Source organism: Sardina pilchardus, chromosome 17 (assembly GCF_963854185.1).
Source record: "Sardina pilchardus chromosome 17, fSarPil1.1, whole genome shotgun sequence".
Lineage (NCBI taxonomy): Eukaryota > Metazoa > Chordata > Actinopteri > Clupeiformes > Clupeidae > Sardina > Sardina pilchardus.
In genome coordinates, this window is record NC_085010.1 from 6,000,780 (window position 1) to 6,065,501 (window position 64,722).

A 64,722-nucleotide genomic window follows, 5' to 3' on the forward strand; every position below is an offset into this window, starting at 1 on the left:
TTTTCTATGGGAAAATAACATGGGGATTTTGAATTATCGCACCTGTCAAACTCTCACGGGGACGAAGAAATTGGAAATGCAGACGTTTTGCGCTACAAAGTTTTGTCCTCTGCCTTCAAGTGCATACCGTGATCTTCGGTAGGTGAAGATGGCACACTTTGATCTTCGCTACCCCAGAGCTAACTTACAATGCAACTTGCCATAGACCTCTGAAGTTCGCCTACAAAAAGGATCCAAAGCTGCCATCTTTGCCCATATAAGGAGATCCGGGAGTTAATTGAAGCTAACTGCCTATGGCAAGTTGCATTGTAAGTTAGCTTTGGGGTAGCAAAGATCAAAGTGTGCTGTCTTCACCTGCCGAAGATCACCGTATCCATTAGAAGGCAGTGGACAAAACTGTGTAGTGAAAAACGTCTGCATTTCAAATGTCATCATCCCCGCGAGAGTTTAACAGGTGCGATTATTGAAAATCCCCATGTTATTTTCCCATAGAAAAAATCTCAAGATACATGGTGGCTTTTTTGTAGGCGAACTTCAGAGGTCTATGGGCAGTTAGCTTCAAGTAACTCCCGGATCTCCTTATATGGGCAAAGATGGCAGCTTTGGATCCTTTTTGTAGGCGAACTTCAGAGGTCAATAGACCTCTGAAGTTCGCCTACAAAAAAGCCACCATCTTTGCCCAAATAAGGAGATCCGGTATCTTGAGATTTTTTCTATGGGAAAATAACATGGGGATTTTCAATTATCGCACCTGTTAAACTCTCGTGGGGATGATGACATTGGAAATGCAGACGTTTTTCACTACACAGTTTTGTCCACTGCCGTCTAGTGGATACTGTGATCTTCGGTAGGTGAAGACGGCACACTTTGATCTTTGCTACCCCAGAGCTAACTTACCATGCAACTTGCCATAGGCAGTTAGCTTCAATTAACTCCCGGATCTCCTTATATGGGCAAAGATGGCAGCTTTGGATCCTTTTTGTAGGCGAACTTCAGAGGTCTATTTGGATGGCTCCCTTATTCTGATGTCATACTAAGGGAATTTGCATAGACCAACCCTAACACCAGGGTCTAACATATGTGGTTGGATGCCGGCTCTGTTTTAGTCATTTTCACCTGTGAAACGAGCAGCATAATAAATACATGCAGCCGGAGGCGTGGCCAGCCCAGAAACTGCTCAATTCGGGAGAGACCAATTCTAACCTCGTTTAAAGGGGACATATCATACCTCTTTTTAAATGAGGCTACAAGAGATATTCACCTTTACATGTTGTAGCAATACCTTCCCTTCATCATGAGTAGATACATATTTATTTCATTACTACATTGGTACGATCTTATCCAAATAACACTTCATTAATACATTTTAATTAATGAGTTAAGCATGGCATGCCTTTCCACGTTATTTGTGTGTTTGTGTGTGTTGTATTGATGAACTGCCTCAGCAGCCTCCATCTGAAGGAAGGGAGGCATCATCATCACCACATAAATAAAAATAATACTCTTAAAGTAGTACAGCAATTCTCTGAAACCTAATGTGAAATAACTCAAATTAAACAATTATGAAAATAGCATAATCAAAATATAATCATTCAGTTTCAGTTTCATTACAATGCTCTCCTTTTGTCTCAAGTTGTTGTGTGCATTATCTTTTCACATGTATTTTTTCCTGTTGGATTATATTTAAAATTCAATTAAAACATTTTTTAAAAAATGCATTTTGAATATGGATGATAGTTCCAAAATCACTGAGTAATCACGTCTAATAATCGTGATCTCAATATTGAACAAAATAATCGTGATAATGATTTTTACAATAATCGAGCAGCCCTATAGAGCGTAGAGCAATATATTTCACCACTTAAGATTTCTTAAAAATTGTGTTAAAATATTGTTATACCGCTAACTGACAGCCATGAGTACCTTGACGATTTGGTGCAAGACTAAAAACGTTTATTAGAGTATACGTTCCCCCTCCTACCGAAGCAAGTAGGACACCTTTCGCACTACTTCTGCTTGACCTATCCTTTGGAAACTTAGAAATCTAATCAAAAGGCGCGTTCAAGTTGGCTGCGCAGCACAAAAACTGCGCAGCACAAGATGCACGTGGTTAAAAATCTGTCCACGATGGTCTAGATGGGCGTGTTTTCGACTCGGCAGTCGGTATCACATGGCCTCAACTTATCGCGGGAGCAAGGCGTGGCCAGGCGGCTGCTCCGCAAAAGAGCAGCCGGTCTGGAGGTACTGCGGAGAGCAGCGGAGCCTAGACCCTGCCTTCATGACGTCAGGTCTTTGCCCTAATTGGCTTTTACATCCCTGACGTGTGTGCAGGTGTTTAGATGCCTCCCCATATCCACAAGAGTCCGTGCGGGTCCGTGCCTCGTGATTCGTCACATGGTCAAGTCTAGCCAAGTCTACACTACGGGAAGTAGAGAGTGTACAACTTCATAGCAGCGTTTGCATCCCCGCCCCTGCTGCCACCGGCAGCTCTCGTTGCTGCAAAAGGTCATTTGGAGTTGAACTTGAACACGGCTAATGTCAATTAGCAAGATGTGCAGACAGGTATATGGGGTCAGGTGTTCCATTCCCATCACCTGAAGTGGGTGGAGTTAGCAAATCACAATCAAAATCTTGACATACAAACAAACACTGAATGGAACATGTATATCAATTCATCAACACATCAACCAGTATTAAGCAGGGCATATCAATTCACCAACAAAGTCCAGTGTTCAGATAAACAAACACATAACCATATAGCTCATTATGTCTACAGGAAAGCCACCATTTCAATAGAGTCATTTAATCCAGGAGCTGTCATGGCATTCAATTTGTATATCCACCGACTTTCTTTTTGGTTTAATATTTTTTGTCTATCCCCCCTCCTAGAAGTAAAGGGAACATGATCAATTCCTATGGCAGTAAATACAATAGTTTTCCCTGTATGCATCTCCTTGAAGTGTTTAGTCATTGCATAATCACAGTTTCCTGTTTTAGCGGCATATCTATGTTCAGCTACGCGGTCCTGCAGCCGTCTTTTTGTGCGGCCTACGTAGAAAGCATCGCACAATGAACATTCTAAAATGTATATCACAAATATGCTTTTACAATTTATGAAATGGTTAGCGGTAAATGTATAATGTTACCGGGTGGGTGAACCCTTTGGCCTACAAAGACCTTTGAAAATAGTTTTTTTTTTTATTAAAACACACCAAATATTTTCATTTTAGATGAAGATTAGTCAGATTACTGATGGTGGTGAGGGATCCCCAACTCAAATTATGCTTAGGGGCCCACAAGGGCTTGGTCTGAATCTTAAGGAACCATTGCAGCTGGATGCTAAGGCATTTAATTTTTTTTGGGGGGGGGGATTCTGAACCTTTCAGCATTGCCACAGCAAGGATGCCACCAAACTGTAACAAATTAGCATTGGCCCTCGAAAGGACATAATGAGATTATAGGCAGGAGGACCATCTATTAAGAGGCCCTTTCAGATTTTCAAGAACCTCTTGCAGTTACCTCTGAAAAGAAACACAAAAGTATGTAAGCACAGTTTGAACCCCCATTTTAATGTGCTGCCCTTTACTTTTCTACTCAACAGGGATTCTCTTTTGTTAGTTAGTCTTTGTTGAAGACAACTCTTCAGTAAGGTGTAGGTTATCTGGATCAGTTAGAACATTATCATCTTGTGTGCATACTTTTCCAGGAAGTCAACAAGATAATCAACACAAGCAAATAATAAAACATATACACAAAGAGGTGTAATAAAACCAGAAATTACCTTGGTGAATTTATGCACTTTGGACTTTTTTGCCAAAAAGTGCCACATGCCAACAGCTTAAACCAGTTATGTTCAACACGCTGATCCTTATCAAGAAATTAGATCAAAAGCAAATCCAAATATAGCCGCAAGCGGCGATGGCGGGCCCGAGCACCTGCAGTGCGGACCCCTGACATTTCGGAATCTAACAAAGCAACACGTACTTGTTGGTGGGAATGTGCATGAGCAACACACATGCCCACCAAATTTGGTTTCATGTATGTGTCAACCACAACAGACAGGCTAGGTGGCGCTATAGAGTCCCTACGCCACACCCTAGGCCAGAGCTCTGTCTCTGACTAGCGGCGTCAGTAACACACAAGCCTACCTAATTGTCGTGAATGTATGTGTCAACCATAATAGACAATGTGCTAGGTGGCGCTATAGAGTCCCTAAGCCACACCCTAGGCCAGAGCTCTATCCCTGACTAGCTGTAGCAATAACACACATGCCCACCAAATGTGGTTCATTTTCGTGAATGTATCAACCTCAACAGACAATGCGCTAGGTGGTGCTATAGAGTCCCTAAGCCACACCCTAGACCAGAGCTCTGTTTCTGACTAGCGGCAGTGATAACACACAAGCTCACCAAATTTGGTTCATTTTCGTAAATGTATATGTCAACCACAACAGGTAACACACAAGGTGGCGCTATAGAGTCCCTAAGCCACATCCTAGGCCAAAGCTCTGTTTCTGACTAGCTATAGCAATAACACACAAGTCCACCAAATGTGGTTCATTTTGGTGAATGTTTGTGTCAACCACAACAGATAACGTGCTGCTAGGTGGCGCTATAGAGTCCCTAAGCCACACCCGAGGCCAGAGCTCTGTCTTTGACTAGCAGCAACAATAACACACAAGCCCACCAAATTTTGTTAATTTTCATGAATGTTTGTGTCAACCACAACAGACAATGCGCTAGGTGGCGCTATAGAGTCCCTAAGCCAAACCCTAGGCTAGAGCTCTGTCTCTGACTAGCGATAGCAATAACACACAAGCCCATCAAATTTGGTTCATTTTCGTGAATGTTTGTGTCAACCACAACAGATAACGTGCTGCTAGGTGGCGCTATAGAGTCCCGAAGCCACACCTTAGGCCAGAGCTCTGTCTCTGACTAGCAGAAACAATTCCACATGTAGCTGCCAAATTACATCCCATTTATAACCTTTTTTCTGCCTATAATACCAACTTCCTGTTTCTTAATAAGACGCCATAATTCAAACCTTCGCCATTTCAATATACTTCGAAAATTCAAAAATCTGGTCGCAATTCCTCTTGAGCAACCCCTCAAGATCATTTTAGTGCTGAAATTACATGATTTCGATAAACCGTGTAGAAGTGTTTCAAAATACATGATGTGCAAAATTCATAATCATAATCATAACTCAAATTCCTCTAAGATTCACTATGTAGTTGACATGTATAAGTTGTTCAGATTAATACAACACACATGCCTACCAAATTTGGTTCATTTCCATGCATGTATGTGTCAACCACAACAGACAACACGCCAGGTGGCGCTATAGAGTCCCTGAGCCAAGCCCTAGGCCAGAGCTCTGTAGCTGAGTAGCGTTACCAATTCCACACATAGCTGCCAAATTTCAAGAGTTTTAGAGCATGCCAAGTTGGTGAAAAAAGGGAAAACGTGGCCCAGAAGAAATTTAAACTGAGCAAAAACAATAGGGCCTTGCACCTACGGTGCAGCCACTTCAGTGGCCGCACCTCGGTGCTCGGGCCCTAATAATGGGCATGGGCAGGAGGAGGAATACAGGAGCCTGGTGGAGGACTTTGTGCAATGGTGCAGACTCAACCACCTACAACTCAACACGACCAAGACCAAGGAGATGGTGGTAGATTTCAGGAGGTCTAAGCCTGCTCTGCTGCCAGTCACCATTGAGGAGGTCAATGTGGAGGTGGTGAACACATACAAGTACCTGGGCGTACATCTGGACGATAAACTGGACTGGTCAGTCAACACTGAAGCAATATACAAGAAAGGGAAGAGCAGGCTGTACTTCCTGAGGAGGCTGCATCTCCTTCAATGTCTGCAGCAAGCTCCTCTGGATGTTTTACCAGTCTGTTGTTGCCAGCGTCCTCTTCTATGCTGTGGCATGCTGGGGAGGAAGCACTAGGAAGAGGGATGCTGGGCGACTAGACAGGCTGGTAAGGAAGGCTGGCTCTGTTGTGGGAGCTGATCTGGAGTGCATCACTTCAGTATCAGACAAAAGGACCCTGAACAAGCTACACAGCATCCTGGACAATGACTGTCATCCACTCTACAGCATTATCATACAGCAGAAGAGCTTGATCAGCTGGAGACTACGCTCCATGACATGCACAACAGACAGACTGAGAAAGTCATTTGTACCCAGGGCCATACAACTGTACAATGCTTCACTGAAGGGAAAAGGAGAGTTGGACTTCTATGCATAGTATATCTGCACCTCCACCCTCTTATACACTTACATGGCATGACTTACATGTCTACCCTCATGTCTAACTCTTATATTATTACTATGTTAAGTTTATTTTAATTGTCCATATATTTATATTAGTACTGTTATTATTATTACTATGCTTACATTTTGTACTGTACATATTTATTACTGGTCACTAGAATTTTATCTTGCACTGTTGCACTGTTGGACTTATTTGCACTACCAACTTGACACACACCTCAGACTGGATCACAGTACCAATCCTCAGTACATTCATGCATACCTTATCTATAGTATTCTACTGCTCCTTTAGTCATTGTTGATTGTTGATTGTTGATTTGCTTTTTAATCTTCCCGTTTACATTGTTTACATTGTACTGTATGTTGTGTGTGGTGTCTTAAGCTGCTGGGACCTTGAATTTCCCCTTGGGGATCAATAAAGTATCTATCTATCTATCAGAGGTGGAAAACTCCAGCTTCAGAAAGTAAAAGTCCAATCATGTATTGGTTCTACCTGAGCACTTAACAGGTGATCTCATCAATTAGCTGCTTGACCTGGCTGAAGAGTTGTGCTAAATAGAATCAGCTGGTTTGAGTGAGTGGTTGGCACAGATATGTGGTAGGACTTTTACTTTCTGAAGCTGGACTTTTCCACCTCTGCTATCTATCTATCTATCTAATCACGAGACCTCTAAAGCCATTTTTCAGAGCATCCACAACATCACCAAGAACTAGACCACACTCCTCCTATCCAGAGACATCAAAATGATCAGGGATTTTCAATGGTATGACGTCGACAAAGTAAGTGACCAAGTGATTTTCTGAATTTACATGCCTGCCATACCAAAAAACGGTGGTTGTCGACAAAAAAAGAGAAAAGAAGAGGAAAAAAGGATGAGACAGAGATCAAAACTGACACAGTGCGCCTGGTTATGCATGCTGTGTGTTCACTCACCCTCTCAAATTCTCCACCCACTCATAGGGAGAGGGTGGGGGCAGGGTGGTAAATGATCAGCCATATAGCCTATAATCTTACAAGAACGTAGGCCTGGGTGTAGAGTGGGGCCAAAAGCAGCTCCTCCAAGTGTAAACGTGACAGTTTGAAGACAGGAGAGAGTATGAGAGAGTATGATGAGATCACCTCCTTCCTGGGAACATGGGGACGTTTCCAGAAGATGGTCTTCTTCTCGCTGGCCGTCAGCATCTTGCCCAATGGCTTTGTGGGTATTTACATTGTGTTTGTGGCCGACACGCCGCCCCACGAGTGTTTGATCCCGGAGGAGAGCAACATCAGTGAGAGCTGGAGGAACGTGAGCATTCCTCTAGTGGAGCAGGACGGACAGGTGAAGCGCAGCTCCTGCAGCAGGTACAGCCTGGAGCACCTGAGGAACTTCTCCCTGCTCAACTACGTCCCCGACGTGGACGTCAACGTCAGCCAGATTCAGCAGGAGAGCTGTCTGGATGGATGGAAGTACAGTAAGGAGATCTACCAGTCCACTATCGTCACTGAGGTGAGCACTAACATAGGAGAAACTGATATCAGCGGCTGTTCTATGTCCTGATATAACTGCTAGTGAATGCCTATCAAGAATCATAAAGGTTGTGTCAATTTGTTTGTGAAATGTATGTTCTAATACAGTATCTTTGGGCAATGAATCTGACCTATAGGCAGTACTTCTTGTGTGTGTATTTGTAAACAGCAACTATGCCATATCTGTGGACAAATAATTAAAGATAAACTAATGAACAATACAAGACAACAAGTTCAATATCAGAAATATTTTTTTTCTGATTGTTGATTGACTGATTGATTGACTGACAGACCACTATACACAAATATACCACCAACTACATTGAACCAACCGACCATTACAAATTTCTTGCAAAAGCCCACAATTCTGGCAAAACTCTTTTTAAAATGGTGTTTTGTTTCAGTGTGAAACACACTACCTATCATTTCAATACACAAAACAAGCGTTGTAGGGGTCAAAGAGTGCACTTCAAGAATCACTGTTTGTGTTTCAGCATCCGGACAAAATTTTACTAGCCAGAGCTTGTGATAAGAAAAGGTGGTTGAAAGAAGAGCCCACCCTTATCACATATGGAAACTAAAAATGCAATTCCAAGGAATTACCAGTGCACGAAAATGCCAAAAATGAAATGTAAAATATAATTTGTAGTTAACACAAATAATAATAAAAAAGAGATTTGGGGTCAAACAGAGTGAATGAGGATTTACATGTTGTGTATTTTACAGTGTGTTGTTATAAGTTATGTATTTTTAGAGTTGCTTGCTGTGGAGGTTGCTAAGTAGCAATTGAATTAGACACAGATATTGATGGACGTTGATAAATTGTTTAACGGATGTTGACAGACAAACTGTTTAATTGATGTTGATAGACAGATACTGTAGACAGTTTAATAAATGGCTTGAAGTAAATGGATGGAGAGAAAGTTGGATGGAAGGTTAGATAGATGGAGACAAGGTAATAAAGGCTGGTTAATAGAGAATGGGAACGGAAGTCAGCGGCGCAATGCATTCTGGGACAAAAGGGGCGTTTTCCTCCATTAGGTGAGGCCGCGGCGCCAATTATAAACAAGAAACCTATGGTAATTCGAACAAGATCGGCTAGCCAAAACAGTAACACTAGATGTAAACATTTAGGCTACTATGCTAAAAACTAGTAGTAGAAGTAGTAATGGACCGTACAGAGACAAGCTCCTGCCGGACGCGAGGAAACGTTATATAGAAAAGATGTCTTTGATCGGTAGCATGGATCCCTATGACAGACTGTCTGGAGAGTGGACGTGAGACCCTGAAAGTGATACAAAGACACTCCGTTGTTGATTTTTTTTACCTGACGATCGTAGGCACGGACGTTACAACCAACAACACAACAGGTTCGTCCCATGATGTGTGAAAAACAGTGTTAGAAACAGCTAATTAGCAATGTTTTACGATGTTTACAATGATACAGCATTGGCAGCAGCGTACAAGTGGCCTCACTTATGTATCCCAGACGCCACCGCGGCGCAACCGCGAAATGTTCGACACGTCACATTCCCATTCTCTATATGGTGGTTCCTAGGTTGACATAATGGTGGTTGCTAGATTGTTGCTAGGGTAATTGAGATTGTTAGGTGTTGCTAAGACACATATGGTGGTTGCTAGGTTGACATGGTTTAATAAATGTTGATAGGCAGATCGTTTAATAGACATAGTTTAAGGGATGTGTAGGTAGACAGTTTAATGGATGTTGATAAGACAGATAGTTTAATGAATGTTGATAGACAAATAGTTGGTAGATGATGAATTGTGTGTAGTTATTATAAAGTGTTACCAAATAGTTTAATGGATGTGTATAGGTAGATTAATGGATGTTGATAGGAGGACAGTTTAATAGAGGAATGAATAGTTGGAAGTAAATGGATGGAGAGAAAGTGGAAATGGAAAGTTGAATTGAATGGAAAGTGGTCTGTGTTAATATTAGGGTGATTGCAATGATTTCTGTATTGTTGCAAGGGTAATTGAAATAGCTGTTAGGTTTATCATAGGGTATTCATAGTGGTTACTCTGCTATATAAAGTAGGTTGCTAAAGTAAGGTGGAGGTTCCTAGGTAGTAATTGAATTAGACATGAGTGTTGATAGACAGTAAGGACAATTTACAAACTGATCATATACAGTAGATGACACACCAGCATGGAGCTCTTGAACAGTCCAAAGGCAACTAGGCCTGCTTTATTTTATAACCTAACATCGATATTATGTTGTGATATGAAGTCATGCATTTATGGTTAAACCATAAATGGTTGTTTTTTTTTGCTACTATAAACTATGCAACTTAGGGATCACAGCAAGAGATAATTTCTGTAGACATTTTGTGTGGATAAATTAACTTTTTTCGAAATGGTGAAATCTTCAGAGGTCCTTCTTTTACTTTCTATGGGTCATGAGGCTCACATTGCCTACGTTAAACATCATATAGCCTAATTGTAGGCCTATTGCATTATCCTGACTGTAGAAGAGTGTGCGCATTGCACACAAAAATCACAGTTTGAGTAAAGGCAACGTTATTGGCTGAATAATTAGGTCTATGTTTTTCAAACTGATAAAATATTCAATGGTCATTTCGGCAGGCTGTGTAGCCGAATTACATTGATATCATATTTTGATATCCTCTTAAGCCTACCTTACATTGACAGACTTTGCAAAGATTTGGAAAAGATTTTTGAAAGACTACAGTCTCAGACCCTCTCACATCTAAAGACAATTAATTGAGTTTTTAGTCACAGTCTAGTCACAGGCCAGTCTCAGATTAGGATTTTGCAAAGACTGTGGGTCACTATTTACAAGACTGCTGCTAGATTCCTTCAAATTATTTCCATCGTGCAATAGGCTACACGTCATCATTAACAGGAAATCACATGATAGCCTACTCATATCAAAGTATTTTTTTCGCGTTTCTGCAGCATTGTTTGATGTGTGACATCACTAACAGATAGAGTTGTTCTGTCTCGTAGAATAGCCGACTAATAAATTATAAGAAATGAAATAACAAATAATCATATAGGCTACAGCTGTCGCCTATTTTGCCCCTTCCTGTTTTCGTGTTCGCGAGAGGTTACTATTGGTTTTTAATGTTCACGTTACTATTTGCATGAGCCACGACTGAAAAGACTTCCGATAATATCAAACATGTTTGATATTGTTGTAACGGCAAAACTAGAGAAAGACTGCCTCCGACGGACTTAAAACCGCTAAGATTGGCACCTTACACTAAACGATTTAGATGACGGGAGCGCGCTGCGATTCTAGCACAACTCTCAAGATTTCCGCCCGATTTTGGAAATTTAGTCGCCGACTGTTAAAACAGACCAAAATCATGCAATGTAAGCCAGCCTTTAGTTGTGTGTGATGTGTTCTGTTACCTGTTGAGTTCCTGAAATTGCTGTGTCCCTTTTAGGGGTGGAGTTTTAAGTGCGTGTGTTTGTTTACGTTTTTAGGTCTATGCGCGCAGCACAGGTCCGAGCAGGGCTGGCAAGTTTCAGAAAATGGCAAGCGTGAGAGTTCAAGTTTTTTTTGACTGTCACACTCAAAGCGTGACATTTGGCAACTCCGATTAGAGTCGATTTAGAAAAGAAAGAGGCAAATCGTCTTATCAAGAAAGAGGCAAATACATCTTACACAGCTCTGCAACAAGTAGGCTATAGGACAATGATAGACTTAGCAGCCTTAATGTTAACTTGAAAAATCAAGGAGAAACAGCGAATCAACAGTGAACAAAATCTAGCAAGCAGGAGAACGTTTTAAATCTAATTGGAGTCGGTGCTGTTGTGTTTGAAAGATAACTAGATGCACCGCATAGCGGTACACAATATGACCGCTGCTCAGTTCAGCACATTCTCTCCAAAACGAATTACGCTTGTCAACTTTCCTGTATCTCCGATTTGTGCAATATACTGTATGTATATATCTCCTACTCTTGCAGCTCATGTGTATATGAGTGTGTGCATGTGTGAGTTTGCTTGTATAAAGATGTGTGTGTCTGTCTGTGTGTGTGAATGTGCATGTGTGTGTGTGGAATCCGTGGAAGTGTGTTTATCTGTGCATGTGAATCTGTTGATGTGTGTGTGCGAACTTAGTTACTTTTTAAACTGAGCCCCCTGCCGGCCCAACATAAAAATGGCAATCGGTTTTGCCAATAGCCTACTCACTATATTGGAATTTAACAGTTACGCCATTTTAACACTAACGTCAACAATATATAGAAGACATCACAACCTGCAAAAAGTAATTTCAGGGAGGTATCTAAAAAATACTTTAACCTGCTGAGATACTGAAATACAGATGAATAGCCTATGTTTGTTCAATAATGTCTAGTCCGTATACCAAATAAGAGAGGCCTATAGATAGAAACTGTGGTAATAAAATATGAAGATTTTGGTAGTTTGGGCTTTTCGTGTATCCTTCTACTGTAGCCATTTTGCCATCTACTATAGGCCTGAATTATATGCCAATGAAATTACACTTGTTAAACTCACCTCAATAAATATTTTGCAATCATTTAATCCACCATGGGCAATGCTAAAGTTACTGTTACAAACCAGCGGCAGAGTTGGCGGTCCAACGGCGGTACCCACCAGTGGCCCGCAGGAGTTTTGCTCATCAGTTCTCTGGCAGTCCACCGGTGGCTCAGAAGCGGCTCCAGATAAAGGGCCACCCTTTTGCCGCTTACTACCCACCAGCTTCTAATTGGCCTTATGTATGGCCATAACAATGAAAATGATGTACTAAAATAGCAATAATACATTATAACACTTCCCATTTGCCCTCAATCAGAACAATTTACAATTATTTACAGGGCTTACCAAAGTTACCAAATTTACTAAGGTGAAGACAGTGCCTGCTGATGAGAAACTTATAAATGTATTCTGTAATTTAATAATCCAATATAAAAACATTTATCCTCAGCAACTATCACACAGACTCACCACACATAAGTCCCTTTCCCACATAACTTCTAGAAGTTACCCGGACATATTTACCCGGGTAGAGGCACGACACGGGCGATTCCCACATGTACTTTATGTCCGAGTGAGATACGGGTAATTGTGTTCACACCACACCCGAGTAGGTGCCGCGAGGGGAGGGGCAATGTCAGCACCTGCAAGAGGGTGGGGCATGACACTAAATAAATGCGACCATTCATGCTGATTTGTTTGTCACTTGCAACATGGAACAAAACAGAGACGTTTGTGTTGCCTTGATGATACGAACTCTGCAGCAGATGCGAGACAACCGTAGAACGGCGGAACAACGCATACAAGCTAGTCGGAGAAATTTGGAGAGGTCACTGCAACGTGCAAGGCGTCGGAACCGGCGAAACCGAATCTCTCTAATGATTCGGTATGTGCAGCAACATCGCGCACAGAGAGGAGTGTGGACAATTGACAGACCAAGTGGCGACGTATTTTGGACTGATGTTCTACAGAACTTTGACGATGACCAATGGAGGCTTCATTTCCGGATGACTCGGGCTACGTTTGAGTTCATTGTAAATGAATTAGCACCTACGTTGACACGTCAAACTACACGGTGGCGAAAAGCACTGGAGCCACGCAAGAGACTGGCGATAGTTCTGTGGTGGTATGCCACACCAAGTGAATACAGGACAATTAGCTGTCTCTTCGGTGTCGGTCTGTCTACAGTGTGCAAGCTTGTCCGTGAAGTTACCGCTGCAATCAAGAACGTCCTGACCGCACATTTCATATCCCTGCCAAAAGGAGATAAACTGCAGAAGACCGTGGATGGCTTTGCCGCGCGAGGGTACCCCATGTGTGCAGGTGCAATTGATGGAACTCACATTCCGATCATTGCTCCAAGGGAAGACCCAAAGTCTTACTACAATCGGAAAGGTTGGCACTCCATTGTAGTCCAAGCGGTTGTCGACCACGACTTTTGTTTCACAGATGTGTACGCGAGATGGGCAGGTTCAACTCACGATGCACGAGTTCTTGCCAATTCCGACATCTTCCAGGCGGCCGAAGCACAAGATGGTTACTTGTTCCCTTGTGAGAAGGCTACAATTGTAAACGGAGTGGAGGTGCCAATCCATATCATCGGGGACGCAGCCTACCCTTTGAAAAACTGGCTGATGAAGGGCTTTACCCATCACCATCGTCTGACTCCGGAACAGAACACCTTCAACTACCGTTTGAGCTCTGCTCGAATGGTGGTTGAAAATGCATTTGGGCGTCTGAAGGGCCGTTGGAAGTGTTTAGCTAAACGCAACGATGTGGACGTTTCCATCATGCCTGACATTGTCACTGCTTGTTGCGTTCTACATAACATCTGTGAAATCCAGAAAGAGCATTTTCTGCCAGAGTGGAACATCGACGGTCCTGACCTCTGTCTCCCGGTGCAGCCTGACCCACAGGCCTGGCGTGCAGCACCGGCAGATAATGCGCAACTTGTTAGAGAAGCCATGATGACTATGCTCTGAACTTTACAGATAGCCTACCTAGGCTACAGATAGGCTATGTTATTTCTTATTTCTTTAAATAAAGTTCATTCAATGTACTTGCTGGTGTGGACTCATTTTCTCTAGTTTCTGTATAGCTGGTATGTAAGGGATAATCAACGACGCGCCGTGCGTTTATAGGAAAATAATGCATGTTCGAAGTGGTAATAAGGACCCGACGCCGCAGGTGGAGGGGACTTTACACTTCGATAAGTGCATTATTTTCCTATAAACGCACGGCGCGGAGTTGATTATCCCGCTTATACCACTGCTACTATCACTTTCGTTTATATTGCCGCGGTCTTCGATAAAACGTTGTTGTTTTTACCGATACATTGACATTGGCGTTTCGGAGCATTTCGGAGGATACCCGTCAGATCTTCCAGAACTTTCAGCTCCCTCTCCCTGAGCCGGGTCTCCTCCCTCCGCACCTGCTCTTCGTACTGCCGCTGTGCCGCTATCCTCTGGTCGTCGTGCTCCTGCGCAACCCTCTCGACTTCCAACATCATGTCCTTCAGTTCATTCGCGGCCAGAACCCCTGGGCGCATCACCCTCCTCCTCACTCTAGCGGGCGTTGAAGTCACTGCTGAGAGCATGGAGACAGATGCTTCATCGTCGTCGTTCTCTCCAGCTGGCTCTGAAGGTGTAGACGCCGTGTCTGAGCATGACGCCGTCTCTGATGGTGATGCTTCGAGATCCTCTTGACATCCATCTGAGGTGGATGCTTCTTCACGCCCGGAAAAGGACATCTGCATGGTGGAGGACAATGCCACTGGTCTCGTGGAATGTCTGGTGCCCCAGATCGCCTCACACAACTCAAAATATGGGAATGTTTTCCGATCATTCCCACTCCGGTTGTTGTGGTCTACCACCTGGAGGTACTGCCGTTTAAGCATTTTCAGTTTGTTGTTCACCTGTTGCCTCGTTTTCGTGATGGCCTGATCTTGTAGTCGCACCGTGATTCGTTCGTACATGACAGCATCTCTTGCTGTGCCCTTCATCTGCTTCACGATTTCGGCATCAGCTCTGATGGTCAGCAGCTCACGGATTTCTTGATCCTTCCAGGTTGCCATTCTTCTTTCTTCGTTTTCTGTTCTCCGATGTTCTCTCGTCTGTGTTCGTAGGTCAATGTAAGCAATGTCTCGTTACCATGCCAATTTGTACTTTCAGCTTCCCGCCGCAAGGGCGCGTTTCTATTACGTCATCGGCACGCCCCCTCACTCTACCCGGAACTGTACCGGCTATCGTTCCCACCTAAGCGCACCCCGGTAACATCTAGAAGTAGTACTAGGGGGCTAGTAGGTTGATTTCCGGGTAAGAAAATACTCAAGTTTTGCGTTCCCACATACAGCCACCCGTTTGATATCCGTTTGACATCCGGATGTCTCGCTCATGTGGGAAAGGGACTATAATATTAGGTTCAATACATTTTGTTTATTTATTTATTTTACATGCTTTTGTTTATTTATTTTACATGCTCATTTACATGCTATATTTATTGTATATGCTTAAACAATTTATTACAATTATTTTTAATAATGATATACATATGCAACACACTCTTCAGATGTAAGGACTTAAAAGCCACCTTTCCTGCTGCACCAGTCTAATTAATTTGGAGTGCCAGGGACCTCCTCAAAGCCCGCCCCAGCATCCTCTTAACAGCATCTTTGGTGGTTTTTCCTCCCAAAATAGCAAGTATGTTCACCTGAAATGCAAAGACCAAAATCACAATGGCATAACTTCCAGTCAAACATCTTGGCTGTTTTCAGCTTAAAGGGATAGTTCGGGTTTTAAGACACGAAGTTATATGGGTTCCCCGTCAGCAACGTTGTGCATCAGCACTGACTTACCCCGCAACAGCGTCCTGTGAGCCGAGATCCAGCCGGTTTTTGATGCTGAAGAAAGTAGTCCGGCAAGTTTCTGGGGTCACGAAAGTAAAGTGTTTTTCTTCTCAATACCATATGCGTTCAAAAGAGTGATATATTTGCACCACAAAAACGTTGTCCAGGAAAAATTCAAACCTCGTTATCACTTACTTATTTTTCGCGATTCCTATCACTGCGCGCTACTGACAGCTGGACAACGTTTTTGTGGTGCAAATATATCACTCTGTTGAACGCATATGGTTTTGAGAAGAAAAACACTTTACTTTCGTGACCCCAGAAACGTGCTGAAGAAAATAGTCCGGCATCAAAAACGATCAAAAACCGGCTGGATCTCGGCTCACAGGACGCTGTCGGGGGGTAAGTCAGTGCTGATGCACAACGTTGCTGACAGGGAACCCATATAACTTCGTGTCTTAAAACCCGAACTATCCCTTTAAGCTGTTTTGCTATTTCATGCACAACCATCAAATACAGAGGTATATATGATGACAAAAATTGACAATATGTCATGTATCAAGCACACAACGCTCCACTTGGGAATGAGATTCAAGTTTAACAACACTCAAAGAGTTGAATAACGTGGCTCTCAATATATGATGTCTGTTCCCCAAAAATGTAGTGGGTGAAAAGAGATGTGAAATGCGACAGTTGTTTCAGATAACAATGGCTACTCACATGGTCTCACTTCTCAACACCCATTCCGTGATTTGAATAGTATTTTTGAATCAGTGAGTAAGTCAACATTAAAGCAAGGCAGAGCCACATTCATTACGAGAGCCAGGCTAGGACTTTTATGCCTACAATAATCACATGAAAAAACATTTAAAAAAACAGACATACCAGTTGATTTTTCAGGTCCGCATCGGATACAAGCCGCCTCTCCAACTCGTCCAGGTCCTCAACATTACTCAATGGCATGTTGTTGTCCTCCACGAGGCCAAGATCTGCCGCACCACCACCACCTAGCTTCTGCAGCATAGATGTGTTCACAGCCACCTGCTGCTTTACCTCCTTCAGCTCCTCCTCAATTGTTCGGAAGTGCTGCAGAACAAGTCTGTAAAAATCTATGAATCAAAAGGAATAGATTGGAGTTGGCATGACACAAAAAGTAAAGATGCAAAGAAGTTGTGACAGACATTCATGGCTTGTTTCTCCCTTGATATTGGTGCCAGATTAATGAAAATGCAGTTCTACCTTGCTGGGGTGTTACTGGCAGCGTTGTGAGCGAATTTGACAGAGGTGTAGGTCTGACTGGTAAACTCTGTTGAACAGATTAGAAATGAAAAGGCGTATTTGGTGAGATGATTACTGCAATGGCAGGGTTCATACAAAAAAATTGAGCTGAATTTACTACCTTTTCACTACCATCAACATCTTTTCTACTACAAAAGCAAAAGGTGAAGAGTAATGTAATGCAATACCTTTCCAAAACACAATAACACATTAAGAACAACAGGATTTAACAAAGAACAAAGCTATACTGGCATTTGAACAGGGGTGTGTAGGCTGTCAATAGGCATTGTATTTACCGGCATGGCTGGAGTTGATGAAGCTTGCTGGGTGGTGTTGCTGGCAAAGGTGTAGTGGTCTGACTGGCAAACTCTGTTGAACAGATTGGATATGAAAAGACGTGTTTAGTGAGATGATACTAGTATTACTAGTATCACTTAGTATGACACCTGGTACATGCTAACTAACTAGCGTCTAAAGTACAACCACTTCTAAAGGATATTTCCACTTAATTTTCAGACAAACCAAGCAAGGGACCACATGTACAGACTCTACAAATACTAACCATGATATCCATTTTTTTATTTAAATGACTTGAAAGAGATCGTCAGGTGTAAATGCACCATACAGTAGTGGCCAGTTCATTCATTCAGATGCTGTTACATGCTAACTAGCGCCTAGAGTACAAACACACTTCTAAAGGATATTTCTACTTAATTCTCAGACAAACCAGGCTAGGGACCACATGTACAGACTCTATAAATACTAACCATGATGTCAGTTTTTTTATTCTATTCTATTTTGTGGGCAGCCGTGGTGTACTGGTTAGCGCATCGGGCTTGTAACCGGAGGGTTGCCGGTTCGATCCCTGACCAGTCCACCACGGCTGAAGTGCCCTTGAGCAAGGCACCTAACCCCTCACTGCTCCCCGAGCGCCGCTTGTTGGGCAGGCAGCTCACTGCTCTGGGTTGTGTGATTCACCTCACTGTGTGTTCACTGTGTGCTGTGTGTTCACTAATTCGGTTAAATTGGGTTAAATGCAGAGAACTGAATTTCCCTCACGGGATCAAAAAAGTATATATTCTATTCTATTCTATTCTATTCAAATAACTTGAAAGAGATCGTCAGGTATAAATGCACCATGCTAGTGGCCAGTTCATTCATTCACATGCTGTTACATGCTAACTGGCGCCTAGAGTACAAACACTACTAAAGGATATTTCTACTTAATTTTCAGACAAACCAAGCTATGGACCACATGTACAGACTCTATACTAACCATGAGGTCTGTTTTTTTTATTTAAATTACTTGAAAGAGATCGTCAGGTATAAATGCACCATGCCAGTTCATTAATTCAAGATGCTGTTACATGCTAACTAGCGCCTAAAGTAAACACTTCTAAAGGATATTTCCACTTAAAAAAATTTTGAAAATTGGGCCGTTAAAGATGCCGTTTCAACGTAGTTTGAGAAGGAAAGGAAGGAAATTCGTTGGAGTTCTCCTCATCATATTTTAATAACAAATAAAGCTAATTTCCCTCAAGGCTAGCCTATAGGCTACTGGTAGTTCTAACAGAGAGCTCACACCCAAACATTTTTTTCTGCCCGTGACATGATGAATGAATGAATCATTTCCAGGTGCCACTCTAATCGCTGTAAATGGATTAATGCAACACAACTCCTCGTCCAATTTTCAGTTTGCATGGAAATCATTGGTATAATTGCCTAGGAGATCTACGTGCGGCCAGCCTGACTCTTCCACTCGTTTTGTGATAACTAGCATTGTTTACTACTGTTGTTGTAGGCTACTACGTGTTTACTACTGTTGACTACTGTACTAGTAGACTTAATGGAACAAGTTCATGGAAAACTAATGCTTGTGCAGAACGTTTCGTTAATAGGTTATAAAATAAACTAAGCCTAGTTTGCCTTTGGACTGTTCAAGAGCTCCATGCTGGTGTGTTATCTATATATGATCAGTTTGGAAATTGTCCTTCTGTTTATTCTGTTCTGTTTATTCAATTACCACCTAGGAACCTCCACCTAATTTAGCAACCTACATAGCAGAGTATAACCACTATGAATACCCTATGATAAACCTAACAGCTATCTCAATTACCCTTGCAACAATATAGAAATCATCGCAATCACCCTAGTTAACAAAGACCACTTTCCATTCAATTCAACTTTCCATTTCCACTTTCTCTCCATCCATTTACTTCCAACTATGTATTCCTTCATGAAACGGTCCTCCTATCAACATCCATTAATCTACCTATACATCCATTAAACTATTTGTCTATCAACATTCATTAAACTATCTGTCTTATCAACATCCATTAAACTGTCTACCTCTACACAGCCCTTAAACTATGTCTATTAAACTATCTGCCTATCAACATTTATTAAACCACGTCAACCTAGCAACCATATATGTCTTAGCAACACCTAACTCTCAATTACCTATTTATAGATCAGTGGTAAATCCTCATTCGCTCAGTTTTACCCCATCTCTCTTTTTTTATATTATTTGTGTTAACTACAAATTATATTGTACATTTCATTTTTGGCATTTTCATGCACTGGTAATTCCTTGGAATTGCATTTCTAGTTCAGCACTGATACTCGACTCAAATATGGGGAAATGCAAGTTCAATCACAAATGGCTAGAAAGGAATGAATATTCTTGGTGCCTGGAAGCGCTTATGAAGCTGGCTGCATACATTGGCTACATCAGTGTGTTTACTTGAAAATATTACTGTTTATTACCACTTTTGATTGTATTTCCATGGTATGTTTGGTCTTAAATTTCATTTAGAAGTGGTATTAAAAGTGTGTGTGTGTGTGTGTGAACTTGATGGCGTTTTAGTGGGATCTGGTGTGTGACAATGAGTACAAAGTACCGCTCACCAGTTCGCTCTACTTTGGAGGGGCACTGGTGGGCACTTTCCTGTCAGGTCTGATGTCAGACCGGTAAGTAGCCTATGCAGTTGTGTGTATTTCATTAATTTATTTTTATTCATTCATTCATTTGTTTCTGATGTATTCATTGTGCTCCGTTATTGTAATGTCTTGTAATGTCTGTCTGATGCAACAGTTTCCTTCTATCCAACACAATTTTCTATGGGAGACAAATAAAATAACCTTGACTGACCACAACCTTGACCTCCCTGACCCTGAAGAGTCATCTCTTGCCCTCCACCAGACTTGGCAGGCGACCCATGCTCTTTGTGATGATGGTCGTCCAGACGGTAACCACATTTGCTCAGATCTTCTCGAACAGCTGGGAGATGTTTGCTGCCGTCTACTGTCTCTTTGGGTTTGGCAACATTGCCAACTATCTGATCGCTTACGTTCTGGGTAAGAGTTGTGCGCCTCGGCCACGCAACCACCTCACTTCTGCAACGCTCCCTGGACTTCCCATGCCGTTTGTAGGAATACTGTACATTTTAACCCTTAAGTAATCCTTGGTGTGTGTGTGTGTGTGTGTGTGTGTGTGTGTGTGTGTGTGTGTTTTCTACATTTGCTCATTTACTCCTTTTGATTTGACGTCACGTTTACACAGGAAGGACTCAGGTTCAGATATGAGTGTCAGATTGTGCTCAAAAAAGGTCATTATTAATAGTCCCGAAACAGCTTCCACAACCCTGAGGGGTTTCAGAAAAAGAGCAAAAACACAGGAGATAGTCCACTTGAGAAAAAAACTGAAAAACGGCAACTGAACTCGCCGGAGGTTGCAGGGGAAAACACAGAATCCAATCCTTCCTCTGTGCAGCAGGTCAGTCTTCATTCACTGGCGGCAAAAACAAAGGCAGGCAAACAGCAAAAAGCCAGGCAGAGGTACCAAATCTTCAGACGGGCAGAAAAGGTGAAGCAGGTCGAGGTTAAAAACCAGGCAGGCAGAAAAAGGCAAAAACTCACAGCTCAGCAGGTACGTCGCACTCCAGAAGAGACGGAAACGTTCTGACAATGAGGCAGACTGACAAAGGGGTTCACCCAGCCTACTTTTAACCCTTAGATGCATAGGCTACCAATACCTACACTCTTCCATGAGTGGGGTCAAAAATGGCCTACACAACATCCTAAATCTGCACATTCTTTAAACATCCTAAAATTATCTCAACATAGGTGAATAGGGTAACATTTTTAACTTAGAGATATCTTCATGAAACTTTACCAGTTGAATATTCATATAAATAGGAGAAAAAAACGTATTGCAAGTTTTCTGTATTTATGTTTAAATATGCTAATTAGGTCATGTCTAATTAAATATGCGCTGATTTGCATATGTGACCCTGTAAAGCGGAACCAGTCGTTTCGGTAACATTTATTAAATTAAGTTATTGTGCTCACGTGAACGGCCATAAACTAAGCTTTCCAACGATATGTATATCGAGGGTATTACACAAACTATCGCTAAGATAACCGCATCCAAAGTTGACATGGTTCTCCTGTCATGATATGCCAGAAGAGGAGAAATCACCTTTTTAAGCGGCGAGTGCACAACGGGAATGACAGCAAATGTGTTGAATCTTCGCCGGGTGTAACAGTCAAAACGTATGTTTTTCCGTGAAATGCGTTCACGATATGAAACTGTAGACTGTATACAGTCGAATTATGCGAAAACGTGCAATTCAACATTTTAACCCAGAAGTTTGTTATTGTTGATTTTCTCAAAATAACGTGCGCAAAACGACTGATTTCGCTTTGAATGGTCACATATATGTTTTGATGCGAAGAATCTGACCATTGGAAAAAGCCAGGTTGAAAATTATTTTTTTGTAGTGTTAATATATCAAATAAAAAAACATTTACAGAGGTGATTATGAATATCTTCTTTTGTTTTCCAGTAAATCAGAAAATACTGCCAATTGGCTGTAAAAATGGATTTTCGCCCTATTTTTAGGCATAAAAAGTCATACAAATCAGGCCAAGAACGCTATATCAACAAATCCCTCTGTAAATATTGCTTGGTGAATTCTGCTTCACAATGAGCGGACATCGAAGAATCAAAAAACGACGTCGCTATGAACGCTTGGCCGTCACATTATATGATGATACTTAGATTTATGTTGTTGTGTAAAAATAGCCTCCAGGATGGTGAGACTGCTGACATGAGATGTGATAATCAACAGTAAATGTATACCTGACTGCCACAGTTGATAAAAATCAAAAGATCCTAGGGTTAACTTTTGAAATTCCATAGAAAATGCTTGGGGTAATTTTTGACCCCACGTATACGGATCGGTGGTATTGATACAAAACATGAAATTACTTTAAAAATATAACAATTAGACACAAATCCAAATGGCCTCATGTCAAAGACAACCTATTTGAGGAATACATGGAAGGTTGAATGAAAAAAATGTAAAATTAAGAAGATACTGCAAGAAAACAACCTCTGGGGTCATTTTTGACCCCACTTATGCATCTAAGGGTTAAAGGTCAACTGCAGAAAAATCATCTACCTTTCTAGGAAATCCATGGACAACACTCATTGTCTGCCGAATGAGTGCTTCTGAAAAAATGTAATACAGTCACCATATAGTCACCTTATTTCCACGGTGTAGGATAGTAAACTTCAGCTGTAAACTTCAGCTTAAGTTAATAGCCTAATATTTGAGGAAACTGTAGCCCTACATGACCGATGAGCAAGTAAGCCAGGCAGTCAACGGCCGTTCTGGACTTTGCCAGTCCATCCCTGCCACTGATAAATATCACACTGACTGGCTAACCTATGTCCACAACTACCCCTTTCAAGGTCAACTGCAGGCAAATCATCTGCCTTTCTAGGAAATCCAGGACAGCACTCATTATCTGCCAAATGATATACTGTAATATAGTCTTATCTATGGGTGCCTTTCATTCGTCTTTTTAATCTATCCTCCCTTCCTTCCTCGGTCCTCGTTCGCACTGATCTAGATAAAGAATGATTGGGCGGCAACAATGGGATAGTCTATCCAGTGTTAGTTATAGATCGGTGGGAACGAGCTGGAGGATAAAAAGACGAATGAGAGGCACCCATGGCATCTCTACACGCTATCACTGCTCCAGATCCCAGATACAGATCATACAGGAAATCATCTTCCTTTCTGTCCTTAGCGTTTTTGCGCCACCCTGCGTCGGGTGCTCAACAGGGCCCTAAGAGTGCAATGTCATCAAGTGGTGGTGGTGCTGTGTTGGCGTGGTGGTATAGCTGACCTCAACGCTGTGGTATAGCTGTGGTGGTGCTGTGGTATAGCTGACTACAACGCTGTGGTGGTGTGGTGGTGTAGGATCTCCCTCCTTCCCACACCACAAAGCTTCATTCTTAGACCAATTCACCTTTGCAGATGATGCTCTCTTAAACACTGCCAAAGACTGACGAACAGAGCACACATCATTGTTACAATAACAGTCACATTGTCTGCATATGCTGAGAGTTTCTTTCTCACCCGGGATATGAAACATTCCCCAAACCCAAAAGCCTCTAATGTGCTAAAAAGAAAACAGTACAGCTGTTCAAAGGGTGAGCTCCCGGCATGGACGGCCTCCCTACAGACTTTTATAAGGTTTTTTGGGAGATGATTGGGAAAGACTTTCTTGAAGTGCTGCCGGAGTGGCCCTGACACTTCTCCAAAAGTGTAATGTACTGTACTCTATCAGATATGCGTTAAAGTCAAGAATATTCAGGCCCTCTCAGGAATGAAGGAGTCGAGATGGGTTTTTATTCTGGGGCCAGGCCCTTCTCTGAAAGGCAGTTGGTAGTGCATGTACAAGAGTCCCATTCAAAGGTGAATGGGGGGGGGGGGGGTGGCAGTATGGGTGTCACGGAGGAACAGGGTGGAGGGGGCAGGCCAAAGCCATCGATATAACAAAGTGATAGCAAGACCTTACAGTGCAGGACACTGTAACGACCGGGCACATGAAACTTGGTGGGCATGTAGCCCCAGTAAACTTGGTGGGCGTGTAGCCCCAGTAGAAAAATTTTGTTTGGTCCCTGGGGGCCATTCCATCCCCGTGCTAGCCCCGCCGAAACCCCAAAAATGCCGTTTACCCTAAATAACTGACTGAACCGTGGCACCAAGGATGACAAAATGTTTATGGTATGTTGGTCTCAAGAGCCCGCATCAACTTACCTTATATCCAGTCATTTGTGTTTGGCACCCCCATGGTAAAAAAAGAAAATGCAATATTTTATTGCTTCAATTTCCCCTATTTTCAGATGAGATGTTATGCACCAAATGTCATGTGTACAATTATCCTGACATCCTCTGAAAGTATGCCAAGTTTTGTGGAATTTGATCCATGGGGGGCTATAAAATAAATTAATTTATGTGTACATACACGTGCACACACACACACACACACACACACATAAATACACATACACACACACACACACACACACACACACACACATAAATACAAATACACACACACACAGACACATACCTACACGCACACGCACCAACACACACACACATGTACATAAAAATGTACGCAAACACGCCCACGCCCATTCTTTTTGACTATCAATAAAGGAAGTTTCTTTCTCTCTCTCTCTCCCTCCCTCTCTCCCTCTCTCCCTCTCTCTCTCTCTCTGTCCTGTGTGTGGTCCAGGCTGTGAGACCCTGGGGCCAGCGGAGCGCGTGGTCTTCAGCTCCATGGGCGTGTTCATGAGCTCGGCGCTAGGCTCCATAGCCATGCCGGCCGCAGCCTTCCTCCTGCGCCAGTGGCAGTGGCTCGTGGGCGCCATGGTGGCGTCTGGACTGCTCTATGTTCCGCTGTGGTGGTGAGAGAACACTGATAACGCTACATGGGACCAGAAACGAAAGTAAACAGACACACACACACACACGGGGGGTATTCACACCTGCCTTGTTTAGTTCGATTAAAACGAACTCAAGTTCGTTTCTTGCTTGGTTCGGACCTTTTTGACTGGTGTGAATACAATCACTCGAACTCTAGTGCTGACCAAACAAGCGGACCGAGACCCAGCTGAGGAGGTGGTCTCGGAGCGGTTCCTATCGAACCCTGGTGCGGTTCGTTTATGGTGTGAAAGCAGACCGACCTCGATCCGACCCAGTTACAGAAATCTACCTTTTTTGGATTTGACGAGTTCCCGTAGTTTTTGCGCATTATGGGAAATGTAGGATAGCTCCGTGACGCACAACAGCTGTAAGCAGCAGTGGGCTAACGCTGTTTTGCCAACAATAATTTGATTTTGCATCTCCTACCCGTTTCGTCTTCCGTAGGCCTGCTGTTAGCATGTTGGACACACATGAGAGCTCTTCTCAGCTGTTTTGTTGCACGTCTTCGCCGTTGCAAAATTACGAGCATGATATTGTTAAACTTGCATCAAACGGTCTTGACGCTCAAGCACTTCTGCAAAGCTGTAACTGTATAAACTATATTGCTAGGATAATAACGAGTACAGTACGCAAACATAGTATTTACGTGGGCCAACTTTGACTTTGGCTTCCTATTCTTCACCCCACCTACACGTTTACCAGCCAATGGTTGAACAACCTAAGCACATGTGCTTTTGTTTATAAATTCTGGTCCGGTTGCAATTAATCACGGTGTGAAAGCGAACCGCACTAAAAAAGAAAAAAAGAAAAAAAAATTGGTCTGGACCAAATAAGTGAACTAACGGACCTTCCTGGTGTGAATACGCCCACACACACACACACACACACACACACAGTGACCACGGCAGCAGCAAGAATCTCAGTAGTACTTTGAGTTGATATTAGGGGTGTCACATTCATATATATATATATATGTACAGTATATGAATTCAACATTTTAGTCATGTGACTTTTATTTTGAAACCAATGCTACCACGAAAAGAACACAGACATTACACAGGCATGGACATGAAATGAAACAACACAGAATTATCAGATACTTTGATTGATTCAGCACTCAAGAGACACAAGGTGTTCACGGAACATCTATGCCTTGAAGAAAGCCTAATTTTGGACTGTGACTAGAATGTCTTTTTAATTGTTAAGCTGAGTAGCGTTAGCGTTGAGTAGAATTAGTGTTAACTGACGCGAACAAACAACAAAATAAAAACGTACAGAGATTTCATAGTAGCATGAGAGGCTTTGAGTTTGGTTGATGTGTTTTTTCAACTGGCTGCAGCTTGAAGTTAGAGGAGATAACACAGTTCAATGTGTGTTTTTTTGGTCTCTCCGCATGCATGCTGCATTTAACATTTGGTGTGGCTGCATAATGGATTCTACATTTAATTTCTAAGTTGAGATCAACATGCAATTTCAATTCATCAAATAAAATCTTATCTCCAGTGCAGGGGTAAAAAAAATATTATCTTATCTTATCTTAAGGAACTAAGAGCAGCTTGCTTACCCTGCACCATGATTTTGTATTGGTAATGATGAATTTGCTTTCATCATCAAAGACACAGATCTGTCATATTTTAGGGATTCCTTTTGTCGTGGTGTATTTAAAGTGTTTTTAAAAAGCCGCATGCCATGCATTTGTGTTGTTGGTGTGAAAGGGCAGTACTTTTGATGCTTATGTGAGGGTTTGTTGTTGGCTTCTTCAGTAAGAATCCATCAGTAAGGATGAAAGCTTAACCTAACCACCCCTCTCCTCTGCTCTGCTGCCTCTGCCAGGCTGATCCCAGAGTCGCCCCGCTGGCTTCTGTCTCAGGGGAGGGTGGAGGAGGCTGAGGCCATTCTGAGAAATGCAGCCAGGATGAACAAGGTTACCGTTCCCCAAGTCATCTTCACACCTGATGAGGTAAGCCAGTCTTGGATAATCGTCTGCTTTCCAGGGTCATTCAGGTGGTGGCCCTTCTAATCTGAGTTAATGATTTAGGGGAGATTACTTTTAGTCTGGAAAGATAGGACGTAGTTCAAGTAATGTTTATTTGGCACACAAAGAGTGTTAGTTTACGACTAGCAGAATGTGAATCTGGCTGGCCATGGTTACAAAATCAGAAAGCAAAAAGGCAGTAACTGCCAACTGAAAAAACAGAAAAAAAATGACCTTAAAGTTATCCTGCTGCCCAGCCTAAGTAGTTAGGTGTATTATTGGACATGTGGAGGTTTTTTTAACTTTACATTAACTTATTTTTGGTAAATATCAATCTTAAATATAGCCGCAAGCGGCGATGGCGGGCCCGAGCACCTGCGGTGCGGACCCATGACATTTCGGAATCTAACAAAGCAACACGTACTTGTTGGTTTGCATGTGCATGAGCAACACACATGCCCACCAAATTTGGTTAATTTTCATCAATGTATGTGTCAACCACAGCAGACAACAAGCTAGGTGGTGCTATAGAGTCCCTAAGCCACACCCTAGGCCTAAGCTCTGTCTCTGACTAGCGAAAGCAATAACACACAAGCCCGCCAAATTTGGTTCAAATTTCGTGAATGTATACGTCAACCACAACAAACAACAAACTAGGTGGCGCTGTAGAGTCCTTAAGCCACACCTTAAGCCAGAACTCTGTTTCAGTAGCGGCAGCAATAACACACAAAACAACCAAATTTGGTTCATTTTCGTAAATGTATGCGTCAAATACAACTGAAAATGTGCTAGGTGGCGCTACAGAGTCCCTAAGCCACACCCTAGGCTAGAGCTATGTCTCTGACTAGCGATAGCAATAACACACAAGCCCACCAAATTTGGTTCATTTTTGAGAATGTATGTGTCAACCACAACAGACAACACACCAGGTGGCGCTATAGAGTCCCTAAGCCACACCCTAGGCTAGAGCGCTGTCTCTGACTATTGATAGCAATAACACACAAGTCCACCAAATTTGGTTCATTTTTCGTGAATGTTTGTGTCAATCACAGCAGATAACGTGCTGCAAGGTGGCGCTATAGAGTCCCAAAGCCACACCTTAGACCAGAGCTTTGTCTCTGACTAGCAAAAGCAATTCCACATGTAGCTGCCACATTACATCCAATTTAAAACCTTTTTTCTGCCTATAACACCAACTTCCTGTTTCTTAATAAGACATCATAATTCAAACCTTCGCCATTTCAATAAACTTCGAAAATTCAAAAATCTGGTCGCAATTCCTCTTGAGCAACCCCTCAAGATCATTTTCGTACTTGTATGACATGATTTCGATAAACCGTCTGGGAGAAGTGTTTCAAAATACATGATGTGCAAAAATCATAATCATAATCATAACTCAAATTCCTCTAAGATTCACTATGTAGTTTAAATGTAAAACTTGTTCAGATTAATACAACACACATGCCTACCAAATATGGTTAATTTCCATGCATGTATATGTCAACCACAACAGACAATGCGCTAGGTGGCGCTATAGAGTCCCTGAGCCACACCCAAGGCCAGAGCTCTGTCGCTGAGTAGCATTACCAATTCCACACATAGCTACCAAATTTCAAGAGTTTTAGAGCATGCCAAGAAAAAAGGCAAAACGTGGCCCAGAAGAAATTTAATCTGAGCAAAAACAATAGGGCCTTGCACCTACGGTGCAGCCACTTCAGTGGCCGCACCTCGGTGCCAGGGGCGTGTCTAGGGGGAGGCTGGGGGAGGCAGTGCCTCCCCAAAGATAACCTCTGCCACCCCAGAGAAATTATCTGCGACGGGCGAAAAATGGAAAATGCACACCCATACTTCTCTGTTGGATTACTCACGAAGTTCTAGTCATACTTAAATATAGTGTCACTTGTTGACAGAGCACGGTCTTAGCTTTCTGATGGTATTAAGAACTTGCTGTAATAAGGGTTCGCGAGAAAATCAATATGAATTTAGGCAAGGCCTGCATTAACATTCGCATTATCTGCGAAAAGTGCAAAATGCACACCAATTCTTCTGTATTGGATTGCTCACGAAGTTCTAATCACACCGATATCACATGCATATCACCTGACAGAGCACGATCTTAGCTTTCCGATGATATTAAACACTAGTTGCTGTAATAAACAGTTCGCGAGAAAATCAACCTGAATTTACATGAAATGTAATCGTTTTTATTCCATCTCCACAACCTCGGTAAAATATCTCAAGCTCTTCGTTCAACCTACACGTGGCAAACCATATCAAAACAAATGGCAGACCTTACCAACTACGAGGCTATAAAGCATTAATTTGTACAATAAGCCATTCCCGAGTAATCCAGCTTTTAAATTGCAGGCAGCACATACACAGGTCTCCAACTTCGCTCTGTATGTAATAGCACCCCACAATAATCACTGCATGCATATTGTGCTCTTCTTGGTTTTTTTTCGGGTTTTTTTTAACGTTTATTTAAACCACATAGAATCAACGCATTGCTTCCACATATTTCTATGCATTGTGCCTATTTTAGACTAGCCGAATATCATTACTGAAGCCTAATTACTCTCACGTTCTCTTAAAGTGACAGGCACTCAATGACATTAAAGATAAATGTAAATCAATATGACAATCATGTAAAATGTGAGTCAAAATAAAAAAATCTATATGAAATAGTCAACTTAATATAACTAATTACGCATAGGCTAGCCTATCATAATGTAAACTTAATATGAATTTCAAAATGTTTGAAATACAAACAAAGCCACCTTTTCACTGAGTGTGTTGGGGGAAGAATATGCCTTGTAATGTCTTTGATCTCCACTGGTGTGGTGGGACTCCCAAATCAAATCAAGAAAGTATCAAAATTATTAACTTATTATCAGTATCAAAACAATTGTGACACACTAATAGTCTTATGTATTTTTCATGTCGCCTGGCTGATGCATGATAGATAGATAGATAGATAGATAGAATGGCTACAGATCATCTATGATTCTGTATACCTATTATTGTATTGAATGTGAGTTGTATCAGTCACAACGCCACTACAAATGATATTGGGAAACCCATACATTTATTCACCTGGTTTAACAACTACTACATTGTTTAGTCTAGGGCCTAGACTATGGGCCCTGTGAGTCTGCCAAGTGGCCATGCGCTAAAAGATTGTGCTTTTTTTGTTGCCACCCCAAATAAGCCAAATGCCCCCCCAAAGATTGCATCCTGGTAACCCCTCTGCTCGGTGCTCGGGCCCTAAATATAGCCGCAAGCGGCGATGGCGGGCCCGAGCACCTGCGGTGCGGACCTGTGACTTTTTGGAATCTACACTCTAAAAAATGCTGGGTTATTTTTTCAACCCAACCGCTGGGTTGAGCCTGCTGGGTCATTTTATTGGGTTGTTTTAACTCATATTGGGTCATTTCTGTAACCCAGCTTGTTGGGTCGCTAGTACAACGCTGCTGGGTTGACCATTTAGGACTGTGCCCCTCCTCTCCCCCACCTGATGTGGAGCACACCACCCAGCACCTGGGTGACTTTAACACAGCTGCATAGTTATTTGAGATGGTTGAAGAAAAAAATCGGTAGACATATTCTTTCAACCGTCCAGTCCAGCAGCTGCAGCCAACAAATGCAATGGAAATCAGGCGATTTCGGAAGGTATGTATCTGTTTTTAACTTCTTCTTTTTATAAAGAAATCCAGACGGATTTTAAAAGTCCACCCAGAGACATACCCTTTGTGATATGAATGAATATTCTGCCTGACGATTTCATTTAGCCAGCTAAGCTAGGTTAACATTAACTTACCATTTCTGTTCATGTTAAATCTACACAAAGACAGACTCATAAAAAAACAGTTCTGTGTTCACTGGGTATGAACCGCCGAACAGAAACAAAACAAACTTTTACAACGAACTAAATTTAGCATAACAGCTGTAGTAGGTAATGTTAGCAGACAAGTAACAAAATTATGCTTCCTGGTGCAGCTGAGGTTTATCAGCTAATGTAGCTAATACAGCAAAGTAGTCTCTGCCCAACACACGTAACTGACGGTAATAATCATGGCAAACAACATCTTATTAACTCATTTAGGGTAGCTTCATATTATAGCCATGTAACTTATTGGGTGTATTTTGGTAGTAGCGTTACACACACCTTGGATTCACTGACTGAATAACGTGCTAACATTGGCTAGCTAACGTTAGCATCGCCACTACTGAAATTACGTTCCATGTTTTGTATTACCTGTATTAGGTTTAAAACAACGCCATAATAGTAGGTCTCCTGGTGGATTTTTAATGTTTGTCAACATCATTCATTGATAATGGTTCATGGAAGTCTTGATATATAGCTCTGTAAATAACTGATTCTTTTTTTTTCTTTGATTGACAGGGCTGACCCCCGAAACGGACCGTGGAATCTGCCTGCCTTCATGGAAGTAACCTATCACAGACTGTTCAAAAATAAAGAAAAGTATAAAATAAATAATCATGTCTAACTGTTTTATTTCATTGCATGGCTATTCTTGCCCATTTCTCATATAATATATTGTCTGTATCCAAGCTGTCAACAAAATGTGTGACTTTAAGTTTGGCTATGTAAGTCAAGTAGGGGCTTAGCCTATTTTAAAAATGAACCATTGGATTTTTTTGGGATTTGGTTTCAAATATAACCCAAACATTATGTAAATTTAACTAAACATTCATGTCAAAATAACCCAACACATTAGTTAAAATATCAACCCATCCGCTGGGTTAAATTTAGTAACCCAATTTGCTGGGTTAAGATAACCCAATGCTTTGTTGGACCCCATTTTACTCAGCAGTTGGGTTGAAAATAACTAAATTTGGGTTGTTTTTAACCCAGCATTTTTTAGTGTGTAACAAAGCAACATGTGTGGGTTGGTGGGCATGTGCATGAGCAACACACATGCCCACGAAATTTGGTTATTTTTTGTGAATAGATGTTTCAATCACAGCAGACAACGCGCTGCAGGTGGCGCTATAGAGTCCCTAAGCCACAACCTATGCCAGAGCTCTGTCTCTGACTAACGATAGCAATGACGCACAAGCCAACCAAATTTGGTTCATTTTCGTGAATGTATGTGTCAACCTCAAACTATGTTCTAAGTGGCGCTATAGAATCCCTAAGCTACACCCTAGACCAGAGCTCTGTCTCTGACTAGCAGTAGCAATAACAGACAAGTCCACCAAATTTGGTTCATTTTCGTGAATGTATGTCAACCACAACAGACAACGCGCTGCAGGTGGCGCTATAGAGTCCCTAAGCCACACCCTAGGCCAAAGCTCTGTCTCTGACTAGCGATAGCAATAACACACAAGCTCAACAAATTTGGTTCATTTTCATGAATGTCTGTGTCAACCACAGCAGACAATGCGCTAGGTGGCGCTATAGAATCCCTAAGAAATACCCTAGGCCAGAGCTCTGTCTCTGACTAGAGATAGCAATAACACACAATCCCACCAAATTTGGTTCATTTTCGTGAATGTTTGTGTCAACCACAACAGACAACGCGCTGCTAGGTGGCGCTATAGAGTCCCGAAGCCACACCTTAGGCCAGAGCTCTGTCTCTAACTAGAGGTAGCAATTCCACATGTAGCTGCCAAATTACATCCAAATTCTAACCTTTTTTCTGCCTATGACACCAACTTCCTGTTTCTTAATAAAACGCCATAATTCAAACCTTCGCCATTTCGATATACTTTTGAAATTCAAAAATCTGGTCGCAACTCCTCTCGGGCAACCCCTCAAGATCATTTTACTGCTCTTATGACATGATTTCGATTAACCGTCTAGGAGAAGTGTTTCAAAATACATGATGTGCAAAAATCATAATCATAATCATAACTCAAATTCCTCTAAGATTTACTGTGTAGTTTCAATGTAAAAGTTGTTCAGATTAATACACATATGCCCACCAAATTTGGTTCATTTTCGTGGATGTATGTGTCAAACACACATACACCTCGGCACCTCGGTGCTCGGGCCCTAATAACAAGTTGAATGTCATGGAAATAATCAATAAAAAACGCAGTTACTGCCTTCTTGCTTTGTAGGGCAGTATACTCTGCTACAAGTGTCTGTTGACGTTTCATGTTGTATCTGTGTGGGTGGTGTGAACATTCTTGTTCGTGTTCTTCCTCATATAGGAGTTTTTGTTTTTATCTACGTGCCTGATGGCCTGTCCTGTGCTGCTGTTGTCTCCTTAAAGCCTACCTTACATTGACAGACTTTGCAAAGATTTGGAAAAAGATTTTTGAAAGACTACAGTCTCAGACCCTCTCACATCTAAAGACAATTCATTGAGTTCTTAGTCACAGTCTAGTCACAGGCCAGTCTCAGATTAGGATTTTGCAAAGACTGTGGGTCACTATTTACAAGACTGCTGCTAGATTCCTTCAAATTATTTCCATCGTGCACTAGGCTACACGTCATCATCAACAGGAACTCACATGATAGCCTACTCATATCATAGTATTTTTTTTGCGTTTCTGCAGCATTGTTTGATGTGTGACATCACTAACAGATATAGAGTTGTTCTGTCACGTAGAATAGCCAACTAATAAATTATAAGAAATGAAATAACAAATAATCATATAGGCTACAGCTGTCGCCTATTTTGCCCCTTCCTGTTTCGTGTTCGACTATTGGTTTAGAGGTCACTATTGGTTTTTAATGTTCACGTCACTATTTGCATGAGCCACGACTGAAAAGACTTCCGATAATATCAAACATGTTTGATACTGTCGTAACGGCAAAACTAGAAAAAGACTGACTCCAACGGACTTAAAACCGCTAAGATTGGCACCTACACTAAACGATTTAAGGCTGGCTTACATTGCATGATTTTGGTCTGTCATTCTCTAATTCAGGGTACATTCCATGTCAGCAAAAAAGCAAAATAGCGCTGTCCTTTCTCAGTGGAACATTAAATGTCTCAATATAGTATATTAATTCAGTGTTACATATCTGTTATCTGCAGAGCTTAAACATTAACTGTTTTTGAGTTTTTTAAATAAAAAACAGGTTTTTACTTGAGAGTTGGTCAACTATGTTACGGACAAACAGGGTGTTACAAAAAACATTAAATTCAGTCTTGCACTTGAAATGAAATGCAATTTAGAAGGCTCTTGAGTCTATTTCTGCTACACATACAATAGTTATTTTAAATTATTTTTAGAACCAACCTTTTTTTAAAGATGAATATGCAATGCATGTATAACCGTCCTTATGGACGAGGATATTTTTCATTATAAATCTCCATTTAAGCTATCTTTCATCATTCAAAAATATGTTATAGTAAAGTCCAACCTATTCAAATAAGTAGAATGCTTAAAAATGTAAGAAACATCAATATTGGCTGTTTTAACTTTAAAAATCAAAGTGTAACCTAGGTGACAATGAAAATCACACGGTTGACATTATAACTTAGTTGACTGGACATACAGTATTCTTAACCATGGACAACATTTTATTCATGAGACAGAATTTAATTACCAAAGTTCCTTTTGGTGAAAACCTCTTATTTTAAATGCTAAATTATTAAACAATATACATAATTCCACAGAGAATACATTGAAATGCACACTAACAAAACTTTAATTTCACAAAGACTTGTGACATAAAATCATCCTTTTTGTATTCAAAAATCTGAAATGAGTTAAGTAAAATAGTATATCTATATAAAATGTGTGTATATTTAAAGGTCCAGTCGATATAAATGACATAGAAACAATTAATTATCACAATATTCCATAGATCACTGATGTAACTTAGTTGACAGATAGTTGAGCTCCGGTGTAACTTAGTTGAAAAATAGAGCTGACCGTAACTTAGTTGACCGTAACTTAGTTGACAATTTCCATATTTCTTCCCCATAACAGAAATGGTGGACCTAGCCTAGCTAACCACATGTCATTTTTTAGAGCAGGTTAATGGAAGAATTCAACACAAAATGGAATTATAATGAATAAAACTTTTTTAGTCATGATAATGTACATAACATAGTTGATGGTTAATAATACGGGCGTTGACAATATGCTTTTCTACATCAAATATTCAAAAAACTGAGAGGAGACACGCCATGGTGTGTTTGAAATGACCACCGCAGAGGAAAATGACATCACATGGTGCTGGTCACATGGTCTTGGGACAAACCATTTTTGAGTTACCGGGGGAGGTTTTGTTTGTAACATAGTTGACCAACATTTTGTGGACATGAATAAATTATATTATTTTAAGTATTTAAATACATAATTTACATTTTAAACTATTATTTTCCTTTAATATTAAGACTTTTGAAAAAGATTGCACAAATAATGTATTTATTTCAATGGTTTTAATGGATGTTTTTGGACCCTCAACGTTCTCACATTGAAATCGGACATGGACAAAACTGTACATTTAGGGCTATAATGACACATTTTAAGCTAAATGAAGAATATATCTCACATATTGTCTATGTGATGGTATTTCATGAAGCAAGTATACAAACAAAATGTTATTTGTTTGAAGAAATTTGATTGTATAAGTATATTTAACATCAGTGGACATGCAGTGTACCCTAAATTATAGAATCACCCTTTTAACAGTCGGCGACTAAATTTCCAAAATCGGGCGGAAATCTTGGGAGTTGTACTAGAATCACAGCGTGCTCCCGTCATCTAAAGCCAATTTTGGAAATTTAGTCGCCGACTGTTAAAACAGACCAAAATCCTGCAATGTAAGCCAGCCAGGTGTCTTATTTTTGCGTCTTTGTTTTGTGTTTGTATGTGCTTGTGTAAAATATATCTTATTATTCACTTGGCATGTGGCCAAGCCAATTGATGATTTCTATAAGATCTTGCCAAAGGACTACAGTTAAAGATTAGTTTCTTAGCACTGCCACATTTACAGAAATTAATGTGTGTTGTCCTTAAAAGAGAATAAATTAAGTTAAATGAAGTACTCAGTAAGTTCTGAAATCCAGAGATTCATATAGATATATAAACACAACAATAATAAAAATATTACTTGATTACTAGGGAACTGAACAGGCAGTTACTGTGCTGCAAACCAGAACAGACTAAGGTTCATGAGAGAGCATCAGAAGACCATTCTGGAAAGCAGGTCTAATCACATCCGATTGTTGAGCGATAACTTTTATTCTGCCAGAGATTCAGTGATCAGCAAATTGGTAACAGTTTAAATCCAGTTAACCTGCTTTGTAAATTCCTGTTTTGTAAATTACATTTTATCATATGTTTTATACAATAGCATATGATACGTTTTACACAGAATTAAGTATTGAACTTAATTAGCAGTCCAGACAGATACCACTGCTTTGATTATAACTTAAAGATTATAACTTTTTACACTGTAAAAAAATGCACTTAAACTACAGCTAAAATCTGACAGCATTCTGCCATTTTCCAAAAAAGAGCTGTGAAAAAAACGGTGTTTTCTTTAAGCCAGAGAGGACACTTTTTCAGTAATTTTCAGTTATGGATGAAGGCTTATTTATCATTTTTACATCTGTGTCAGAATCAACGTTACCACTCGATATCGTTCGATAAGACTTGTTTTTCGCTGTATCCTTCTTATGTTCCACCATTGAGCCCTTGAGCAAGCGGAAATGCTTTAGGTAAACTGGCCCTTATAAGAAATTACATAATTATGTACTGTAAGTCACTTTAGACAAAAGTGTCAGCCAAATGAATGAAGAACAAATAAGCCTCTGCTAGAACCTTGTTTCTTCAACTAAAAAATGCTGTCCTTCTTTCCCTCTTTTAAGTGTCAGATGTGATTATCTACCTCAACAGATTGAAAACTTCCTTGGAAATAAAGAGAAAACATACTCAATTCTTGATGTGCTGAGAAGCATCAGTGTCTCTTCAGTGGTGGGAATCTGTTCCCTCTTATGGTGAGTTTAAGCAACTACACACTGGAGAATTGTTTGAACTAAAGCAGGTTTCTAAGGGATATTCCGCCAGTTTTGGGAAATAAGATCATTTTCCACCTCCCCTCGAGCAAAACAATAGATATTTACCTTTTCCCAGTTCATCCAGCCATTCTGTGAGTCTGGCAATACAACTTTTAGCTTCAGTCTAGCATAGATCACTGAATCGGATTAGACCAGTAGCATCATGCTTAAAAGTGACTAAGATTTCTGGTAATTTTCCAAATTAAAACGTGTCTCTTCTTAAGTTAGAAAGTGCAATAAGACCAACTGAAAATTAAACCTGGCGTTTTTCTAGGCTGATTTGACATGGAACTACACACTCATCTGGCGAAATAATCAAGGGAAGTTGCAAACGTAGGCCTACAATGGGCGCAGTGATATCACGCACTACTACTGCTTGTTACCTATGGGGACTATTTTCAGATATCACTGAGGGGGGTGGATTTGCTTTTAAGGTACAACATGATTACAGCCTGACCGATATACAGTCCCCTCCATAAGTATTGGAACACATGCTAAATTTGACTATAAAGAGGAGTATAAAATCCTCTTTTGGAAATTGATTTCCTTATTATTATTATTTGTATTATTGCAGATTGGATGCAGATTGGATCTTGCATCCAATGGTGTGGACATCTCATCCGAAGCCATAGTGAATGTGTGTAAACGTGTGTTGTGTTGTAGGATGGTCATCATCCTTGGCTACAGCTGCCTGATCCTGAACACCTCAAACCTGTCTGGCAGCCCCTACCTCAACGCCTTCTTGTCGGCCGCAGTGGAGGCGCCTGCTTACGTCATTGCCCTACTCCTGCTAAAGTTCTGCTCCCGCCATGTGTGCCAATCCTCCACCCTGCTGCTAGGGGGCACTGTTATCCTCTTTATACGTTTCATCCCCGCAGGCAAGAAACAGAGTGGACAGATGATTGGGCAAACAGTCAGATGGACAAACATTCAACCTCATTATCAGTCATCTACAGTATCAACGATCCGTTGGTTTTGTCTACCTGTCTAGATACAATATTTGATTGATAGAAGATCTCTAAGACCAATTTGACAATTTCACAGTCAGCACTGTGAACCTCCCTACAGCTCCCATCTGTGTTTGGGTTTTCCAGACTTTCCTGGCCTGGCCATAGCTTTTGAGATGTTGGGGAAGTTCGGCATCACGGCGGCATTCTGCGTGGTCTACTCCGTGACCTCGGAGCTCTTCCCCACCGTGGTGAGGAACACGGCCATGGGGATCTGCTCCATGGCCGCCCGCGTCGCCTCCATCCTCTCCCCCTTCATCATTTACTTGGGTGAGTAAACATCCTCAGGTCATCTGGTTACCACAATGACTGAGATACTTAAGCAATAAGCCCCGAGAGGCCGTGCGTTATACTGTAGGCCTATAATCGAACAGCTAAGGGGCGTTGTTGTAAAACCCCCTTAGCTGTTAGATTATAGCCTACAGTATAAAGCACGGACTCGAGTGGCTTTTCTAAAACGGTTACCACGTCGATCTAGCAAGATTTCATGAAACAAATGCACAGCAACGAAAAAGTCATAGATAATCATTCTTCCGCCAAGAAATATATTCCCTCCATATGAATGGTTGCCAAGCAACAACAAGACGCAGCCACTGCTAGTTTTGTGCTAGCGCATTATACAGTGCCCTCCAAAGCACATGCTTAAAGTTAAATATAAAATCATCTTTTGGAAATGTATCTTAATGCCTTAGATGAAACAATGAGTAACTATTCAACCTTTAAGGACATTCATTTTCTTTCTGAATGAATAATGTATTGTAAATAAATAAATGTTTTCCTTAAAATACAGGGGGTCATAAGTATTGGAACGCCCATTTTTATTTTTATTTTTAAAGGCCAGTTATTTCATGGATCCAGGACACTATGCACCCTGATAAAGTCCCCTTGGCCTTTGGAATTCAAATAACCCCATGTCAACTTAACATAGCCTACTAAGAGTTGGGCATGAATAACTGAATGTCAGTTATTAGCTGTTAGCTAATTAGCTGATTTCATTCTCATTGAGCTCAATGCCATTCAAACCAGCTAATTAGCCAAAAGATAATAACTGACATTCAGCATGCCCAACTGAATGAACAGAACATGCCACAACTAAGCCGCGGATGAAGTATTTTTCGTTGATCACGCAGTACAGAGCTAGCACGGGCAAGAGCTACAGCCAAAAATCGCAAAGGGCATAGGCTACAAGCACACGCTTTCAAACTCACATTTATAAACCACTAACATTGCTCAAAATAGCGCCAAACCTCGTCAGTAGCTTGCTCTAGGTGTCTACACATAAAACAAAGCACCAATCAGTCTGTAAACATTGGAATAGTTTGTAGGCTACGCGAGATCTCACACGGAAACATCGGAGCTATTGCCGGAAGGGACTAGGCCTACTGATTGTCAAAAGCGCATTTTAAAACCACTAATATTGCAAAATGCAATTCTACCGCTCACTCTAACTCTAGCCACTCCCCTTCTCACTCTCACTTACTTCACCATAGAAAAATGCCCTTTGCTGACAAACTCATGTGTTGCCATTCATGGAAATTACGCTGTCTCACTAAAACAACGGACCGTTTCAAGATTGTTGGATAAACATGCTGAGTCCGACGCGACACACATGCACCCATGTTGGTAACCAGGCTGTTAAAGTAATGTAACGTTGCATAGCCTACTCATCAACAACCGCGGTTGCCTATCGCCTTAGCGATTCCGTTGCCTGATCAGGATGCTGCTGCAACAATATGCCGACACACACACGTCGGTAGCATTCTGTTAAAATGCACATTTAAAACAGCCGCTCTAGACTCTATATGGACATCGGCTATGGGTATAACATTCACTCAAACATCACTTCCAAGTTAATATAGCACTGGCATGGCCATGCTCATGCGGTTAGCTTTATAATTTCCCAACAACAGCAAAAACGCACGGGTACGTAATGTGTCTAATATTGCCATTAGCTGCAACAAGCGCCTCTCCCCTTCACCTTTTTACGCAAAGCGAGTAAAACGCTTTACTAACTGCACTGGCCTGATTCTACATCATCGCCAATCTAACATGATCTACCTGCATCAACGTAATTGGGCAACAAGTTTTTTGGAAAACATTGTTTGTACGGGCACTGCACTAGTAGATTAGATTAGTCAATATTTCTTGGGTAACTTCCCACTGTTTGGGTAACTTCCCACTGCTTGGAAAACACACCACTTGGATAACTTCACACTGCTTGGGTAACACCACACTGTCTGGCATTAGGTAACCTTCATAGAGTTTTCCACACAAAACAGACCTGTATGACCTAATGCATGACCTCATTTTGTCCTTCCAGGGAAATCTCACAAGTTTCTGCCTTACATTATAATGGGAAGCCTGGCCATCTTTGGAGGCCTTCTCTGTCTCCTGTTACCTGAGACATATGGAAAAGTCCTACCAGAAACCATCACAGAAATGCAGACCATGAAAGGGTAAGAACTCGCATATCTGCTAAAATGTAATAAGGACAACTGATAGTAATTATATAGTCCTAGTCATTATACATATGATTAAAATCACCAGTGTAAAATGTTAAACAGAGATGCTAAGATCCCCAAACTCATTTGAGTGAATTTAAGAATACAACTGTATATAACCCCCTTTTTTTTTTTTTAGAGTAATAACCCTGCTGAAAAAAAACCCAGCAAGAAACCAGCTTATGCGGGTAGCTGGTTTTAGCTGGTCTTTGCTGGTTTTCCTCCAGCTATTGCCTATTACAAGCTATTCATGTAGGCCTACTATTCTAGAATCATTTTATCTCAGTATCAAGATAATTTGGGCAGGTGTCATATAAGGAACTGGAATCCATAAAAATTATGCACCATGCCATATGGATCCATGGACCCATGGACTGTATGGCTAACTAGGAGAGAGATAGTGGTTGAAACCTGAACCTTATCACTATTGTATGTAGTGCACTTGTAAAACCATTATTTTTCCTGGATTTCCTAGAAGTACAGATGATTTACCTGCAGTTGACCTTGAAAGGGGTAGTTGCAGGGCTCTGAACCGGTTCAAGGAACGAAAACGAAAATGGGAAATGTGCGGGAAATGAGAATGTTTTTGTCATTGGACATACAATAATGTGCATGAGTGTTAGGATGATTATTATTCAATGTTTGCAGGTGTATGCGTGTTTAATCCTGAATTTTTTGGCCCTTGGCTTGGCATGCTTGACATAATTTGGCCCTTGGGCCAAGCTATTTGGGACCCCCTGGTGGTGACCAGTATTAACACACATTATGAAATACAACATTTAACATTTAGTAATATAATATTTTGAAGATGTAGGCTAATACTTCAGATTACAATCATACAGGAAGAACTACCCTCCTTCACACACTGCTCTTTTCATGTTCTGCCATGTCCATGTAAGGACCTGGAATCCATAAAAATTATGCACCATGCCATATGAACCCATGGACTGTATGGCTAACTAGGAGAGAGATAGTGGTTGAAACCTGAACCTTATGTAGTGTAGTATGTAGTGCACTTGTAAAACCATTATTTCTCCTGGATTTCCTAGAAGTATACAGTAGGTGATTTACCTGGAGTTGACCTTGTTGTGGACATACTGTAGGTTAGCCAGTCAGTGTGATAATTATCAGTGGCAGGGATGGACTGGCAATCTGTGCGTTCTGGAAAAATCCAGAACGGCCGTCGACTGCCTGGCTTACTGGCTCATCGCTCATGTAGGGCTACAGTGTTATACAATATTATTACATATTATTACATATTATATAATTATACAATATTATACAATTACTTAAGATGAAGTTTACAGGCCTATCCTACACCGTGGAAAATAAGGTGACTATACCTTCACATCTACTGTATCTCCCCTGCTTCCTGTCCACAACGTTTGGGTCCAATCACAAACTACAGTAGCTTATCCAAAAGACATTGGTCATGCTCATGAAAAGGCAGACTGACTTATTGAGGAGTGTCGCTAAAGCTGTAACTTAGGGGAAGCTCTGCAGAGAATTCTGCAAGAGTGAAACGAGCGAAAACGAAAAGGACAATGAAATCGTCAAACCTGCATAGTTTCTCTTTAAGTAAAGCACTTTGAGCTGCATTACAGTAACATTTGGATTTAGCTATAACATTTAGATTTATAGCATTTAACATTTAGATATAACTTTAACATTTAGATTTAGATATAGCATTTATATTTAACATTTAGATATAAATGTAATATTAAATGTAGCATTTAGATATAAATTTAAAGAGGAAATAGAATGGATATATTGAGTATTGTACTGTGTTCTCTGATGTTAAAATAGTATATATTCAACTTTGATTTAAAAAAATAAACTCAATTGCAATTTTATAAGACTAATTAAAACCATATATTTAGGCTGGGTATTGAAATGGTCCGTTTGACTAAATGGCGCCCTCTTTGGCAGCCCCAATTGAACTTCAATGGCTTTGCGATGTCTGACATCACAAGCAGGCTCTTTTCTTATTTGTCCATTTTTTCACGACCGTCCAGCTGCAGCCTGCAAGCGTAGTCACGTGCACGTGCTGGCTTTGCCCTAAACGAGGAAGTAGTTTTTCAATGATCGTTGATAAGAATGTAGCACAAATTTGCCAAGATTCCTATCCCTATCATGACAGTGACATTATTGTTGTTACTATTAATAATTACTTTTGGCAATAGGCTACTATCAAATTCTGAAATTAATTATTATTTACCGGAAATAAAGGCTATTTAAATAAATAAATAAATAAATAAGTCTGAGGAGAAGTGAACATCACTTGAGCAGCCGCGAGTCACACGAGAGGAGGCAAAGAGCTGCATGTGGCTCGCGAGCCGCGGGTTGGCCACCCCTGCGATAGGCCATATCTACCTGAAACACTTGGTAACTTATCAACCAGACCGGCAGCAACTGTTGTAAAAAGGTATTACAATGTTAAGCAACCTGTTGTTTGTCAAAAATCATATGATCCTCAATAACTAATCCAATATTACCAGACTTAGATTTTGATTTTCCCTTGGAGCCCACATCAGTGAGGACTCTCCAAAGCTTTTTGGGCTGATGTGAGTTTGCAGTAATGGCCTCAGCGAAAAATTCAGACTTTGCGCTATACCTTATAAATAGCCTGATTAAGAAAGTATATGTACAGTATTTATCATAATCACATGATAAGATTGACCTCTTAAACTTTCTGAACCATTTATCACGTTGTCTAATATGAGATCCAGAATGTCAGAAGTCATCCAAGCTGCACTTCTCTGTTTAACTCTAGTTTCCTTCATTGGTGCTACACTATCAAGAGCATAGAGCCATAAAGTGCTGTTTGAACAAATTCCAAGCCCCATCAACATCATTGCTTCCTAACCATCTGACCAATCCCACCCTGAAAGCCTTTCTTCAGCTGTGTAATGTTTAGTACATCTGTATCTAATTGAACTGTGGTTACCAGTCTTCAATAGTGATTAGATTTAGATGCAGTTGTTTATTTAGTTCCAAAGAAATACACATCCATGCGATTGTGTGTCAATGGCCCTTTTGGCCGGAAGGGCATACAGTGTGTGTGTGGGTGTGTGCGTGTGTGCGTGCGTGCGTGCGTGCGTGCGTGCCGTGCGTGCGCACATGTGTGTAAATAACAGTATTGTAACGCATCTCTGTTGCCAAGTCACATGAAGAAAAAGGTGTCTGAAAATATAGGCCCAAAACAAGCAACTCAAGACCAAATAGTTTGCGCCCACCCCCCGACCACTGACGTTGAATTTCTGGGATCATGTCAGAGGAGCCTACAGTTACAGCGCAGAGTTGAGGCAGAGCTAGATTAAAATGCCCTGTGTGTACATGTACATGTAGGCGTTGCCTGCATTCTACATAGAATCAAACAATATGAAGCAAGCCCAAAAGAAGTTACCGCACAAAAAACACAACCCCAAACCAAAACAAGCACAAAAAACACACCCCAAAACATAGTGGACTGTGGCAACACTGCCTGCAAATTCCAAATTTGTCAACAGTTTGTATGTATTCCTAGGCTAGATGACAGCAAATTAATCAATTAACCACAGGTAGGGCCTACTGAACTTATGGGCTTAGCATGACATGGTTACATCTTCTGGCAAGTAACAGCACTGCATTTACCTAAATGTTATGAAATAGACAGAATAGAATAGATTAGAATAGAATATATACTTTTTTGATCCCGTGAGGGAAATTCGTTGCTCTGCATTTAACCCAATTTAGCCGAATTAGTGAACACACACAGCACACACACAGTGAGGTGAATCACACAGTAACCCAGAGCAATGAGCTGCCTGCCCATCCAGCGGTGCTCGGGGAGCAGTGAGGGGTTAGGTGCCTTGCTCAAGGGCACTTCAGCCGTAATGGACTGGTCGGGGATCGAACCAGCAACCCTCCGGTTACAAGCCCGAAGCCCTAACCAGTACACCAAGTAGTATACTTTTATAATATATCCCAAATGTTTCAGCCCTGCTGAAAAAAACAGCAAGAAACCAGCTTAGGCTGGTAGCTGGTTTTAGCTGGTTTTAGCTGGTCTTTGCCCAAAACACAGTTATTATTGCTGGTCTTTGCTGGTTTAGCTGGTTAGGCCACCAGCTAGACATGCTGGCGTGACCATCTGAGGAAGCTGGTCGTGCTGGTGTGACCAGCCTGTCGTTTGGGATACAGCTGGTTTAAGATGGTCATGCTGGTGACCAGCCTGTCAAGCTTGACAAAGATGGTCAAGCTGGTTTTCTAGAATAACCAACATAAGCTGGCGTGGCCAGTAAAAACCAGCAATGTAGACCAGCAACACCAACTAAAATTACCAGCTTAAGGTGGTACGACAATCAAAACCAGCTGAATTACCATCATAAACTGGGTAAACCAGCTGAAGGTGTGTTTTCGCGAGAGTTTTGCTGGTCTAGCTGGTTAACCATCAAAGGGTGGTCAAATAAGCTGGTTAACAAGCTGGTCAACCAGCAAACCACCTTTAGCTGGTCAGGCTGTTTTTTTCAGCAGGGAGTAAATAACATTATACATCGTCTGACAATGTACGCAAACCATTCCATGTTCTATCAAATTCCAGTATACATGCATAGGCTACTTGGCTATCCAGTTATCCGTTAACTCTTCAAAGTGAACACGCATACAATAACAAAGGCTACACTGGGTTACTTTCATGAAACATTGACAACACTGTCAAAGATCAAATACTTAGAATACTACAGTATATTACCCTTGTTGTTGGGGTACTGCACAGAACATTGACAGTGGATGAGTGGAAACTTCTGTCCTTGCATTTATCATGTTTAAAATCTAACACCAGGCACAACTGATGCCTTTGCCAAAGGGGAAATTATAACAAAAGAGAGATATGTTGAATTTTAAAGTCTATAACACTGGTTTAGCTCTTCATTACGACGGCGTATTAGGGCCACGTATATATATTTTTTCAGAGGTGGGGGGGCAATATTCAGAGAAAAAAGTCACAAATTTGCTACTTTATAAAGTCGCAAATTTGCGAGAAAAAAAGTCACTAATTTGCCACTTTATAAAGACGCAAATTTGCCACTTTGTAAAGACGCAAATTTGCCACTTTATAAAGTCGAAGATTTGCCACATTATAAAGTCTGTGTGTAACAGTGTAACTGGTGGTTTCTGCCCTGCGTTGTGAGTGCTCGCTTGACAGAGTAAGAAAGTGCGACGCCGACACAGCTGATTGCATTCTCTTTTTGATAGTTTACTGGAAAATATTGTAGGGATGGGAGATGGGGAGGCTGACATGTCATTCCAAACTCAGGTCATTTATTTTCCTGACGTTGTACATGCTAGGCTACACGGGGCACCAGGAGGTGTCCACTCGAAAAACAATAAACTCACTGCTAAATCAGTGAATCGCTCGTCCACTTGTCAATCACACAACTCTCCCATACACACACACACACACACACGACAGGAGACACAGGGGAAACAGACAGTCCAACAAGGGGGCTAGCCAGCCTCGGCGCTGCACAAACGAGTGAGACACACAGCTGGGTTTGAGTCTCCTTCCCAACTCCTCTTCCTAGAGTAATTTTGAGCACACAATAAAAGGAAGCAATTAACCCCCAACAAATACATTAGAAGTATACAATTCGCTAGGAATTCGAGATGAATTCAACCAATTAAACACAAAAACCCTGCCTGGCTTATAGCCTAGCTTCCCATTTGATCTGCAAATTTCCGACTTTATTATAGCCATATTCCAAGAAAAAAGTGTCAAATTTGCGAGAAAAAAGTGGCAAATTTGCTACTTCATAAAGTGGCAAATTTGGAATATGGCTCCCCCACCTCTGGAAAAAAAAATATATACATGTACGTGGCCCTAATACGCCGTCGTACTTCATTGATACACTCACTCATTTTTACAGTGTAAATCAATCTCTTGCATTGTGTTGCAATCAGTTTTCTTTGTTCTGCAGATTGAAGAGAAACAAGGCCCCTAATCCGGACATTGGACACCGCCAGTATGTGCAAAAAGAAGCAAAGTTTTAGTCAGAAATGTACTAATTTATTGACAAGTTCTGGTTCTATCTATCTTCATTAACAATGAGGGGTCTTTGTTTCTTTGAATATAGTTCCTTCCTGACACTTTGCCCATTAGAGGGAACAATGTCTAAAGTAGCTATCTAGCTGACTTTGTATGTGTATGAAATGTATTGGATGAAATCTATGTTTATTTGTGATAGATTGGCGAGTTTGCAATGTTCAGTCTTTACCTCTGTGGATGTTTGCTTTTGTATGGTGAGAAGTATGGTCAATGTGAAGTGTGGTGTTTTGGTGAAAAGCTAGAAGGCTGTATGTAATGCAGATCTGTTTTGTACAAAGATGTACAACCTCAAATCTGAAAAAAGTTGGGACATTGTGTAAGAAGCAACTGAAAACAGAATGTAATAATAAGCAAATATCTTAAACTCATATAGCTGCATGAAGGACACAAATAACATATGAAATGTTGGCCACAAGAGATCAGTCACAGGCCACTAGTGCTCTGAAATCATGGGCCAGCAGCCTTGGGCTTATAGATATTTGGTGTGTAGTCAATCCCACTTGTAAGGATTTTTCTTTTTTTTCAGGTCGACAAAACCTTCTCTAGGATTGATTTTCTTTTTGCCTCTGCTCACCTATTTCATTCCATTGAGAAAGCAGTGCTACTTCCTATAGCGTTATCTTATCATAAAGGGGTCCTTTGCTCTACCTCCCTTGATAGGCTATCTCAACGTGCTGCTAGATGGCGTCTCTACACATCTTTGCTGAGAGACGAATCCTACATCACTCAATTCATTGCTGAATTTCAGATATTTGTAGATCTTAATGTTGGCTCTGTGGATGACCCACGGATATTGTGGGATCCTTTGAAAAGGCTTCAATAGGAGCAATGCTATTTTATATGGTTCTAGTAAACTTAAGGCTAAGTCCCTTCAACCTCAAAATCTTGAAACTGAATTTACCAGATTAGACTCACTACTGCAAACGAACTTCACTGATGAAATAGCTCTGGAACGATCTTTGGTCAAGAAAGAAATAACAAATAGAAAGAAGTCTGAATTCCTAATTCATAGGACACGTCAGCGCTATTACTTCCATGCCGCCAGACCTAGTCACTTACTTGCCATGAGAATTAGGGCCAGTGATCAGTTTGCAGATATATCTGCCATTAAGTCTACAGATGGCACCATCAGGATTGATCCTGATTCAGAAGTTTCTTTGGACCAAACTCACTGTACCAGGTGGTTAAATCGGTTAGACCTGCCTCAGTTGTCAGCAGAAGAATCAGCTGACTTAGATAAGATGTTTACTTTAGAAGAGCTAAAGATGGCGGTGCAGAGTATGCAAAGGGGGAAATCACCAGGCTTGGATGGTATTCCCACTGAGTTCTATGCCACTTTCTGGGAACAACTGGGTCCCTTCCTTTTTGACATGATTAACTTCTCCGTTGAGAAGGGAATTTCTCAAGGGATGTTAATACGGCCTTGATCTCTTTGCTCTTGAAAAAAGATAAGGATCCATCAGAATGCTCAAACTACCGTCCTTTAAGCCTTTTAAACTCTGATTTAAAAATCTTTGCAAAACTCATAGCCCGCCGTCTGGAGTGGTATATGTCTAAACTTGTCAATCCTGACCAAACGGGGTTGCAATATTCATCATCACCTCTCATTCTTTGCAGACGATGTTATGGTTTTCTTAGAAAACTCTTCTCAGTCCATTCCCCACCTTCTGTCTATTTGTTAAGAGTATGGTAGAATATCAGGTTTTAGAATCAACTGGTCAAAATCTGCGCTACTACTGTACATTTAAATGATTCCGCTAACAATTCAAACATTTCTGCTGGCATTCCAATTGTTAAACAATATCTAGGCATTGAGAGTTTCCCTTCCTTTTTTTGTAATTCACTGTTTATTGTTTTTTCACAAATACATGAGACAAAGACACTGAACATCCACAAGTGAACAAGAAGGACTACAGGCAGATACTGACTAACAAAGCTATACACTATACAGTATATAAAAAAGTGAGTGTAACTATACACAACTGTACATCACTGAATGTTAGAATATCCTCATACACAAAAGGAGAAAAGGGGAAAAAAATAAATGGTAACACTTTATTTGAAGGGGTCTAAGGGTGTCATGTAACCGTCATAAGAATGACATGACACATGTCTTGCACATTAATGACACATTGATGTTTATGACTGTTGTCATAATGTGTCATTCGGTTTTTGTAATGTCAAATTGACATTGTTTGAGCGTCATCACTATGACAACTTGACATTAGGCAAGATGACATTATTTGACGCCGTCTTTGTCATGACAACTTGACATTAGGCAAGAAAATGTAATCCGTTTACAATATTGTCATGACAACTTGACGTAAAACTGTGTTTGGCCTGACTTAACTTCTAGATTTTTTAAGTGATGAGCCTGAACAATTGACTGTCATGACACCTTTATGAATTGGTCATAAATACTTTTATTGACCTCAACTACAGTGGTATAGTTTTGACTTGTCATTAAGCTGTCACAAAGAACTATTACTGACCAAAATAATTTTCTGACAGTGTCATGAATGCTTACGTTTGACCTCAATACAGTGAACCATCTGAGATGTTTCCTGAACATGTCATGAAGTGTCATTACACTGTCATGTAGGTTTCATTTCTGTACATTTTACATTTCTAGAACATTGAGTCTAATTTCAAGTATAATAACAACAAACACCATACTCAAGTCATGACTTCAAAGAGTTTATTTCAGCAATGAATTTTGCAAAACCATAATACATTGTACTGCCTCGTTGCCATGATAGCTATCCTGAGCTCTTTAAAGTATTAAATAAACAAATTAATCCAAACGTTCATTCATCACCTCTATTTGAAATATAACCACTTAGCTTAGTGATCCCACAATTATATGCAAATTCTATTTATTCTTATTTACACATTCGTCACACATGCATTACACTCAATCTTCAATAGTGTAAAAGGCTAACTTTCAGTTTCAGGTATCAAAGTAATAGGCCTACAACCAACATCCAAACAAACAATGGTTTTCTTTTTTATCAAAATAAAATACCAAACCCTATACTATAGCCGGCAGTTATTAAGTAAATAAATAAAAAATGAGTCGGCTACCCAACCAGCTGTCAGAGTTCGTGTGGCAGGCCTGTAACGTTGCTAGTGTGCGTTGAAGCCTAGTTTTAGCGCTACCTAGACAATATGGCCTCCCTGTTGAAAGGATCTGGGAGCATGATTGCCCAGGTCTGAATGACGAATTTGATTGGCATGATGTGTGGTCTAACATTCCAGAAGTAGCCTATCTTGTCACCAGATCACCAACAGATTCACTACAATTTCATTCATAGGACGTATCTCACCCCTGTGAAAATGCACCACATAAAAATAATCAACAGCCCTTTATGTAACCTCTGCCCGATACAAGCTCAGGGTACTTACAGTACCTTCATATCATCTGGGATTGCTCACCTGTGCATCAGTTTTGGAACAATGTTGCATCCCATTCGTCTACATTAATCAATGTCACTGTGCCTGTTAATATTAGTGTTTTGATTTTGAATGACCTTCGACCCTTCATATCTCTAAAATGCTTAAGCTTGCGCAGGCCCACCGCTCCCCATACGCAGAGTACGCAGAGTGCGTAGAGCCCCATCTACCTGGCGGGGGCCCCCGAAATTAAGGTTGCTAAAAGAATATTAAGATAATTAATTATTACATTGCAAAAAAATATAGAAATGAGTTTTGAACGGGCCCATCGTTGTTCCTTCTTAATGATGTACTCTATCACTCAATTTGGGCAAATGAGATGTTTTCCGCTTCCCTGATATGGTACAGCCTTCAAAGTTCTTGTGTTTTCAAATCGGTGCATCCTGCCTGAAGTTTACCATAATAATAATAATAATACTCTTTATTCGAGCTGAATTCGAATGGTGATTTATAGTAGACCTCTGAAGATCGCCTACAAAAAAGCTACCATCTTTGCCCATATAAGGAGTTACGGTATCTGACGATTTTTCCTATGGGAAATTACCATGGGGATTTGAAATGATCACACCTGTTAAACTCTCGCGGGGATGACAAAATCGGAAAAGTGGAGAAAACCCTGTTGATGAAGGAAGTAATGATACCTGTGTTTTTAGACATAGAAAAGGCATATGATACTATGTGGAGAGAGGGGCTATTGATCAAGTTGGATAGAATGGGGATTGGAGGGAAAATGTATAACTTCATACTGGACCTCCTTTCCCTATATACTTTTAGAGTTAGAGTAGGCTCAGAAAGTTCAAAAGAATTCACAGTGGAAAATGGAATTCCTCAGGGAAGTGTAATTAGTCCTACAGTATATTGTTTAATCTAATGATCAATGACATATTTCTAAAACTAAAATGAAGTGAAGGATTACTGTATGCAGATGATGCGGTAATATGGAAAAGAGGCAGAAATATTCCTTATATACTGTAACTAATATTATGCAAAAGGAAATTCAAATATTAGAACAATGGGGAGTTGACTGGGGATTTAAATTCTCTATTCAGAAATCAAATGTAATGTATTTTACAAGGAAGAAAATCTCTGAAGATCACCAGATAGTTATGTACAATCAAGTTCTGAAGAGAGTCATGAAGTTTAAATATCTAGGAGTGTGGATGGATGAAAAACTCAAATGGAAACATCACGTACATCACATTGAGGCCAGGGTTTCCCGCAGCGCTTTCCTGCTAAGGCGGCCGCCTTAACAACACAGGGCTGCCGCCTTAACTAGCGTCTTCAATAAATAAATAAATAAATAAATAAATATATTATGTATAGTGATATTCGCCGTATTACTCTGACATGTTTTCTCCCTGTCATTCCAAACCGTAGCCGCTAGTCTCCCTTCTCTGTAGAACGCATAAAAAAAGAAACATTTTCAAATCGAGTTGGCACAGGCGACGCGCTCATTCAGTATGAGTATTTGATATCAGGTGCCAATGCCACGCATATCTCAGAGTGACTGCGAACACAAATAGCCTAAACCTAGCTAGATTTGACGACTCTCACAGGAATGGTTCTCCGTTGAATCTACCAAATGTATGGGATGAGCGGCATAACACTTTTGAGCGCTGTATCTTTTTTTTTTTTTTTTTATCACTCGTCTATGAATGCATAGCCCACTGCATCTTGTAATTTGTTGTGACAAACAGTGCCATCTAGCCTACAGCTAACAACAACTTGTGACGGCTATTCATTTACGTGTTGTAAAATACTGAAATTGTCTGAGGTTTACACAGGCTAGGTTAAACTTCAAACTGTAGCCTCTTGTCTCCCATGCCAGTTTCATTCATCCCGACCGGGCGGGACGGGAACACACGTTTCGGTGTGGCTGAAATAACTCCTGAATGTTTTTGTTCAGAGCTGAACATGCAACTGTAGGCTATTTGACAGGTGACAGATTTGGTTGTTAGTGACAAAATATTAGCGTTCAATGCGGTACATTCTCGCTAATTATGTTTTAAAAAGCATTAAAAACGTTCTGGCTCTCTTAGGCTATATGAGCAACAGGCACGCACAATATACAGCTTCAATCAAAGAATTGCAGCTTTAGGCTACTAAATCACAATTCACTAACTTTACCATACAGTCGCAATGTTACATTTTCATACAGTTTCATCTTTATTTCATGGTATATTCTAAAATATCCACCATTACAAATATTCTTGGTTTTAATAGAATATTATTATATTGACTGGCTTTAAAATATATCCTATGGTGCTATGCTGAGCAGTGCAAAGGTTTTGAAAGATACAAAAGGCCCTGTATTGGAGTTGTAAACTTACACTTTTAAGGTATAATATTGTCTAAATTGTGTTAATGATGTTTAATTGGTTGCTGATACAATTAAATCTGATACAATGAATGTGAAATCCAGGTATATTGCTGTCATTAGTGTCAAAATTCAACATTTTCAATATTAATGAAATGCTGACAGCCTACTAAATTTTTACTTCAGCGGACCTCCTTGTCTTCAAGTAAATCAGAAAAGAAGTTATTTAGACAAGTGTGTGCTAGACTGCTCCTGTAGCCAACAATCCCCTCTCTACCCTTTGGGAATTGAACTGTTATATGATCCTTGGTGATGTAAATTATGAAAGCCCCTTTCTTTGGTTGGTCTTGATGCGGCCTTGACTCCTTTAAGACTCAGACTTGCTTCCTAAAAGACTCGGTTGTTGTCACTCGGTCTCGGCTGCAGTTAAAACAACGGTCTCGACTCGACCCCCCCCCGCCCCCCCTCCCCATCGTAGGGCAGTGGCGGCGATACAGCGGGGACGCTACGGCGACGCCCCCTTCCCCTGGACAGACACCACCTTAACTAACAAATTTTCTGGGGGAAACCCTGGAGGCTAAATGTAAAAAAGTTCTGAACCTGATGAGAATGATTACTGGACACAACTGGGGTGCAGATAAGCAGTCTTTAATGAATATCTATATAGCACTAATCAGATCAATTATAGACTATGGAAGTACAGTTTATATAGTGCAGCATGCAAAACCAGTTTAGCAAAATTGAACAGAATTCAGTTCAGAGCACTAAGAATGGCCATAGGTGCTATTAAAACGACTCCAACAAGTGCTATCCTGGTAGAATCAGAAGAAGCTCCACTTAGATTAAGATTCAATAAACTGGCTTTAACTTATAGAGTGCGACTGATGGGGGACAGCAATAATCCAGCAGTATCAGTACTAAATAATTGCTGGGAGTATCAGACAATGTCTAAAGGGTTTGGATGGAACATAAATAAATTAGCAATACAATTTGATGTCAAAGATCTAGAAGTTGGTCCTGTTGTAGCTCTGAGTGAAATCCCGCCTGGGATGCTACTAATACCAGAGGTTAATATAGAAATATTGAAAGAAAAGAGGGAATACCCAGATGATGAGAGTTTTGCCAGGTATAGTGAAAGATACCTATCCCCTTCATTTTATGGTTTTATTAATATCTTCACTGATCGATCAAAGGACCAAAATGGGTATTGTGGAATAGGAATTTACATTCCTGAATTTAAAAAAGGACTAAAATACAGACTGAGTAATCACCTCTCAGTATATACAGTGGAGATGACTGCCATAATCTTTAAGCTTTAAGGTGGATAGAAGAGATAAAGCCATTAACATCTGTAATATGCTCAGATTCAATGGCTGTTCTGCAGAGCTTTGAAAGTGGTGAATCACTCAGAGAAGACTTATTAATAGAAACCAGAAATATATTGCTATGCTAAGCATTAAAAGCCTGGGCTTATTGGTTCAGTTTTGCTGGGTTCCAGCACATATTGGAGTGAAAGGAAATGAAAAGGCAGATGGATTAGCCAAAAAGGCACTAAAAAATAAAGAAATTGAAATCAATGTACCAATGGGGAAAGGAGAAGCAAAAGTCAAAATTAAAGCTGAAATAATAAAGAAATGGCAACAGGAATGGGATGCTGAACCTAAGGCTAACACTATCATAACATTCAGAGAAATATTGCAGGAAAAAGAATGACTTTACGAAATAGGAAGGAGGAAATCGTATATACAAGATTGAGAATGGGACAGGACTGAATTCTACACTCAAAATAATGGGGGAAAGTGATGGCTTATGCACAGAATGCCAAGTGCAGGAAGATGTGGACCATGTTTTATTTAGATGTATGAGATATAGGGCGTATTGGTTGCATGGTGCCTAGCTTGTTTTTTTTAGGTGCACCCACATAATTTCATTGCATTGCATTTAATGTCAAAAGGTCACCTTTTATCGCTCTCCTTTCATATAATGTGAATTATTTTTTTAAACAATAAGGCGTAGAAAAAACTTGTCTTTATTTGAAACAGAAAAGAATATAAGGAGCATATTATAAACACTCTCAGAAATGGAAGTACCAGTGTGTACCTAAAACGGTACAAATGCTTGTCGCTGGGGCAGTACCCTTTTGAAGTGCAATAATGTACCCCTAATGCAGGTACCGTTTGGTACCCTAGCCATTTGTACCCATCAAGGTACACTTGTGTACCTGCAATGACCGAAATGTACCTGTGTATATCATTACAGCATAGCAGCCTTAAAAGGTACTAATCTGTACTTTAAGGGTACAACCCCAGTGAAAATTTAAGGTGGTATAATTGAAATGTATTCACACAACCAGTAAGTAAATTAAAATGTTTATTCTGAGAGAAAAATCACTTATTACACACAATACTCCACATGAATACAGGTACATAAAAGTTAACACATTCATATCAAAACATCAAAGTATCTTACATTAATCAATATGCATATTAACGTAAAACATGTTGTAACTCTTTATGTAAGTGTAAATATAAAACAGTTTGATCTCCAATATTTTGCTTCCACATTGTGTTTATATGCAGAGGGAAAAAAATGATTAACTTGCACCATAGGTGATCAACATTAATAACCTTGATCTATATTATACCAATATTTGAGTTAACCACTTCACACAAAAAAACCTTGCATGCTTTTAAGTTCATGTTAATACTAACATATGAGATGAAAATGTAGTATCTGCTTACCGTCACCATTACAAATGCATTAAAATGTTACAAGAGAAAAGCTCCCAGCACTATCGCATCTTGTGCTTGTCACTTAAGGTTTTTACAAAACTAACATTGTCCTTGCAGTAACTTTGCAGTTGCTATAATCTTAGAATTCTCATGTTTGGATTCACAGTGCATACACTAATTGAGTAAAAGATACGCGTCTTGAAGTGTGATACAATGAGTCACAAAGACATCATTGAGTAGTATCTCAGAAAACAATGTGAAAGCCTAAGCAAATATTAGCAAGCCTATAAACATATACAATATAAACACACTCCAATCCTTCCATTTGGGTAGAATGAGGCGTGCCATTAAAAAGCCAAGAGTCTCAAAAGGCACTAAAGTTCAATATCAAAAACTGGCAGAAATCCAACAAATTCTTCAGGAGGACTTCGACTGGAACCTTACTTGATCTACAGGACGTTGACATATTTTCAAGCAGTGGTATCACCAATGACAGCAGGGGTTGTACGTCTGTTGAAAGCAAAATGTAAACACAAACCTCAGAATTAGATATTTTCAACCACACAAATAAATAGCCTCAGACAGATTGTGTAAAATACACATGTATGCAACTACAGTATGTCAATCCACTCACCTGGCATAGATCATTGCTAAGTCATTGCAAGTTCCGTGGACTGTCTGACTCTCCCACACCCATACATCCTTTTCACCTTATATTCATAAAGCTGCCCGCTCCGCTATGCGTTTGAGAGAGAAATGGCATATGCAATACATTATATAAATTAAAAAAAATGACACAATGAAACAGCACAAGATGACCCTAAGCAATAATTTCTCCTGGACAAACTAAACAATCTAAAAATTGTCTGTATTATTTTCATTTCTATGTGTATTTAACATCAATAAGAAAAATACTATCAATACACTAAGAAAAACGACCAAGTTGTGTTACTTACGTAGCCATTCCTTCAGTAAAAGCAGAGCCATAGTTTTCTCTCACTCTGAGTAGAGGTACTTCCACACGCCAACATTCTGCCTTGGTGGTTATCTGTGTGAGAGGGATTAACGTTAGCAGCTAGCAGAACCATAAGGTTGGTTCATAAGGTTAGGTTACTAGCGAGTGCTAATGTTAGCCTTTAAGCCAATTTGACTCAACAGTATTCACTAACTTCACATTAAAATGGGAAACAGTGATAAAACACACACAAAATACCTTTCCTTAAAGGGATAGTTCGGATTTTAAGACACGAAGTTGTATCCCAGCAAACACGCCCTTGCGGGGCCCATATGGGGCCCATGCGGTATTTCTTCGGGTAGTGTGGGCTAGGGCCAAACCCATACAAACCCATGCAGGGCCAGCGTGGGCTTGCCCAGGTCAGGACCAAACCTTTGGGCTCTCTGTGGGCTCTCTTTGGGCAGCCCACAATTAGCTGATTGCCCCCAGAAAGCCCCTGCTGGCCCAGTGTGGGCTAGCCCATTCTGGCCCAGAGGAACTTTTGTACCATTGGGCCCATGCAGGTTTTTTGTGGGCAGCCCTCACTCATAGGATTTTTTTTTTTTTTTTTGACCAACCAATGTACAAAGGCATTGCAAACCAAAAACAAAATACAGTATGCATCGTTCAGTGAATATTTTGATATTCTGTCCCTGATATTACTCTACACTCTAAAAACAGATTGTTCAAATACTAATATCATTGGTAAAGCCAGCATTGGTTGTTTTAACCAGAGCCCGTCCCTTATTAGACATTCTGGTTTTAACCAAGATGTTACTCATAACCAATCAATTGGTTATTCATCAATCAATGTTTTTGGTTGAATAGTCTACTTAGGCTATCTGTATTAGTTGAAAGCCAATGTCAGAAAAAGGGATAGCCTAATGGTTGGGGGCTATTTTTGTTTTCTAAGGTGGCCTTCACATTTTGGCATGTACTTTGATCGAACTTTAGCCCCAAGGTAGCATAACATGTACCTTTTCTGGAAACAAAAAAGGCCTACAAACAGTCACGTGTGTTGTTGGGGAAGGGGATATCGGGGTGACCGATACGGTCACCTCAAGTCTCAATATCAGCAGACCTCCCTCACCAAGTGATGCAGCAACTTTCAACTGCCTTTGGTGAGGAGGCAGAGATGCAGGGTTGCCAACTTTGGGTGTTTGGCTGGAGTGAGATTTTGTGAAGTTGGGGGGGGGGGGGGGGGGTTGCAAAAGGTATCAGCACAATCTTTAAGTGCAGGCCCCTTGCCAGACACACGGGCCGCCTAGACCACAACATATACTAACATGGTTGTTACACAGGTGAATATAATATATCAGCATGGGTTTCTCAATGTCATTTAGTGGTGTTGTAGACCGATACAACTCACATCCAATACAATATAGCTATTTACAGAAGGCTGTACTGTAGGCTAGGCTATCTATCTATCTATCCATACATACATTTAGGTCTATATATCTCATGCATCAGTTAGGAGCCATAGCCAGTGAAAAACATTATAAGAATTTTAATGTGTCACAATTGTTTTGATATTGACAATCAGTCAATAATTTTAATATCTCTTGATTTGATTTGGGATGCTAATGCTTGTTTTCTAGTAAAAAAAATAAAATAAAACTAAACAAGTGGAAGAGCAGTAGCCTAGTTAATTATTTTGGGGCGCTACATAGCCTGCAGTGGTTCTCAAACTTTTTCTTTCATTCCCCACTTTGATCAAGGGGGCTTTCTCGACCCCCACCTGTCCATCATCATCACTCTAAAAAAGTAGTAGCCTAGGTCAAGCTCAAAATTGTCAAATTTATTGACATAACGTCACTTGCTAAATATACCTCAGTAACAGTTAGGCTACAGATAGGCCTAAATATCAGTTCAGAAATAGAGAAAATAAAAATCTAAATCAATGACCAATATCGTCAGTTTTTGTCATTGACAAAAAAAGATGATTTCCAAAATTACAGAAATAGGGCCAACTATAGGCTACCATTGTGTTATAGGCTAAATGAAGCACAACCTCGTTCAAAATTTCAGTCAGGTCAGGTCAGGCCCTGACGCGAGCGCTTCCCTGAATGAAACAGTCCGTCCGTTGCGCATCGGGCGCTACCCCCTCTATCACGGTCTGCAGGCCATTTCTTTTACCTGCTATCGTATGTGCGCCATCCGAGTCCCTCATAGCTTTCCCATTTGATGTCATGTTCTGCCAGGTAGACTAGGGTAATTGTTGAGAATGTTGAATAGCTCATCAGCAGTGGCCCTACTTTTGACAGAATAGAATATCTTCGCTCGCTGTCAAGTTAACAAAGCGGACATAACTTTGTTACTGTCAGTGCCTACTGCCTGAAGTTGGAGAACAAGTAGAAATGTAGGCCTATTGCAATTTAAAAACTGGAATAGGCTACTGAATGGCTTCATTAATTGCATTAATTGCATTAACTGCCATCAGAAAGATTGCGCTCTGTCAAGTGTCATTCATATCAGTGTGAACTTCGTGAGCAATCCGACAGAAACGAATGGTGCGCATTTTGCACTTCGCCCGCCGAAAATAATTTCTCTGCGCTGAGAACGTTGTAGACAGATATTATACCTATACCTGCTATTGATCTAAAGAGCCTATAGCCTTATAGCCTATACATGCCTTAAGTTCGTCTTCTGTCTACAATAGGCTATGATCTGCTGTGGTCTAGTCACCAACTGATTATGAACGGGTTGAAGAAAAAGAAGAATGGATTTTGGCGTGACATTTCTTGTGTCTGCGTGAGAGCGTGAGATTGATGCTGAAATCGTGAGTGTCACGGCGGGAGCGGGAGAGTTGGCAACCCAGATGTCGTCTGTCTGGTTGTTCTTGAAAGTGTCTGAATCCTTTTCCCAAAACCATATTTGCTAACCTGTTAGCAACTTAGTTGGTTGGCAATGGGAAGTTGCATTGCAACCTCAAAGTTGCTAACTTATAGGCTACTGACTCAGCTTGCGTACCGACACACACACACACACACACACCATAGACTGTAAAAAAAACGTGTTATATCCATGACGAGTCTTGAGATAGTGAATTAGCCTAACAATGGCCCTCATTTATGAAACGTGCGTACGACCAAAAACAGGCGTAAAACCAGCGTACGCTTGTTTCCACGCAAAGTAGGCTACAGCATTTATCAATGTAAACGTGATCGGTGCTAAACGCTCAAATCTCACATCTAGCCTGAACTCGCGTACGCAAGTTTCAGGCAGCATAGCACCGTGCTGAATTGATGGACTATCTCGGACATAACACCTTTCCTGTACATGTGCAGCCTATTTGCTGTAATGTAGCATATTATATTGACACATTTTATGGCTTAGGATAGCCATATAGGAGATGATTATATTCTCTTTGGCAAACGCAACATTCATGAATTATATATTTTAAATTATTTTCAAAGGGCAAATTTCAGTGTCGTAAGGTTTTGTAATGAATGTATGTATGATGTGTTCTCTCTGCGAAAATAAAGTCTGTTGCACTTAAATCGCTCTAGTTTTCCGCCTTCCTTCATGACAGCTTCTAGCTGTTAAAATTAACAAGGTTTAGCTGGACGTCACTGTGGCTCGAGATCATGATGATCTCTTTTGGACATATAATGCACCTTCATGTCGCAAATTCTAGGGGCGAGGCCATTAAAACGAGCATAATATAGGGGTGTGATATTTAAATATCACCTTGTTTCCAGCCGCCACATTTATCAACACATTCTTACGCTGGAATTGGAGTGATACGAAAGTTTGATGAATCACGCGTGAGCCCCGTCGTAAGATGATTTCTGCGCTCAGATATATACACTGGTTTCTACGCTCTGTTGATAAATAAGGGCCATTGTCTACTGATAACCAAAAAATAATTTAAAAAATGAGTAAACATTAAACCACATCATCACATACCCTTCACCATAGCTAGAGATTGGCATGGTCCTTTTTCCAGTAGGCCTATTAGCCTGTTTGATGCTCATTGAGCTCAATGCAAATCAAACAGGCTATTAGTCCTACTGGAAAAAGCCCAACAGGAAACTCCTTAAATTATGTACATGACTTTCATTGAATTAAATTCTACTTCCTGTATTAAATTTGAATTGTAATTCTACATTGCTGTCGCTGGTCTGGCCCAAAGCCATCGATATCTCAAAGTTGCGACACTACCATTGACTCCCGTGTACAAACAATGGCGGCACATCCGGGAACTATTCCATTGAGAATGGATGAATATCTCAGGTGTTATATTAAGACTTTTCTACATGACTTATAGTCGTGTGCATAATAATGCATTTTCATTGAGTAATATATATGTATGTGGAAATGCAGTTTACAGTAATTTTCATCGAGTATTTACCGTAAATATTAATGCGATCGCTGCCGTCAATCCCGTAGTAAACCAGGGACCGAGGGAACTACTGAGTCTACCCACTAACCACGTGACCGCTCTAATCTGGCTTTAAGATGGAAGTCAACGGCTGTCGCAACTTTGAGATATCGATGGCTTTGGTCTGGCCAACTGCTCATCGGGGAGGATTTCTGAATTCCGCAAAACTGCGTAACTGCCCCCTCTGGTCGAGAACCAATCAACTTTGAGCAGCTCCAACGGCTCTGGGTAGAGGCGTGTTCAAGGCAGAGTTGTTATTGATTTAAACTCGGCAAACCCCTTTCTGACATTGACCAGTAACAAATCGAGGCACTTAAAGGAGGCGGGTCAACCAAGCGCTTGGAGAAACTGTTTAGCACATGCTCTTAGTCAGACTAAAGTCTCGCAGAGCCTTGAAAGTCGATGGCAATCAGGCTAAGCCTGACCAGCCAGACCCACATCAAGATAACCCTAGGCAGGACTCAATCGGAGGGGTGGGATAAACAGTTGTCTTTCAAATTCCTTCTCCACGCAATAGGATAACGCTAAACGAATCATCTTCTTGTTTTCAAGTAGCATGATGTGTAACCGTTGCAACTTCTGGTCGCATGTCAGTCACCATAGACCTCTGAAGTTCGCCTACAAAAAAGCCACCATCTTTGCCCAAATAAGGAGATCCGGTATCTTGAGATTTTTTCTATAGGAAAATAACATGGGTTTTTTCAATTATCGCACCTGTTAAACTCTCGCGGGGATGATGACATTGGAAATGCAGACGTTTTTCGCTACACAGTTTTGTCCACTGACATCTAGTGGATACTGTGATCTTCGGTAGGTGAAGACGGCACAGTTTGATCTTTGCTACCCCAGAGCTAACTTACAATGCAACTTGCCATAGGCAGTTAGCTTCAATTAACTCCCGGATCTCCTTATATGGGCAAAGATGGCAGCTTTGGATCCTTTTTGTAGGCGAACTTCAGAGGTCTATAGACCCACAAAAAAAGCTACCATCTTTGCCCATATAAGGAGTTACGGTATCTGACGATTTGTCCTATGGTTAATTAACATGGGGATTTGGAATTATCACACCTGTTAAACTCGCGGGGATGACAAAATCGGAAATGCAGGTGTTTTCCTGAACACACTTTTGTCCTCTGCCTTCGATAGGAATCTGTGATCTCCGGTACACGAAGGCGGCAGACTTTGATTTTTGCTACCCCAGAGCTAACTTGCGATGCAACTTGCCATTAAGTTAGCTCTGGGGTAGCAAAAATGAAAGTGTGCTGACTTCACGTAGGCCTACCGGAGATCACAGTATGCACAAGAAGGCAGAGGACAAAAGTGTGTTCAGGAAAACGTCTGCATTTAAGACTTTATCGTCCCCGCGAGAGTTTAACAGGTGCGATAATTCAAAATTCCCATGTTATTTTCCCATAGGAAAAATCGGCAGATACCGAATTTTAAAGATGCCAGCTTTTTTGTAGGCGAACTTCAGAGGTCTATTATGTTAAGCCCGCCCATCGACTGTACACGATGTGATTAGTCTGGTGATTCTGCCAATGCCCAGCTCCCAAGCTAGAGTTCCTAGACTGACCCGGGCAGCCAATTAGATTTGCTGCCGCTAGGGGCGTCTAGATTTCTAGGCTAGTATTTTGCACAAGCCTGTCCCGAACATTAACAATATGCTGGCTTTCTGCCAGAGTGAACTTTGGTGTCTTTTTAGACTCTTGCCTTTTTAATGGCACACATTATTCCACCCAGTTGTAAGGCTGTGTGTCTAATTTTCTGATGTTATAACAAACCATTGTAAGATTGCTGAGTGTTTTTGGAGATATAGAGTCTTTATTGTCCTATAAAGGATATTCTTCTTCACACGTCATTTCATCCATAAAAGATGGATGTTTCTCCAAAATATTGCTGCATGATTCATTACACACCAAAGACAATATATTCTCCTCTCCATTCACTATGGTGTGAAACCAAACATGAATGTTCTTATGTTGTTCTTAAGCACAACGTAAGCTTAGTTGAAAGCAATAAACATTTTGTTCTCGATTGCGAACATTGTCAAATATTCATGGGAAGGTAAATTTACTGTTGGTCACCTATTATGCAAGTATTTTCTTAAGCATATTAGCACATTGTGGCTGCTTTAAATGGTAGTGTTTTATGTTTTACTCACCTGCATAAAGAGTCTAAGTTGAGTTTAAACCAGGTCAAAAAATGACCATGAAATAATGATAGGCGTACGTACAATGTTCTTCTTTCAGACACATTTGAATTTGTATAGTGATGTTTGGAATGAGTTAATGAGAAGTTATGTAAACTGTACAAGATATATGGTTGCTTTTACAACGTAGATAAATAAATACCTTTTTTAATGTTCATGGCTTCTTTGTGTAAGCACAGGCAATAACCATAGTATATTGGTTATAATTAAACAAAGTCAATGGTAGGTTGTTTCCATATGGTACTAATATATTAGTCAAATTTAACCAATGAGATTACTCAATATATTATACTCAATGTATAGGTTGATTTGAAGTACAGTAGACTATCCATGCTCAGTAGTCATCAAATGTGAATAAACTGGAGACATTTTGGATGGAGGAATAGTTCAAAATACCTGGAACCAGAATTCAGGGACTTACAGTATCTGTAGCTATCTGTAGCACAAAAACAATGTATCTACAAACTAAATTTTTGTAAGCTAATATAGCAAAGCTAATATAGCTTGGTGTCTGTCTTGTTTTGTGTATTGATTGGTTTGTGTCTACCTGTCTATTGAATGGTGCTGGCCGCCAGGTATATGTTCCCCCTTCAAATGTATAGTATGTGTTTTATTTATTTAAAAGAAATGCTTGTAAATCATACCATTTTCCTCATGAAGACTGTTTATGTAAACCTAAAGGACTTTTAAGAATGACAAGGAAGATTGTTGTTAAGATGAAAATGGTTTGTAATCTATGGTGGTAACATTCATTCATCTTTGAAAATGCCTTATTTTTCAATATAGGATTATAGGCACAATATGCACTTTAATCTACCAAATTTCAAGTCTGATAAAATGATTCTTAAAGGGGTCTAAGTAAAGATCCTTCACACTAAAAATCCTTGCCATTTGTTTTGACAAATAAGGTTTGTAAGTAATTATCTCAAATAATCAGAAAGACGTGGTGAACTAAGGTGGAAAAAACACTTACATTATATTTTTTGTAATTTCTTGTTGCAAACTTGTAGAATTCAGTTGACTACTTCAACATTTGATTTACTTTATCAGTGCAAAAATCTGCTGCAGACACATGAAATTGGCGCATGCGCATTTTGTTTATCAATGGGATTTCACGTGCGCTTGATTCGGCCAGGGATTTGGCAGACTTCACACAGACAAACAACATTTGAAACTATCTTTCGAAAACGAACGACTACATACTTAAACGTAAGTAAAACATTTAATCAAACTATACAGTATTCATTGTTTTAAATGACAGTCTTGAACATTCCGTGTCGTGTTGATTAATTATGATTAAGAAATAATCATTTGACTAGCCAAATTCTGTTAATAACTAGCCATAGTTAGCTATGTCTAGTTGTTAGCCATAACTCAACTCTTTATACAACTCAACTAATGGTAATACTAGCTTGATATGTTGTGGTAAGATTTAATCTTTTGTCACTGACTGTTTCCCTAATGAACATGTTGTTCCTAAAACATTCACTCATGCAACAACGGAGGCGTTTCTGTAGCTTTGTATGCTAGCTACCATCTGGTAACGTAAGGTAACTGTGTTGAACGTTATTAGACATCAATAGAGCCATATATGGTCGTGCTAGTCAGTGACAACTGCCACTATGTGGTTGACGGGATCAAGCACGGAGTGTGCAGGACTGGACCGCACGCAGGTTACATGTTGTTTGAGGGATAACTTTGTTGATGATTACCTTTTGAAGCATTTGGAATACTTTTATCTGGGACAGTGTTCAGCTCTGCAGTCGAACTTGCTATTTGAACAGAGGAACGACCGATGATGGGCTACATTTGTGGCAATAGCCGAATGCAACATTGATATACTTTCAGTTGTTTATACTTTTACTCGATTACAGAAATATAAGT

General features: G+C 40.5%; 1 protein-coding gene and 1 long non-coding RNA gene across 2 annotated transcripts; one reads left to right on the forward strand and one right to left on the reverse strand.

Moving 5' to 3' along the window:
• Positions 1–7,360: 7,360 nt before the first annotated feature.
• LOC134062528 (organic cation/carnitine transporter 2-like) lies at positions 7,361–46,736 on the forward strand. Its single transcript, XM_062518559.1, has 10 exons — positions 7,361–7,769; positions 20,269–20,372; positions 20,605–20,759; positions 25,002–25,173; positions 27,026–27,152; positions 36,999–37,099; positions 37,823–38,037; positions 38,254–38,436; positions 40,487–40,622; positions 46,622–46,736. Exons 1-10 carry the CDS (start codon positions 7,377–7,379, stop codon positions 46,692–46,694), a joined length of 1,659 nt encoding a protein of 552 aa, XP_062374543.1. The 5' UTR covers positions 7,361–7,376; the 3' UTR covers positions 46,695–46,736.
• Positions 46,737–54,957: 8,221 nt separating this feature from the next.
• Positions 54,958–55,940, reverse strand: LOC134062383 (uncharacterized). Its single transcript, XR_009935447.1, has 2 exons — positions 55,886–55,940; positions 54,958–55,761 (listed from the first exon to the last, which is right to left on the reverse strand). It is a non-coding gene; the product is annotated as an uncharacterized LOC134062383 (long non-coding RNA).
• Between the last annotated feature and the right edge of the window lie 8,782 nt (positions 55,941–64,722).

Bases quoted from the DNA above. Each gene is read 5' to 3' on its own strand.
- LOC134062528 (XM_062518559.1), top strand. From the start codon at position 7,377: ATGAGAGAGTATGATGAGATCACCTCCTTCCTGGGAACATGGGGACGT. The intron at 37,100-37,822 runs GTGAGTTTAAGC...GTTGTGTTGTAG, and splicing joins GGAATCTGTTCCCTCTTATG to GATGGTCATCATCCTTGGCT. The intron at 38,038-38,253 runs GCAAGAAACAGA...TGGGTTTTCCAG, and splicing joins TATACGTTTCATCCCCGCAG to ACTTTCCTGGCCTGGCCATA.